Source organism: Bos indicus x Bos taurus, chromosome 11, assembly GCF_003369695.1.
Source record: "Bos indicus x Bos taurus breed Angus x Brahman F1 hybrid chromosome 11, Bos_hybrid_MaternalHap_v2.0, whole genome shotgun sequence".
Classification (NCBI taxonomy): domain Eukaryota; kingdom Metazoa; phylum Chordata; class Mammalia; order Artiodactyla; family Bovidae; genus Bos; species Bos indicus x Bos taurus.
The window spans coordinates 77,859,939-77,930,220 of NC_040086.1; the positions used below are offsets into that span (position 1 = coordinate 77,859,939).

Sequence of the window (70,282 nt, forward strand, 5' to 3'; positions counted from 1 at the left end):
AACTAACTCATTGGAAAAGACCCCGATGCTGGACAAGATTGAAGGCAGGAGGAGAAGGGGACGACAGAGGATGAGATGGTTGGATGGCATCACCAACTCAATGGACATGAGTTTGAGTAAACTCTGGGAGGTGGTGATGGACAGGGAGGCCTCGAGTGCTGCAGTCCATGGGATTGCAAAGAGTTGGACACGACTGAGCAACTGAACTGAACTGATGGGATTAACAGATACAAACTACTACAGATAAAATAGGTAAGCAGTAAGGATTTACTGTACAGCATTTGGAGAAGGAAACGGCAACCCACTCCAGTGTTCTTGCCTGGAGAATCCCAGGGACGGGGGAGCCTGGTGGGTTGCCGTCTATGGGGTCACACAGAGTCGGACACGACTGAAGTGACTTAGCACATACAAGATATTACAAAATGTAATAACCTATCATGGAAGGGAATCTGATATACACACACACACACACACACACACCTGAATCACTTTGCTAACACAACATTGTAAATCAACTATATGTCTAAAAGAATTGATTTAAGAAGAATAAAAAACTTGAATACACCTAATAATAAAAGAAATTAAGAAGGTAGTCAAAGGAACAAAGTTGAAGGAAGGGCTCAGTGTCCTAATTTCAAAACTTTTAAATCAAGCTACAGTAATAAAAAGTGTTTGGATGTTTCTAACTGTGGTGATTATTTTGCAGTATATACAAATACCAAATCATTATGTTGTACACCTGAAACTAATACATTATATGTCAGTTATATCTTTAAAAAATCAAAATGACAAAAACAATGTAGGATTCTCATAAAGACAAACATGTAAACCAATAGAAGAGAGGGCACAGAAATAAACCTTCACACATATGATCAAATTATCTTCAACACGAGTACCAAAAACGTTCAAATGCGGGAAAGCACTGTTTTCAACAAACGATGTGGGAAAACAGGATATCCTCATGCTAAATAATGAAGTTAGACCTTTGCCTTACCGCATACACAAAAATTAACTCAAAATGGATTAAAGACCTAAAATTATAAAGCTCGTAAAAGAGAACATATGGGAAAGCTTCATGATACTGGATTTAGCAATCATTTCCTGCATGTAGGGCTTTCTTGGTGGCTCAGATGGTAAAGAATCTGCCTGCAATGCAGGAGACTCTGGTTCGATCCCTAGGTCAGGAAGATTCCCTGGAGAAAGGAATGGCAACCCACTCCAGTATTCTTGCCTTGAGAATTCCATGGACAGAGGAGCCGAGCAGACTACAGTTCATGGGGTCACAAAGAGTTGGATACGAGTGAGTGACTAACACTTTCGCTTCACTTCATGCATCTAACACCAAAAGTACATGGAACCAAAGCAAAAATAGATAAACGGGACTGTATTAAACTTCAAAATGCCTGCATCAACGGGCCCAATCAGCAGAGTGAAAAGAATGGGAGAAAATATTTACAAGCCATGTATCTGATGAGGGGTTAATATCCAAAATATATAAAGAATTACAACTCAAGAAGAAAAAAACACAGTCTTATTAAAAAAAAATGGGTGAAGGACATTAAGAAACATTTCTCCAAAGATGGTATATGAACAGTCAACAAGCATGTGTTCAGTTCAGTCGCTCAGTCGTGTCCGACTTTGCAACCCCATGAATCGCAGCACGCCAGGCCTCCCTGTCCATCACCAACTCCTGGAGTTCACTCAGACTCACGTCCATCAAGGCGGTGATGCCATCCAGCCATCTCATCCTCTGTCGTCCCCTTCTCCCCCTGCCCCCAATCCCTCCCAGCATCAGAGTCTTTTCCAATGAGTCAACTTTTCGCATGAGGTGGCCAAAGTATTGGAGTTTCAGCTTTAGCATCATTCCTTCCAAAGAACACCCAGGACTGATCTCCTTTAGAATGGACTGGTTGGATATCCTTGCAGTCCAAGGGACTCTCAAGAGTCTTCTCCAACACCACAGTTCAAAAGCATCAATTCTTTAGTGCTCAGCTTTCTTCACAGTCCAACACTCACATCCATACATAACTACTGGAAAAACCATAGCTTTGACTAAACAGACCTTTGTTGGCAAAGTAATGTCTCTGCTTTTCAATATGCTATCTAGGTTGGTCATAACTTTCCTTCCAAGGAGTAAGCATCTTTTAATTTCATGGCTGCAATCACCATCTACAGTGATTTTGGAGCCCCCCAAAATAAAGTCTGACACTGTTGCCACTGTTTCCCCATCTATCTGTCATGAAGTGATGGGACCAGGTGCCATGATCTTCGTTTTCTGAATGTTGAGCTTTAAGCCAACTTTTTCACTCTCCTCTTTTGCTTTCATCAAGAGGCTTTTTAGTTCCTCTTCATTTTCTGCCATTAGGGTGGTGTCATCTGCATGTCTGAGGTTACTGATATTTCTCCCAGCAATCTTGATTCCAGCTTGTGCTTCTTCCAGCCCAGCGTTTCTCATGATGCATGTAAGTTAAATAAGCAGGGTGACAATATACAGCCTTGACATACTCCTTTTCCTATTTGGAACCAGTCTGTTGTTCCATGTCCAGTTCTAAATGTTGCTTCCTGACCTGCATACAGGTTTCTCAAGAGGCAGGTCAGGTGGTCTGGTATTCCCATTTCTTTCAGAATTTTCCACAGTTTATTGTGATCCACACATGAGGTAACTGCAAATCAAAATCACAATGAGATATTACCCCCTGCCATTAGGATGGCTACTATCAAACAGAATATAGCAAGTGTTAAGTGAGGAGGTACAGAAACAAGCCCTGTGCCCTGCTGCTAGGAACGTAAAAAGGTACAACTGTTATGGAAAACAGTATGGCAGCTCCTCAAAAAGTTATAAACTAGGATTAGCTTATGATCCAGCAATCCTATTTCTGGGTACATATCCAAAAGTACCAGTCAATCCTAAAGGAGATCAACCCTGGGTATTCATTGGAAGGACCGATGCTGAAGCTGAAGCTCCAATACTTTGGCCACATGATGCAAACAGGCTACTCATTGAAAAAGACCCTGATGCAGCGAAAGATTGAAGGCAGAAGGAGAAAGGGGAGACAGAGTGTGAGATCGTTGGATGACGTCACCAACTCAATAAACATGACTGGGCAAACTCCGGGAGATGGTGAAGGACAAGGAAGCCTGGAATGCTGCAGTCCATGGGGTCGGAAAGAGCCAGACACGACTGAGCAACTGAACAAAAACAAACATCCGAAAGAAAGTAGGATCTCAAAAAGATGTTTGCATATGCATGTTTATAGCAGTATTATTCACAATAGCCAAAAGATAGAAATCCAGTGTCCATTGATGGATGAATGGATTAAAAACTGTGTTATATACATACAATAGAGTATTATTCAGCCTCTAAAGAAGGAAACTTTGTCGCATGCTATAACATGAATAAACCTTGAGGACATTATGCTAAGTGAAATAAGCTAGTTACAAAAAGACAAAACTGTGTGATTCTGCTTAAATGAGGAATTTAAAATAGTTAGATCCTAAAAGCAGAATAGTGGTTGCCAAGAATGGGGGTGGGGGACAGGAAGTAGGGTAGGAAGGGGAAATTAGTGGTTTAATGAATGTAGAGTTTTAGTTTTGCGAGATAAAAATGTTCTAGACATCTGTTGCACGACAATATGAGTATATATAACACTACTGAACTGTACACTTAAAAATATTTAAGTGCTCATTTCAGCAGCACATATACTAAAATTGGAACAATACGGAGAAATTAGCATGGCCCCTTAAGCAAGAGGTTTTTCCAGTAGTCATGTATGGATGTGAGATTTGGACCATAAAGGAAGCTGAGCGCCGAAGAATTGATGCTTTTGAACTATGGTGTTAGAGAAGACTCTTTAGAGTCCCTTGGACTGCAAGGAGATAAAACCAGACAGTCCTAAAGGAAATCAGTCCTGAATATTCATTGGAAAGATGGATGCTGAAGCTGAAACTCCAATACTTAAGGCCACCTGATGCGAAGAACTGACTGATTGGAAAAGCCTCTGATGTTGGGAAAGACTGAAGGAGGGAGGAGAAGGGGACGACAGAGAATGAGATGATTGGATGGCACCACCGATGGATGGACATGAGTTTAAGCAAGCTCAGGGAGTTGGTGATGGACAGGGAAGGCATGCTGCAGTCCGTTGGGTCGAAAAGAGTCAGACACGATTGAGCAACTGAACTAAGCAAGGATACATACAAATTCATGAATCGGTCTATATTTTTAATTTTTATAAATATTTTGTGTGGAGGGGAAAGAAGTGGATTCTGCAGTTAAAGTGAAAGTGAAAATGTTTATAAAAATAATTTATATTTGGCAAAACTAATACAATATTGTAAAGTTTAAAAATAAAATAAAAATTAAAAAAAAAGAATAATTTTTATAATTTGTTATTCAAATAAATTTATATCATTTATCTATTGAGAGTAATGTGTGTGTGCTAAGTCACTTCATTCTTGTCTGACTCTTCACAACCCCTTGGACTGTAGACCACCAGGCTCGTCTGCCCATGGGATTTCCCAGTCATGAATACTGGAACAGGTTGCCCTTTCCTACTCCCAGGGATCTTTCTGACCCACAGATCAAATCATGTCTCTTAAGTTTCCTACATTGGCAGGTGAGTTTTTACCACTAGCACCATCTGGGAAGTCCATTGAGAGGAGAGTGTTGAAAATATCCCATCATAATTAATTTTTCACTGTTTTCGCCCTGTATATTTTAAGGACATGCTATTAAGTACATGCAAATATACAGTTGTATTTTCCCGATAATCTATCCGATAAAAGAATATTTTGTTTAAGAAGGAAGGAAAGTAAAAAGAAGAAGTTATCAAAGATATACCCTTAAAGGCACAAGCCCAGACTGTTTTGGAGGCAAGTCTACTGTAAACCTTCAAAGAGCATATAATTCCTAGTTTAAGTAAAATTTTACAGAGCATGGAAAACAATGAAAAGTTCCCAAGTTATTCTACAAAACTGTAATAAACTTGAAAACAAAACAAAATGATAGTACACACACAAACAATAAGCATGGGCTATTTTCATTTACATGTATAGATACAAAGCTCCTAAGTAATATGTGAATCTACCAAACCCAGTGGAATCATACTTCATGACCCAGCAGAATTTTATTGTAGAAATTCAGGATAGTTGAACATCAGAAATTTTATTAATGTAATTTTAGTGCATTAACACATAAGCAGGGAAAATATATCAAATAATAAGAAAGGCAATGCTGCTGCTGCTGCTGCTGCTAAGTCGCTGCTAAGTCGTGTCTGACTCTGTGCGACCCCATAGACGGCGGCCCACCAGGCTCTCCCGTCCCTGGGATTCTCCAGGCAAGACCACTGGAGTGGGTTGCCATTTCCTTCTCCAATGCATGAAAGGGAAAAGTGAAAGTGAGGTCACTCAGTCGTGTCCGACTCCTAGTAACCCCATGGACTGAAGCCTGCCAGGCTTCTCCATCCATGGGATTTTCCAGGCAAGAGTACTGGAGTGGGGTGCCATTGCCTTCTCCGAAGAAAGGCAATAGATAAATTTCAATACTCATTTCTTTTTTAAAAAAAATTTATTGAAATGTAGTTGATTTATAATGTAGTATTAGTTTCGGACATACAGCTGGATATTCATTTCTGATAAAAACTCATTACAAGCTAACAATGTTGAGAAGTTTCCTTCAGCTAAAAAGTAATACCTATCAAACATTTAAAGCAAACAGCAAATTTAATGTTGAAACATTAGAAGTAATCCCATTAAAGACAGAAGCAAATAAGAATGTCCACAATTGTCACTGCTATTCAACATAAAGCTGGGGTCCCTAGACAGTGCATTAAGTAAAGCATAAGAGATTTAAGTATTAAAAAGGAAAGAATGGTAGAATGATTTACCTAAAATTCCAAGAGGATCCACTGAAAAAACAGTTTTAGAACTATTAAGAGTTCAAGAAATTGGCTAGACAGAAGATTCATATACAAAAACTAATCAACTGATTGTAGTTACAGCTGTCTAGACACCAAAAAACTAATTTAAAAAAATCATCATAGTAAAAAAAACCTTTCAAATAACTGTGGAAAAAAATAAATTCACGATGTGAAGAGAATAATTTTCATTGAAAGATGGCAAAGAAAAATGGATTAAGTAGTGACAGCATATTCCCAGATAGAAAGAGTCAATGCTACGAACTGTTACTTCTCCCCAATTTAATCTGTAAATTCAATTCATCCAAAGAGTTCAGACTGAGGTCTTCAAGTTCCATTTCTTATTGGCTAATTGCAGATCTAGGGTAGGAGGTGTCCAGGATGAGCCTGGAACATTGTGTCATCTTCTAATGTGTCTTGGAGAAGGCAATGGCACCCCACTCCAGTACTTTTGCCTGGAAAATCCCATGGATGGAGGAGCCTGGTAGGCTGCAGTCCATGGGGTCGCTAAGAGTCCCACACAACTGAGCAACTTCACTTTCACTTTTCACTTCCATGCATTGGAGAAGGAAATGGCAACCCACTCCAGTGTTCTTGCCTTGAGAATCCCAGGGACAGAGGAGCCTCGTGGGCTGCCGTCTATGGGGTCGCACAGAGTCAGACACGACTGAAGTGACTTAGCAGCTTAGCAGCAAACCACCTCTGAATCCAGTGGCAGAATCTTCGTCTTCCTCTTCCCCTTCCTTTTTTTCAAGCTCATACATTAGTAGTGTGGGCCAGGATCAGAAGGCAGCGTGTCTATACTCGGTGTCAGCTGGGGCGGCCTGAAGGCTGGGAGCTGGAATCACAAGACGGAGAGTTTGCTCACATGTCTGGCGCTTGACGCCAGCTGTCAGACAGCTGACACCCCCAGAACACCCACATGCGGAGGCCTCTCCCCGTAGCCTGGGTTTTCTCACTTTGTGATGACTGGGTTCTAAAAGGAGCATTGAGGGGAGGGAGGCTGGGAGGGGAGGGGGATAAACCCCATCACCACCATCACTGGTCACCCTCACACCTACAGTCTGGCCAGTATTCTTGACTCTCTTCCAAGGGCCCATAGGACTTGTGTGTGTTCCACAGCTTCCTGCTGTGAACTCCAGAACAAGTCACTTAGATCCCAGCGACACACTTTCCTCATTTGTAAAATAAGGTATGCCCAGGACTAGGCTGCAACATTCGTGTTCTATGTAGTGCGTGTGTGTTACTCGCTCAGTTGTGTCTGACTCTCTGCAACCCCATGGGGTGTAGCCCACCAGGCTCCTCCGTCCATGTGATTTTCCAGGCAAGAATACTGGAGTGGGGTGCCATTTCCTTCTCAGTTCTATGTAGTATTGTTCGATTTTTTGTGATGTGACTTTATTCACGTATTATGAAATTGAGTCTTACTATATGATTCAGTAATTGTGCCCCTAGATATTCACCCAAATGAGTTGAAGATTTATGTCCATGCCAGAAACAGCACACAGATATTGACAGCAGCTTTATTCATAATTGCCAGAATTTGGAAGCTGCCAAGATGTCGTTCAGGAGGTGAATGGATACACAAATTAATGCATCCAGACAATGGAATGTTATTCAGAGATAAAGAGAAGTGAGCCCTCCAGTTATGAAAAGACAGGGAAGAACCTGAAATGCATGTTACTCAGTGAAGTTAGTATGAAAAGGCCATGTGCTATGTGATTCCAACTGTATGACATTCTGGAAAAGGGCAACCTATGGAGACAGTAAAAAGGTCAGGGGTTACCAGAGGTTGGGTGGTGGGTGGGATAAACAGGCAGAGGGGAAGGGATTTTTATGGCAGTGGAACTACCTTCTGGGATATTATAATGGTTTGTACATGACCATATACATTCATCAGAACTCACAGAATGTACAAGGCCAAGAGTGAATCCTAATGCAAACTGCAGACTTCGGTAATAATCATGTATCAATATTGGTTCATTGGTTGTAACAGAAGCACACCCCCTAATGCAAGGTGTTAGTAATGGGGAGACGGGGTGGATGTCTGTACTTTCTCCTCAATTTTCCTACAAACCTAAACCTGCTCTTAAAAAAATCTATGAATTAGAAAAAAGGAAGGAAGGAGGGCAGGAAAGAAGGAAGAAAGGCAAAGAAAGAAGGCCCTTCACACAGGGCCTGCTTCATGGTGGGCTCTTAGCTGATGGGAATTGATGCCTCTTCCCCTTCCCACCCTCCTGGATCAGCCTTGACCATGTGCTTGTGGGTGAGAGAGAGGTCAAGCACCTCTGCTTAACCCCCTGTGTGACCATCCTCGGGCGACAGTCACTCTCCTAGCTTGGCATCACCTCCTGCCACTCCCATCCCCCATGGCCCTGAGCACTAAGGAGGCAGCAGTACTCACCAGGGCATGGCTGGCTTTGGCCCTCTTCCACTTGCTGCTCTGCCCAAGCAAAACTGTGCTCCTGGAAGCCCTCCTTGCTCCTCTCTGTTCCCAGTCCTGGGCCCCCATGGCTCACCCCATCATAGGACCCTAAGACTGAATCCCTGGCTCCCTCTCCTAAGCAGCCAAGAGCTGTGCCAGGACCTGGCTCAGAATAGGCACTCGGGGCCATTTGAGAGCCCTGGGCAGGAATGTGGAAGCCCAGCCTGGAGGGGCACAGTTCAGCAGGGTTCTCAGAATCTCTTGGGCCGCCCCTCCACTTCCATCCCAGGCAAGGTTTATTCCCTCCATGAAGAAGCCCAGGCGAGGATATTCGGTGGCATTTTTTTGATTAGCAAAGTTTTAATAAAAACACCCATCAGAAGGGAGATGGTTAAAAATCAATGTAGAGCCAAACCAGGGAATCCCCACACAAGACGGAGTCTGGTTATAGATACTGACATTTCTAAGACATATTAAATCAAAATGGTGAGTTGCAGATGTTAGTATAAGTACTACTTATGTGGGTAAATGCAAAGGAAAAGGTCTGAATAAATCCCTCCCTTCTTGTATTGCTAGAATTTGTTTGAATTTTTTAAGTCTATTGGTTGTTACAATATTGTTCTACTTTTTTAAAAAATTTTTTGGGGTTTTTTGGCCAACAGACATGTGGGATCCTAGCTCCCTAGACCGGGGATGGAACCTGCATCCTCTGCATTGGAAAGCAAAGTCTTAACCACTGGATCTCCAGAGTTAAATTACGCAGTTAAGGTCATGCAGCTAAAGTAGTGCTAAGAATCTGTCAGAGGAAACTGCAAAGAGTTTTTAGCTGGGAGGAAGTGGCGGTGGGGGGGTTGGGGTGGGTGGGGAGAATGAGCTTGGCCTGCCTCTTCCTGGCTCCCCAGACCTCCACTACTCCACCGATGAGCAGCATCAGTGCCCCTTCCCCACCTGGGGCTGAGTCAGAGGCAGCCAGACACACAGGGAGGGAGGGGAGGGACTGGAGAGGGCCGGGGGCAAGTGGCCCCACCCTAGGAAGTGGCTCAGGATGAATCTGCACCGGGCGGCACCTGGGTGGGCATGGCTGGCATTGGCACACCTGCCTGCTGGAGAACTTCCTGTCCAAGCCTCTGACAAAGGCTGCTCCTTCCCAGGTGGCCCAGAACTGAGTCAAGAGGCACAGCGGGGTTCAGTGCATGACCTCATCGGTGGTGCCCACTTCACACAGTGACTTGGGCAATTTACAGAAACCAAGTGGAAAGATGCCCACCACTGATTTTCAGAATCTCCCACTTCCCTCTTCCCTATCCATCACACCACAGTCTATCTACTTCCTCCTAGTTTTCCATCCTGCCCCTTCCCTCTCTTCAATGCCACCCTCTCCAGACAGGCCAGTCCTCTCTCTCTGTTGTCTTTCCCTGTATCCCAAGCAGCAGTCTCCTTCCCTTCAGCCCATCTTTCCACGCAGGGGTCAGGGGATCTTTCTAACATGCGACCCCTTTGAGTCCCTCCTCTGCTTGGTGGCTCCTCTGGCCTAAGCTTGACTGGGGAAACTTTTCCAGCTCTGACCTCTGACTCAACTCTCCAGGGGACCTGTGCTCTGGCCAGTCCAGACTCCTTCCAGGTCCAGAACACTCTGAACCTCTTTCTTGCTTCCCTGACTCTTCTTAGCTGGGTTTCCGCACTTGGAACCAGGTTGGGAATGTCCTCTCTCTATCAAAATTGCTGGAACTTGTGAATATTACTTTACCTGGCAAAAAAAAAAAAAAAAAAATTGGAGATACGTCTTCTGCAGATTTGGAGATGCGATTCAGTTAAGCTTTTTGAGATGGGGAGCTTATCCTGGATCATCCACGTAGGCCCTAAAGCCAATCAGACACTTGTATCCTTGTTGTTAAGTCACTGAGTCGTGTCCGACTCTTTGCTACCCCTGAAGAGCAGCACACCAGGCTTCCCTGTCATTCACTAGCTCCCAACGTTTGTGCAAACACATGTCCCTTGAGTAGGTGATGCCATTCAACCATCTCATCCTCTGCTGCCTCTTCTCTTGCCTTCAGTCTTTCCCAGCACCGGGATCTTTTCCAGTGAGTCGGCCAAAGTATTGGGAGTTTCAGTTTCAGCATCAGCCCTTCCGATGAATGTTCAGGGTTGGTTTCCTTTAGGATGTAAGAAGGAAGCGGAAGGCAATTTTATTACACTGAGATAAGAAGGTGATGTTAAGACAGAGTGGAGAGAGCCCTGAAGACTGCAGTGAGGCAGACACAAGCCAAGTGATGTTGGCAACCACCCCTTTCTTGGAAGAGGAAAGGAACATGTTCCCTTAGAGCCTCTGGAGGGAGCTCAGACCTGCTCCGAGCTGGGAGCAGCAATTGGGAGATTCAGCCCAAAGAAACTGAATCGGGGTTTTTGGCTTCCAGCATTGTAAGAGAATAAATATGTGCTATTTTAAGCAGCCAAATTTGTAGTAATTATTACACTAACCACAGGAAACTAATAAACTGCAAAACCCTCTTTTCATCTAAAAACAGGTTCTAATGGCTTCCCCAACCCCCAGTCCACATCCATGAAACTTTTGAGAACCTCTTCTCTGCGTTCCAAATTGATGTTTCCCTTAAGCTATCAATAAACAGGCTGACAGGATAGTTCTTCTTTGCTTTATAATGATTGTTTATATCTGTTTCTTCCCCCAAACTAGGACCCCCTGGAACTTGAGAACCTTATGGGGGCTGGCTCCAGCAGGCACTCCTGAAGCTGTTGCAGTGCTGTGCTGCCCAATTCCAGGGAGCACCATTCAGGCCAGGTGCTATGGGACGTGAATCCCCAGGGATCCTGTTTACCTGGGAGGCACTGGGGATGGTATTTCCTGGGAGTTGGGCAACATTGCTACTTTGAACACAAGTATCAAGTGCATGAACTATTACACTCCACCCTCCTCCAAAAAAAGCTATTCTCTTAGAGTCTCTAGGCCTCCCTGGAGTGATGGGATGGGTAGCAAGGTAGCAACAGCATCAGGTGATAAGCAGGGTCTCTGGAGGGGACCTCTTTGGGGAAGTAATACTCTGACTTGGATGGGTAAATTCCAATGATATTTACATAGGATGTATTTAGTCTCTCTCTTTCCTGCTGATATTCTATCAAATATTACAGGCAACTCAGAAGGCAAGGGATTCCCCATCAAGGGATATACATAACAATATCTTTGAGCTGTTTTGCAGATACTAAAACCTCCAACAAGTGGGAGAAGTTAATTGTATGTTGCCCATAAGCAGGTAGACCCCACACTGGTTGGAACCGGAAAGTCAATGATGCTGACTCCCACTTACTTCACCACAGAAAGTAAGCAGAAAAAAAAACCAATCGGAAGAATGTCCACCAGCCGATCACGTCTTCTTTGAATTATTTTACTATAGAATCCCTCACTACCCCCTCCAGGTCAGGACACTTAGTTTTGAGGGCATTAGCCCCCCGTGGCCCCCTTTGCCTGGCAAAGCAATAAAGCTGTTCTTTCCTACTTCACCCTCCTCTGCTGCTGCTAAGTCACTTCAGTAGTGTCCGACTCTGTGCAACCCCATAAATGGCAGCCCACCAGGCTCTGCCATCCCTGGGATTCTCCAGGCAAGAACACTGGAGTGGGTTGCCATTTCCTTCTCCAATGCATGAAAGTGAAAAGTGAAAGGGAAGTCACTCAGTCATGTCTGACTTCACGACCCCATGGACTGAAGCCTACCAGGCTCCTCCGTCCATGGGATTTTCCAGGCAAGAGTACTGGAGTGGGGTGCCATTGCCTTCTCCATTCACCCTCCCCACCCCCCCCCAAAAAAAAGAATGCAAGGGAGACTATAAATTAGAGATAGACGGGTAGTGAGGTAGGCGTGAGGATGGGACGGAGAAGCAGGGTGTCAAGTCCAGTATACTTGTAATAACCCAATCACCCGTTGTCTGTTTCAGTAAAAACAGAACACACGCAGTCACACAGTCCTCACTCTCTATGAGAACAAGCACACCCATTGCTTAGAAGAAACAAAAATGTCCCAAGGTTTTTATTCTTCGTTTCTCCCAAAGGACTCAAGCCCAGCCCCACAGTAGGTGTGGGCAAGGAGTTACACGCCGAGCCTCCGTGGAGGTCAGGGTCATGCCTGCCACCTCCTGAGACCACCCTCCAGGAGCAGTTCCCCCGAGAGGCAGAGGGGGCCGCACAGACTTCAGACTCTGAAAGCACCGCCTCACTCCAAAATGATATTTCTTGTCTAGACTTCTTCTAGGGAAGGATGTTAGGTGACTCAAGTCACGTCCAGAGTTTAACTCACAGTCCAGGCCTCAGAAACAGGCCAGGTTGCCTTCTATAGGGATGTATTGGTGCTTCCGCAGAACCTCTCCTTTCTCCGTCCTTCCCAGACACACACATGTCCTCCCTTGGGTGGTGTGCATAAGACTGAACTGATGAGTGTATTGTTAGGATTGGATTCCTCATGAGAGATAGAAAATATAGGGTAGCAGTGTCTGAAGCAAAGCAGAAGTCTCTTTCTCCATCATGAGTATGTCTGGGTGGGCAGTCCAGGGCTGGTGCAGTGAATCATGGGTCATGGGTCCACCAGGCTCGTTCCTTCTAACCTGTTCCTCTGCCACTCTTGCTTTGGTTTCCAAGTTCACTTCATCATCCAAGATAACTGCTCCAGCTGCAGCCATCGTATCTGCATTCCAGCTGAAAGGAAAGAAGAAGGGAAGGAGAAGGGCATGCCCCCTCCCTTTGACACTTCCTGAAGGTGCACAGCCACCGTTCACTCTAATCAGCGAAACACTAATCACTTGGCTACACATAGTTGTAAGAGATGATGGGAAGGGTGGTCTTTATTTCAGGAGGCCATAAGCCCAACTGAAATTTAGGTGTTTTTTTTTTTTTTATGGAAAAGCAGAGTAAAACAGCTGTGGGGAGCAAACAGTACCATCTGCCCAAACAGTCAGCAACAAAAGGGCTCAGCAAAATGTTTCATAACAAGAGAGCCATTCAAAATCAAAAGGACAATGAGATATCATTTTACCTGCATCAGATTGGCACAATCAAAGGGTCCAATGAATGTCAAGTCACAGAATGTAGAAAAATGGAAACTCTCATAATTGCTGCTGGAAGTGTAAATTGCTGTAAGCCCTGAGGAGAGATTTGGAGATTTGTTTAGAAAAATTGCTTAGAGCAATTCCTGAGAAAGTCAAAGATACTTATACCTACTGCCCAGGAGCTCTATCTATCTATCCTTCTAGAGAAAACCTCACATGCACTTACAGAGAAAAATACAAGAATTGACTGCTGCACTGTGAGTAATATTGAAAAACTGAAAACAACTGCATGTCCATGGATAAATAAATTGTGGCATATGCATGAATTATAATACAGCAATTAAGATAAATGACACAGAGCCACATGTATCAACACAGATAAATCTCAAAATATAAATTGAGATGATCTAGTTAAATCCACAATGTTTTGTTTCATTAAAAAGAAGAGGAAAAAAGACATCATGTGAAGATTTGATAAACTAAGTGTTCATTATATTATTCTTTTTTCAAGATTAAGCTGAAGGATTTTTTTGCATTCTTTTTTTACTGTAAAATATACATAACAAAATTTACCATTTTAACCCTTTTTCTTTGCCGAGAAGGGTGCAGGATTTTCAGTTCCCTGAAAAGGGATGGGACCTGTGCCCCCTGCAGTGGGAGCAGAGAGTCTTAACCACTGAACTGCCAGGGAAGTCCCCCATTTTCACCTTCTCAAGGGTACAGTTCAGTGGCATCAAGTACATTCACATTGTTGTGCAACCATCAACAATGATAGAGCCTCTTTCATCTTCCCAGAATGAAACTCTGTATCCATTAAGCAATAATGCCTTGGACTTCCCTGGTGGTCCAGTGGTTAAGACTCAGCACTTCCACTGCAGGGGGTATAGGTTCCATTCCTAGTTGGGGAACTGAGATCCCATGTGACACATGGTGCCACCAAAAACAACAATAAAGTCTCATTCTCCCCTCTCTCCAACCCCTAGGAACCACCACTCTACTTTCTGTCTCTAAGACTTTGACTGCTCTCGGAACTCCAATCACATGCAATCATACAGTATTTGTCCTTTGGTGACTGTCTTATTTAACTGAGCAGAAAATCTTCCAGGTTCATCAACATTGTTGCCTGTAACAGAAATTCCTTCCTTTTAGGGCTGAAGAGTACTCCACTCTCTCTCTCTCTCTCTCTCTCTCTATATATATATATATATATACTTCCTTTTATTTATCCATTCATCTATCAGTGGACACTTGTGTTGCTTCCACCTTTTGGTTATTGGGAATAACGCTGCCATGAACGTGGGTATACAAATATCTGTTCTAGTCCCTGCTTTTACTTCTTGTGGATATATATCTAGAAGTAGAAATGCTAGATTATATGATAATACTATTTTTAATTTTTGAGGAACATTATTTTTTATTATTTGTTTCAAATGCTTCACAATAAAATGATTAATGGTCTTTTTAAATGCTTCATGATAGGAAGAAGTTACCATGAAAAATGTTTTATCATCTTGAAAAATGCCTTTACACACATCTGAGATGCTTTAAGGAGTCAAAATATTTAGTGGATATGGCATCAGTTTCCCCAAATCCAAGCCCTTGGAAGGTTAATCTATACCCACGTTGGTATGGAAACTCGCCTTGCAGTGCTGGCTTCATGAAGGCATGGGGCTCACTTCAGGCCAGTGAGATGGGAAAAGAAGCTATGTGTCCCAGGGGTGAGGGGGGGTAGGGTTAATTCAGAAAACTATTTCCTCGTTCCTAAGAAAAACATTAGGAGAAGGCGGCCTTGTTTCTGGGCATGGCTGTGTTAGCTCTGGTGGCTAGAAACAATGCTGCCATCTTGCCTCCATACAGAGTGGGGAGCCACAAAGGAGATGGCAGAGCCAAAGGGTAGGAGAGGCTTAAATTTCCATATTGTGGAGTTTTTAGTTGTTGAGTAGATAATACAGGTATAGGTATGTGCAATAAATGCCCTAATATTCAGGTTACTTGAGGGGAAGCTATTAGTTGAGGTTGAAAGCATCTCCACTGATTCAGTAAATAAATTTAAGTAAACTAATTTAAGAAATTCAGTTCAGTTCAGTCACTCAGTTGTGTTCGACTCTTTGAGACCCCATGGACTGGAGCACACCAAGCCTCCCTGTCCATCGCCAACTCTTGGAGTTTACTCAAACTCATGTCCTTGATGAGTTGGTGATGAGAACTTGAGTTGGTGATGCCATCCAACCATCTCATCCTCTGTCGTCCCCTTCTCCTCCTGCCTTCAATCTTTCCCGGCATCAGGGTCTTTTCCAGTGAGTCAGTTCTTTTCATCAGGTGGCCAAAGTATTGGAGTTTCAGCTTCAGCATCAGTCCTTCCAATGAATATTCAGGACTGATCTCCTTTAGGATGCACTGGTTGGATCTCCTTGCAGTCCAAGGGACTCTCAAGAGTCTTCTCCAAGACCACAGTTCAAAATTTTGAACCACAGTTCAAAATTCTTTGGCACTCAGCTTTCTTATAGTCCAACTCTCACATCCATATATGACTACTGGAAAAACCATAACTTTGACTAGACAGACCTTTGTTGACAAACTAATGTCTCCTTTTATTATTAAAAAGTAATATGCTGTCTAGGTTGGTCATAACTTATCTTCCAAGGAAGCAAGTGTCTTAATTTCATGGCTGCAGTCCCCATCTGCAGTGATTTTGGAGCCCCCAAAAATAGTCTCTCACTGTTTCCACTGTATCCCCATCTATTTGCTGTGAAGTGATGGGACCAGATGCCATGATCATAGTTTTCCGAATGTTGAGTTTTAAGCCAGGTTTTTCACTCTCCTCTTTTACTTTCATCAAGAAAAAGTAAAAACTTTCATCATTAGTTCTTTGCTTTCTGTTGTAAGGGTGGTGTCATCTGCATACCTGAGGTTATTGATATTTCTCCCGGCAATCTTGATTCCAGTTTGTGCTTCATCTAGCCCAGCATTTCTCATGATGTACTTTGCATATAAGTTAAATAAGCAGGGTGACAATATACAGCCTTTGCGTACTCATTTCCCTATTTGGAACCAGTCTGTTGTTCCATGTCCACTTCTAACTGTTGCTTCCTGATCTGCATACAGATTTATCAAGAGTCAGTTTAAGAAATTAGACAAGTAATATATATATATATATATATATAATATAATTATAAATACTTTAAGAATACAGAGCAAACTTAAAATTTCCCCTTCACTTTCCCTATCAAAATTTCCTCCCCTAGACCTTTTTTAATTTTATATATATATATATATATATATATATATAAAATCTATGCTTAAACACGTTTTTATTTTTATTTTTTAAGAAAATTTTGGCCACACTACATGTAGATCACTCTTCAAATCACTCTTTTTATCTAAAAGTAGGTTTTGAAAAATATTCCAGGCCAGGAGTTTTCCATCTTCTTAATTTTAAAAAGTGTTGTATAGTATTTCATGGTGTGGGAATACCCACATTTATTCTACTTTTCCTTTATCAATGAACATTTACACACACCTCTTTGGGCACTGAAATACTTATGAAGAGTGAATTCACTGAAGGAGAATTCCTGAGTGAATGGATAGGTGTATTTAAAGTTTCTAGCTGTGGTGAGTGGGGACTACTCTTTGCTGTGGTGCTCGAGCTTCACTGAGGTGGCTTCTTTTGTGAAGCACAGACTCTAGGAGCACGGGCTTCAGTAGTTGCAACATGCAGGTTCAGTAGTAGTGGCCCGTGGGTTTAGTTGCCGCGTGACATGTGGAATCTTCCTGGACCAGCGATCAAACCCATGTCCCCTGGGTTGGCAGGCACATTCTGATCCACTGTATCACCAGGGATATCTGCATTTTACGTTTTGATAGATATCGACTTGTCCAGGGAATATTTGTGCCAGTGGAGGTGCCTAATGCATAAAAAGGGCAACCCTGTGCCCAGGGTCTCCGCCCCTCCCCTCTACCCACCCCAGTCTGCTGCTGGTCTCTTCCTATCAGCTCCCTTCCAGCTGCCACCTCCCCCTCAGTGGCAACAGCATGCATTTCTCCAGAAGGCAGCCCAGTGCGTTCCTGGGAAGAATGAAAGAAACCAGAGGAGAAATGAGAAATGAAAGAAACGAGAGAGAAACGAGGGGAGGAGCCACTGGCCCTGCCTTCCAGGAACTTTCTTTTATGGGAAAAGGAAGCAACATTCAAGGCGGTCAGTGATTCAACAGGGATGCTATTAAAAATATTTAACAACCTGTATTAGGAACAGAGGCACAGAGGCCTTGCCTTAGTGCCTCCAGCCGGGGAGGCTAGAGGCCCTCTGCTCAGCCAGATGTTTAACCCTTTAGTTGTCAGATCCATGAAGGTCTGGGAGGATCCCAAGGAAGGGGCTGATAAGAGTTCAGATAGCATGGCCACAGCAGTGCAAATGGGCTGACACCCCTGTGGCATTCCTAGAGGCCGTAGGGTATCTTGGGAGGCACAGGTCCTGGGTTAATATGGGACTCCAAGAGAGCTTCTGGGAGGAAGAGATTTTCTTGCAGAGTTTGGGTTGGGAGGAGAAGCAAGCAGCCCAGGAGTCAGCAAGGTCAAGGCAAGCCCTGATGCTCTAGTCCCCTTCTCTGTGTGTTTTCCTTGAGGCCTCTCCTCTTCGTAATCTGCCCAAAGAAATACACACTGGTCTGGGGGCAAATTTACTCAGTTTGAAAGAAACAGTGGACCGGTCATTTTTCTAATATCAAGACCCCATCAAATGTTCCCTGACCCCAATTTTCTTTATGTTGTGCAGCAGACAAAGGCAAGATTCCAAACTGATCTACTCTTCCTCCATATTGGGTTAAAAAGGCCAGAGAGTTGACCTCAAACCGTGAGCCAGCTCCTGGTGAACACACTCACGGGTCTTTCACTAAAAGGGCCTTCTACCCAACCAGGACCCTGTGAGGTCCCTGGAGGAGGCTTGTCTTGTGCCCTGCTGTTGGATGATCCCTGAAACCAGGGCCCTAGAGACCCTGCATGTGGCACCAAGGACCTGGATGAGGATCTGCCATTCCTCACAGACAGACCTGGGGACACTGAGACCCCCCCCAAAGGAAGAGCTGCCTGAGGTCAAACAGGTACACAGAAGCAGAGGCGAAACCAGGGGGCTTTACATAAATGGCAACCCACTCCAGAGGAGCCTGGTGGACTACAGTCCATGGGGTCGCAAAGAGTCGGACACAACTGAGTGACTTCACTTCACTACTTTACCGTGTCTGATGGGGGAGAGGCTAAGATGGAGATGCAGGAGGCTGCTTAGTTCAGGGCACACCCGCAGGATGGAGAAGAATCCACTGGCCAGCAGCCAGTTGTCCCTGCCTGCAAAACCCAGGACTCAGGAATGTTTAATCCGTTTTAAGAGAAACACAGGAGACTGCCCAAGAGGCCAAGAAGCAGTCAGGGAGAGTTTTTCGGTTCCAGTTTCCGCCGGGGCAGGCCGTGTCCTCTGCCTGGGGACGATGCCATCTTTGGTGTCCAGGTCCAAGGTCCTTTAGCACCATCTCTCCCGCCTACCAGATTGCTGTCAGGGCTGGGCCGGTGCTTCCCCTTTTCTTTCAAGGCCGTTTGCACCACACCCGCGGGCCTTCTTTTTGCACCGAGGTTCCAGATTGGTGACGGAAACACAGGTCCAGGGTTTCTTGGGGAATCATGAAGAGCAAGAACCTCAGTGATGCTTGTCAGGTCTGCAGCTCAGAGGTCACCTCGGCACAGAGCCGTTTATTTTTACTTTTAGCCCAGAGGATGAAGAGAGGGCATTTTTTGTTTTTAAATTAGGTCTTTTTTTAAAAAAAATTATTTTAATTGGGGGCTAATTACTTTGCAATATTGTAGTGGTTTTTGCCATACATTCACATGAATCAGCCATGGGTGTACATGCGTTCCCCATCCTGAACCCCCCTCCCACCTCCCTCTCCATCCCATCCCTCAGGGTCATCTCAGTGCACCAGCCCTGAGCACCCTGTTTCATGTATCGAACCTGGACTGGCGATCTATTTCACGTATTTTTTTTCTATAGAAAGACACTGAAAAGTCCTTTTTAAAAAAATTTCCCCCCTCGGCAGGCGGAGGTGACTGGTTGTTCTTTTAAAAAAAATTTTTTTAACACCCCCTCCTGTGCGTGTCCAGTTGTTTAAAATAAGGTTCCGAGTTTCCAGCACTGGCAGATTGGGTGAGGGAGGGCGTACAGCGCCCCCATCCGCAGCCAGGGAAGGGTCCCTCGGTTTCAGGCCCCATCACCCCGGGGCCCCCCTGCACAATTTCCGAAAGGGTTCCTGCCTGGGAGTCCTACGCACCTGGAGGGCGCTCGGTGTCCGCTCCCAGAGGGCGCTGCAGACTGGAGCCCAGAGTCGACGACCAACTACCGCCCCTCCCGCCACTCTCCCGGGCAGAGCCTCCAAACCCTGGGCCAGGGAGGCAAGGACTGCGCCCAGCCTCCACCACGGGTGAACCTGGGGGCCGCGGAGCTGAAAGGCCGGGGAGCCACGGTCCGCGGGGGACCAGGGCTCCGCAGGTAGGCGAGGCTTCGGCCCCTTGTCGCGGGCCGGGGGCGGGGCTGAGGTGCAGTGGTTGGGGCGTTCCTTGGCCGGGGAGCGGGGGACGGGCCTCGTGGCTCAGGGGGCGGGGTCCTAGGGGGGTGGGGACGAAGGCTGGCCCCGAGACCTGGAGAGCTGGGGGTGGGCGGCTAGTTTTTGCAACGGCTAAGGCCCGGGTTTATTATAAGGCGGAGCTCGGCGGGAGAGGTGCAGGCGGGAGCAGAGCTGAGCCGAGAGGAATCCAGCCGTAAGGGGAGCTGAGAGCGGCCGGCGGATCCGTAGACCTCGCCTAGGACTGCCGCGCGCTGGGCATTGCTCGAGGGAGCTGCGCGCAGCGCAACCGGCGGCGCCGAACCGGAGCCCCGCGCAGTCCGCGCAGCGCGGCGCAGCCCTGATCCGCGCAGCTCGCCGCTCTACTCCAGCCGCCGGTCCGGGCAGCATGAGGCGCGCGGCGCTCTGGCTGTGGCTCTGCGCGCTGGCGCTGCGCCTGCAGCCGGCCCTCCTGGTGAGTGCGGCCCGGGGCCGGGCTGCTAGGCGGCGGGAAGCCGGGGCTGGCGGACCCGCCGATGCCGGCTGTTGCACACGTGGAGGGGGAGGGGAAGCGGGGACTTCCCTTCTTCCCGCGCTAGCCCGGCGGGCCCCGGGACCCGGAGTCCCGAAATCAGGACTCTTTCTCCAATTGCCTCTTGCCATCGAGGGGCGCCGTGAGGGTTTCGCCTCTCCGGGCGGGGGCCTGGGGAGCCCTGCGGAGCGGAACCTGCGTGGGAGCTCCGCACTTATATAGGAACGGCTCCACGGGCGAAGGCGCCGGGGGTCGCCGGCTCCCAACCGGTCTCCCAGGGCACCGCGGCGGCCGGGCCCCCCGCCGGTGACCCGGGAGGATGCGGTGATCGCTGCAACTGCACCCCGCCCGCGGACCCTAATTCAAACCAGACCCGCCGAGCTCCGGCTCCTGACCCCTCGGCGGAGGCAAGTTTGGGCGCCGCGGACTCGGTGCGGGAGCAAGCGGGCGTGTTGGCTCCGGAGCCCCTGCCAAGGTTGCGCGGCGAACGACGGCGGGCGGGTGGAGGTGGGGTCCTCGGCTATCCGTTGGCCGCCGGAGAGAAGCCGGGCCGAGCTGGTAGCGGGAGATTCCGGGAAGTTGGCCCCGGCATTCTAGAGACCCGCAAGAACCCAACTTCTGGGCTGCTGAAGTTGTGCTGCCCGCGGAGGGGCGCGAGCCGGCGCTGGGCACCGCCAGGGCGCCCGGGCGGCTTCCACGCTAGTGGACCCTGGAATGGCTTTTCCCCTCCCCCGACCTGGCTTTGTGCTGGGGCCGCGCGGAGGGAAGGCGGGTCCCTTGGCCCGCCCAGCGGATCTGGAGGAAAAGGGGGACAAATGTGGAGCCCGGAGTTGGAGGGGAGGCCTTTGGGTAGGACTCCAGCATCCACCTTTGGCGAGGGGTGGGTCCCCTCTCTGAGAGGGACCTAGCCGACAAAGAGCATCCTGAGGCTCCCCAGAAAGTGGTCTGTCTCCCCAGCCGCCGTCCGCTGGCCCGCCTTCCCCAAAGGGGGCGCTTTGTTCTCGGCCCCTGTAACCCTTTCCTGGGAACCGCCCCTCAGCGCCGGCCCGAAAGAGGGCTGGGACCTGGGTTGCCGCCAGGTGTCAGCGCTGGCCGCGGGGTGCTTGCGTCCACACCCCATCCCCCACACCCGTTGCTGGAGTCCTGGGGTCCTCCCCGCTGGCCGTGTCGGCCATCCCTGGAGGGGATGGTGAGGGGAGGTGCGGACCGAGGGGTTTTTGCCGTTCCGGAAGTGGCGGTCTCTGGCCACCACATCTGGACGGCTCGACTTCCCTAGCTCTGGCAAAAGGAGGCACGTGGGAGGGCAAGGAGCGGCTCCCGGGGCGCGGGTACTCCGATCCTCTCCTTATAATGTATTACTGGACAAGTCTCTGGGCAACGCCAAAACCCTCCATAAGCGTGTCCCTCCATAATAATGGTAGCTCCCAGCTCTTGAGAACCTTGGTGTATTTTTCTCAGGGTCTGGCTCAGGTGAGGTGTATTTTCAGGTAGATCTGTGAAGTGCCTTTTTGCTTTGCTTGGAAACATTTTGGAGTCGAGGAACAGGTCCCTAATGCCTCTTGGATCGCTGATGAGTTGGAGCATGTGCCTCTCAGGGAGCCATGGGGACAGATAAGATTTCTGAGCGAAGTGTCCAGAGCACTCCTGGCTCTTAGGCCCAAGAAGTTGGCATCTGGCTTCTTCTCCTTCACTCCTTAAGTGCCGTGGCTTCTTAGGGATTCAGACTGCACCTTGAACCCACAGCTAATACTCTGGAGAAGAGGGTAGAGGTATTTGGCTCACGTCCCTGGCCCACCTCGCCTTGCCTGGCTGCTCCACACTCTCTCCAGGCTGAAGACGGGACCTCAGCAGTACTCCACCTATTTCCAGCCAGAGTCAGGAGTGGTAGCAGCGGTTTCTTTGCTAGCCTAGGTGAAGCTGGCATTCATACTTCTGAGCGGGGATCCCAGAGTGCCCTTTAACACTGGGAGGCAGATGGGATTAGAGATCCTCTGAGGACCAATGGCACCCCACTCCAGTACTCTTGACTGGAAAATCCCATGGACAGAGGAGCCTGGTAAGCTGCAGTCCATGGGGTCACTGAGGGTCGGACACGACTGAGCAACTTCACTTTCACTTTTCACTTTCATGCATTGGAGAAGGAAATGGCAACCCACTCCAGTGGTCTTGCCTGGAGAATCCCAGGGATGGGGGAGCCTGGTGGGCTGCTGTTTATGGGGTCGCACGGAGTCGGACACGACTGAAGCGACTTAGCAACAGAGGACCACTTTCCCAGAGTTTTCCTGTGTCCTAGGAAGGAGCAGACAGCTGCTTTTTTTTTTTTTTTTTTTTCTTCTCTCTTTCTCTTTTTCTCCGCTAGAAACTGAACCGTTGTGGAAAGGCAGAGCAGAGCCAAAGGCAGTTGAATTTGGAGGGGGAAAGATGGGTGGGAGGGAGGGAGACTCATTAGAGCTGTGGTGGTGGGAGGGCTTCCTGGAGGGGGTGATTGAGCTGAGCCTGAAAGCACTAATCTTTGGGGTTAGACTCTGGCTCAGAATTTAGGGTTTGGTTCTCCCCTCCCCCTATTTACAAAGTTTAGTCTGTTTTCTCTTTCCCAGCCCTGTTCTCTCCCTTTTATAGTGGCTGTCCGTGTTTGGTTCAGAGTGGGGGCATGAATCTTCTGCCCTCTTCCTGAAATAAATATGGCAGTGGGATTTGCCAGGATAGGAGAAGATGTCCACCAGTTGCAGAGGTCTGACGTTTCCCAGGGTTCACTTTGGTCCCAGTGGGAAGCAGGTCAGAACCCCCTGGGGACCAGGGAGTGACCCTGGGTGCCTGACTTTGGACAAGGGAAGGCTGCTGGGGCAGGAGGTTGCTCAAAACCACTCCCAAGAGACGAGAACAGGTTTGTCTAAAAAGGTTTCTGTGTGTGGTTTTGCCTGTGTGAGATCCCCGTGGTCTTTTGTTTCTGCCATGCAAGAAAAATTGCTTGTTCTGAAAAGTTATTTGCTGTTTCCCTCTCTTACTCTCTTCCTTTTCTTGAAAGGCATAAAATCCCTTTTTGCCTTAATTATGGGGGCTAGTAGAGACATTTCCCTTCGGCCTGGAGGAGTGGGTGGGGACAGGGGGGAGACAGAGGGAGGCGCTGACTGCTTCTGCCTGGGCTCCAAGCCTCCTAGAGGTGATGTCACTCCTGGCTTCAGCTCCACAGGGAGGGTGGGGCTGGTTTAAGTCTCTACCTGTGGCTCATGGTGGGTTCCAGTAAAATCTCATTAACCCAGATTGGTGGGGAGAGGGATGAGAAGGGAGAGGAGCCTGGAAAGAATTAATGAAAAGCTTGAATTTTGGAGGCGTTTTTATGGAGGAATCTTTTTTTATGGCAGCAGAATCTTGAATTCTGAACTCCCTTGAAAATGAGGTATCCTTCATATCCAGGTTTTCTCAGTAAGCTGAGAATCCACATTACTCTCAAAAATATTCTTACTTTGGGCAGGACTCTCTGAAATACTTCTCTTCCTTTATTAACAAAACAGTACTAAGCATAGTTTGATCTCTGGGTGCCAGGGGCCTCAAAGCTGTCACCATGTTAGGTTACGGCATTCATCTCCTGGGTTTATTGAGCTCTGAAGAGCACTTTGCCCCTGGGCCTGGTGCCCTCATGTTGGTACACTTGGAATTCTGGTTTGCTCTTTATCCTCTCCCATCCCTGTCTGATAGCAGCCAAAAGTGACATTTGTGGACCTAAAGTGTAGCCGGCAGCTTTTCAGTTCAGTTCTAATTGGCACTTTTCTCCAGCAGTACTAAGGAATTTGTTGGATTTGTTAGAATTATTTCTAAGATAAGAGTTCTCAGTGCTGAGTGAGGGTCTCACCTGTAACACTCATGAGCTGTGATACATGGATTTTGTGCCTTCAGAGGCCCAGCTGGGACTTCTGCATTGTTCTGATACTCCTAGAATAACCAAGAGGCTGTCAAGGGAGGTTCCTGCGGGACTCAGATGTCAGTGACCTCTGAAACAAGCACCTGACGATGACCCTATGTTCTCGGTTCTTCTATTTGGCTGAAGCTGTAAGTGACTTGCCAGTCACAGGTAGCCTGGACCTTGTGAGACTAGCGCACTCTAAATCCTGGTTGGCAAGGGCCCTCATTCTTAGCTTGGGTCCTGTCTCCCTTTTCTCACCATGTTTTATTTGGGTGACAGTGCATGCATACTGTTTGACAGGCCAGAAACAACTTTGGGTAAGGTAGAGCTTTGGGATTGGGTCTCTGCTTTGCCACTAAGTTACCGTGTAATCTCAGATGAGTCACTTCACTGTTGAGTCTTGATGTCCTGTGTAAGCTTATTCTCTCATTTGCGTATTCATTTCATAATGAAGGTGTGAAAGTGTTTGGTAATGAAAATGCCAGAGGAAAGTTGGCTGTTGATAGAATTAGGGTCATCTTCTTTTTTTTTTTTTGCCTAAAGCCATGTAGGATCTTAGTTTCCCAACCAGGGATTGAACCTGTGCTCATCGCAGAAGCGTAGAGTCCCAACCACTGGAGCACCAGAGAAGTCCCTAGGGTCATCTTTGAGTGCCTACTATTGAGTGCTATATGCTTTTCCTGCATCCTAATTTCATATTTAACCCAAACCTTTACCATGTATGTCACTGTCCCCATTTTGTGGATGAGGCCTGCAGAGGTGAGCCCCTACAAGGGGCCAGTGTGGAAGAACCAGGATCTGTACGCATGCCTGTGCACACATGTATGGCGTGAAGAAATGGAAGGACTGGCAAGTCTCCCCGGTGAACCTAGCATAGGAGGCTGGCTGAAACCTACCAGGCTTTCCCTTGTGCTTGCCCCCAGGGTAGCAGCCAGCATGCGCTGACTTTCATCTTGGGCACTGGGGAGACGTTTGTGGGATTAGTAGATCCTTTATAAGTCTGAAAAGTGGGCACCGTGGCTCCCATGGGGCGACCAGAACCCAGGACTCCTGCCTCCTGTGTTGGGCTCACCTCCTGGCCTTTTCAGTCCTGCTGTGAAAACAGCCGCATGAGGAGTTGGTCATTAAATGATTTCTAGTCCCAGAATCCTGGGATTTTTAACAGAACAAATGATTTCCTGATTTCCTCCTTCTTTTCAACAACGAATTTTAGAGGCTTGGGTTGAAAGCCACTCCTTGAGGGCCTGCGTAAATGTGTCTGGAGAGAAGGAATGGGATTAACGGAGTCTGTGGAAAGAGGGCTTTTGGCGCCAGGATCCTGTACCCTGGAACAGTTTCAGCGCGGTGTCATTTCCCTCTCAGCTGTTCCAGCAGAGGTTGGGCTTTCAATGGGAGGATACGTTCTGGAACCTCTCTCTGAGCTGCCATGAGTGCCCTGGCAACGCCAAGGGGCGGCAAGCATGTGGGCATCCCCCTGCACAAGGAGCCACGACCCTGTGCTCCGGGTCACTTTAGCAACTATGCAACTTCCGGCTCCAGGTAGATATGAGAGCCCCGTCCACTGCCCCCCAGAGGGGCTTTGTGAGATCTTACCACCTCTTCCTGTCCTCAGGATGCTGACCTTGGGTGGGGTGTCAGCACTGGAAAGTCCCCTCCATGCCCCGATCCAAGACAGGGACACCTGGTAAGCGCCCCAGGACTTGGTACCCAGAGGGAGCACCCGGGGCAGGGCGGTCTAAGCTTCCTCTGAAAAGAGTCCTTTTGTCTGTCGTACTGTGCTGGTTTGGGGAGCCAAGACAGGTCTAGTGGGGTCGTCAGGTCAGGAGAGAGAAGCCTTGAGGGTCTCTCTCCTGTGTCTATGGCTCTGTGGTTCTGCCTAATTATATGGAGAGGCTGCTCCCTCCTTGGCCTTCAGCCCTGGGAAAAACTCCTCTCTCTTCCCAGTGACTCACCTGAGGCTTGCAGCCCCACGAGAGACCGTGTGTGTGTGTGTGTGTGTGTGTATGTGTGTGTGTGTGTGTGTGCGCGCACGCACGCATGTGCATGCTCATGCACGTGTGAAGTGGTGGGTCCACTGCATGGGTTGCAGCTACGGCTGGGCCTTGCCTGGCCCGTCTTGACTTGATTTCCCCATTGAGCTTGCCTGTAGGTTAGGCTGCAGTCTGAGATTTGGGGAAACCTGCTCACCACCTGTCTGCAACTTCCTCCTCAAAAAGCAGGAAACCGTTTTTTCCCTCCCTTCAACAGTCTTTTCCCTTTTAACTGCAGCTTTAGAAGTCCATGGAAGTTATTCCTACAGACAAGGGTGGCCAGGACACCAGGTCCCTCCTGGTCTCAGTTTAACCCTCTCCTGTGTGATCAGGCAGGTCACTGCCCATCTGCACCTCAGTTCCCCCAGGCACTCAAGGGCCCTCCGCTTCCCTGCCTCAGCTCTGACAGCCATGTGGTTGCAGACAGTCCTTGTCCCGGGAAGGGTGAAGGTGCCACTGTGGGGAACCTAGCAGAGGCTCAAGCCCACTTTATTCCTCCAGGGACTTGAAGGAGCACGAGCTGACTGAGGGGTCATCTGTGGGGCGGAAATCAGGGCAGGCTGCTTGGAGGAGATGGACTTAGGGCTCAGTATGGGAACTGGAGGTGGACGGAGGCCCCTGGGCAAAGGCGGGCTGCGGGTGGGGGCTGGGTGGTGTTCCCTGCACACACCCAGGCCCCTGGCCACCTGCCCCCCAGTCCTCTTATCGGCAGGAGCGGAAGCCGTGTTGGGCAGGTTGGGGCAGTGGGGAAGGCGGGCGTGCTTATCGCTCCACTCATCAGCTGAGTCACTGTGCCAGGCCCACGAGTCCTCCCCAGAGACTCATCCAACCAGCCTTGTCCGCGAGCCCATTGTGCGTGAGGCCGGCTAGGGCTCGGGGGCCTGGCTTCCCGCCCTGACCCTCTGCACCGCTGAGTGACACTGCGCAGGCCTCTCTTGGCCTCAGTGAGCCCACATGTGAAATGGGAGGGGGCTCGGAGGGTGGGTGGGCGGAGGCTCGGCAACGAATCCGGGTGTTGGCGACATCTGGTGACTGTGTCGCGGGACTGGTGGGCGTCTGGGTGGGGCCTGCTCCTGCTGCCTCAGGAGAACTCTGCCTCGAGCATGGGGGTTGTGAAGCCTCCTTGGCTTGACCAGACCTGAAGCCCGGAGCCTGGGTGCCTGCTGTGCGCACAGCCTTGAGCGGGTAGAGAAAGGTCCATGCCTGGTCCAAGGGCGCGTATTGAGAGAGGAGAGCCATTAATGAGACCAGACCGAACGGTCAGTCGGTCTGTACAGACAGACCACAGGGACAGTGACAGCCAAAGGCCATTCACCCTGAGAAAGGGATTCATCCCGGAGCCCCTCCAATCAGGAACGCAGGCTGTGAGGCGGGGGCGCTTTCCACATTAGGGCAGTGGGTCCCCAGTGAAGGCAGCAGGACTTGGGGAGGCTGCCAGTCCTGCTCTGGGACAACTCTTGGGCTCCATTCATCTCCAGAGGTGTTCAGAGACTTGTCGCACCATGGGACGTTGGAGTCACAGTCTTGCCTGGCTACCTGGCACTTCCTGTGGCCATGCTGGCCCTCGCTGGGTGCCATCTGCCCCACCTTCTCACAGCAGGCTTAGGAGATGGGGTTCTGGGGCCTGGTCCAGGGTGGGTGGGATGTGGGGAGGTGGGAGGGAACTTCTGAAGGGCCCAGGTGGCTTGGCCACCCCAACTCCTAGTATGTGCTGGGCCCCAGGGGGCCTCAGGAGGACATGAGGCCTTCCCCTGCGGTTTCCACACCATGTCTGATGCCCTGGCTGCGTCTGACCTGGTTGGGGACTTGACTGTGGCAGTCCCATGGCAGGGGCACAGAGTTTGTGTTGCCTTTAATTTCCAGCAGCTTCTCAGCACCCCTGCTGCCTACGGCACGAGCCGGGGCCTCAGAGTCCCGTCTCCAGGAAGTGTCTGGATGGACAGTGGTCAGGTTTGGCCTCGCAGGGTGTGTTGGGAGCCTCTGAGACTGTGGTGGAGGCTGACGTTGCTCCAGCTTCTCCCAGAGAAAAGCACTGGGGGACACTGCTGTCTGTGGTAGGCGCCCTCCTCCCAGGAGAGGGTGGGTAGGGCCTGGGCAACCCGACCTCCTGGCTGACTGGGGCTCACTGCGCTGTGAGCCAGGCCAGGAGAATGGGCCCATAGAGGCTGAGCAGAGACCCCCAGATTTTGCCCCTGCCTCCTCTCCCGCCCAACACCCCCAGGCCCTGGGGAGCAGGGTACAGGGGTCTGAGGGGGTAAGGGTAGGTTCAGAGTGTCCCTGGAGCAGCAGGCCTGGTTGTTGTGAAATTCTGGGAAGGCTCAGGCCAGGAAGCCGGCCCTGAGGTCTTCATGGTGAGCCTGAAGCAGTAGCTGAGGCCCCTCTGGGTTCTGTGAATTGTGTGAGAAGTGGGGAACCCCCAACTTCACCCCTCTCCCTTGCACAACCCTCCCGCCCCAGAGGAACAGGATCATCCTTTCAGAGCCTTGTCTAGGGGCTGGGTATCCAGTGGATGCCCTGGGCCAGCTCTCCTCACAGTGCAGTTGCAGCAGCTGAGCCTGAATATCTGAGTCTGCCTACCTTTGAGGTAGGTCTGGGGCCCCATCTGGGGTCCTGAAGCCTTCAAGCTGGGAAGGCAAGGTGGGACCCAGAACTGGCTGGCTGGTCTGCCTCAGTTATTCTCTCCCAGCTGTCGGAGCAGAGAGAGGTGTTGTGTGGAGGCCGAAAGAGCACAGGCCTCAGAGTGTGGCCAGCCCCGACCGTCACCAGGCTCACCGCCTCTTCCCCGTAGCATCTTGTTCATGATTCTTCACCTGCCCTGAAGCCTCAGTTTCCTCCTGCATAAAACCGGGATTTTTCAAGTCCTGCTTTGGAGGGCATCAGGAAAGATCCTGTGAAATACCATATATGGTGGGATTGGAGCGTCTTCCTCATCTGGCCTCCGAGGAGCAAGTCTGGGAGAGCTTTGGGACTGATACTGCTTAGGGAGTCCCCTGGAGAGAGCTTCCATGGCACTGACCCTGCACCCCAGGGGTGCAGTCTGAGCTGGCCCAGGTGTGGGATCGGACTCAGCATGAGTGACCGGCTGGTCTTACCCCAGTGCTGACGAAGCAGGGCCTGCAAACATGGCTTTTGCCCCTTCTCAGAAATATGAGCCTTGCTTGGCAGGCCAGACTTTGCTCACTTCTGCCTGAGCCTCTGCCAGGGGCCAGCTCCTGCCCCGGGAAGGTGTGGGCTGGGTTGGCAGGCAGTGGCAGGAGGTCTGGTAAACCTGGACCCCAGGTACCCAGGTGGGGTCTCAGGGCAGTTGAGCAGGGCTCTGTGGCTGTGGGGCACTGTAGCCTGTGGGCAGAACTGTGGACTGTGTGGTGCCTTGGACTGGGAGCAGGGCTGGGCTGCAGGGTGGACTGGGAAGGCCCCACGCCAGGGTCTTCTTTCCTTCCTCTTGTGCTGCTTCCAGTGGAAATGATGGCTGTTTTCTTCCTGAGGGTCAGAGAGCCCTCGATCTTGCCTGTGACGGGGTGGTTAACTGCATGTCTGCTGGAGCAAGGCTGTGTGTATTTGTTGCTCAGTTGTGTCCTGACTCTTTGCGACAGCAGAGAGCCCACCAGGCTCCTCTGTCCATGGGGATTTCCCATGGACTGTGGCCCATCAGGCTTCTCTGTCCATGGGGATTTCCCAGGCAAGAATACTGGAGTGGGTTGCCATTTCCTTCTCCAGGGGAATCTTCCTGACCCAGGGATTGAACCTGGGTCTCCTGCCTTGCAGGCAGATTCTTCACCATCTGAGCCACCAGGGAAGTCCTAAGCAAGACTGCCTGGCCCCAGATCCTCTTTCTAAGCCCTTTAGTGGCTGTATGCCTTGGGACAGATGACTTGACCCCTTTGCCTTAGTTTCCTCATCTGTAAGATGGGTATGGACTAGAATCTAAGGTCATCCTGAGGTAAAGTGCTTAGACTAGTACCTGACACATAGTACTCAAGACGTATTAGCTGTGATTACTGTCCCTGCCCCCCCCCCCCCAACTCCCCACCTCTGCCCCAAGGCCCAGGTCAGATCTTTCTATTTTTCAAGTGACCCCCAAAACCCAGGTCAGATCCTTGGGTTCTTCCTTCTGCCCCATAACTGTTTTGAGCCCTGAGCAGGTGTTTTGACTTTCTGGGGTTTCTCTGAGCTCCTCAGACTGGGGCTACAGTCCACTGTCCTCCTTTAAAACTTTTATTTAAAAAATTTTTTTTTTTAAATTTTTTGGCTGTGCTTCCAAGCATGTGGAATCTTAGTTCCCCCAACCAGGGATCAAACCTGTGCCCTCTGCATCAGAAGCATGGAGTCTTAACCACTGGACCACGAAGGAAGTCCCACAGTCCTCCTTTTAACCAACTTAGCACTTACCTTGTGCAGAGGCTGCCAGGGCCTGGGAATTCAGCACCGGGCATTTGAAGTTGTGCACACCTTCCAGCCATCAAGAGCCTCTGGAGGAGGGCAGGCTGACAGTGAAGGGGCTCAGGGTGCTTTGCTGTTGGTTAGGGGACCTGGCTTTCACTGAAAATTCTTCTTTCCATCATTCAGGTCAGAAAGTACTGGCTCCACTCTGCCGTAGGACATCCTTCAAGGACACTCTGACCTTCCTGTGTCTCTGGGCTTCGAGTAGCCTTAGTGCCTACTTGGTCTGCCTCCTGCTTAATCCCAGAGACAGGTTCCCAGACTGGCCCATTCTCCTTCTGGACGTGGGAGGAGAAGCCATGTACACCTGTGATTTAAGCAGGAGCAAAGGGAATTTCATCCTCCTTTCTTGGGTGTGGGGTTGGCTGGCAACAGCATTCTGACACAGGTTAAAAAATGTGCTCTTGGCATCTTTCAGCCTCCTTTCTGCAATCCCTTCACATCTTCCAAAGTGCCTGCCCATCCCCAGTGCCCTAGTGCCAGACTGTCCTTCCCTCTAGAGCTGATTTCTGCTCTCCTGTGAGTCTCTAGCGCCCTTCAGCCCTCCTAGAGGCATTTGCATCTTAAATGGGATGGTCAACTGCACACTGGGGAGATCTGGGGGATAAAGTGCTCCCCCGTCACCCCCTCCCCCACCTCATCCCCACAGCTGGAGCCCTGTCTGGCTGCAGGTGTGTCAAAAGCTGCAAGTTTCTGCCTCCTTGAAACCTGAGGACACTTTATTTAGCTGGAGCAGGCGGAGGATGGCTCTTGAAGCCCATGCCAGAGGTGTCAGGTCCCCAGGCCAGGCTCAGTTTGGGGATTAATCAGCCAGAGAGCAGTTTGAGGGGCCTTCATGGGGTGGGGGTGGAGGGCGGCAGGCACGACTCGGGGATCCTGCCATGAGCTTTCTGCCCTTAGCTGTCTCATTGAGACAGCCTGAGCCGAGGAGGGAAGAGCCTGTGGGAGTCTGGACTGCTCCCTCTGTCCCTGTGGGTTGACAGTTGCCATGCCCAGAGTCACTTTGGTTTGGGACATCTCCAGCCTCCTGTCTAGGCCATCACCCTCTGGGACAGTGGAGAGGGGTGACCCTGAATCACTCTGATCAAGTGCCCCTCACTGCTGAGTCCCTCTTGGGGGTTGGCTGCCCCTCCAGGGTGGGCCTTGACTCCTTGGCCACAGACCTGGGTCTCGGAGCCCTCTTGCTGCCTTTCAGCCAAGCCCCTGCTCTGCAGAGGGGCTGCCTGAGGCAAGGTGTCTCTTCAAGGTCACCCAGTGAGTTGGAAGAAGAGCCCAGCTTTTCCAGCTCTGGGTCTGGTCCCTTTCCCCTGCCCACCTCCTTGTCTGGATCCTGGGGCAGCAGCAGGCATGGATGCGGGCTGGGCCAGGCTGGCCTTGCTCAATGCCTGAGTGGAATCCTACCCTGCCTGGCCCAGGTTCTGGCAGGTGGAGGAAAGCCGAGGAACTGGTCTCCCAGCTCCATGGCCCCACACCCAGCCGTGAGCGGGGCCTGTTCTAAGACGAGTCTCGGCACGCGGCAGCAAGACGGGCGCCAGCCCTCTGGAAGGGTGGCTACGGGGGTTGCTGGTGACAGCTCTGACCTGGCTTGGGCATCGGGGCTGGCTCTGGCTGCCAGGAAACCCTCCCTCCCTCAACACATCGCTGGCCCCAGGTACTCCAAGGAGGAGGGCCCTCTGACCTGACCTTGGGTCCCCCTTCTGAAAGTCCTGACACGCAGTGCCCTGCAGGACGTGCTACTGCAGAGGGGGTCTTTAAGCCAAGTACGGGTGGTATCCTGCACCCCAGCCCTGCCCTGGAATCCCCCAGAGGACTGAGGTCTGTCTCCTAGTGGCAGGGTGGGAATGGCTGAGGTGGGGTTGTTGGGGTCGGGGGGTGGTAAGGGGTGCGTGCCCCGGAGGTCCCCCTGTAAGGCACTCCTCCTCGGGGCTCTGTTGGTGCCCTGACAGAAGCACGATCTCAGGGTGAGAGCAGCAGAAGCACCCTCTTCCCCGCCTGTCTGTTCCGGGGGCCCCTCCTGTTTTGGGCCGTACCCATCACCCCTCGGCAGGTCCCAGCTTGACTTGGTTCCTGGTGAGTTGATAAATCGTGGTGCCTGTCAGGCTGGAAATGCTGATGCTGTCCCGAGGCACCGACGGGGCCCCTCCCTCCTGGAAGTGGAGAGGCGGGGGGGAAGGTTTCAAGGTCTTGAGGCCAAAGCCGGGAGATCTGAATCCCTTCGATGCCTAAGCACATGTCCCCTGCAGCACAACTTCCAATTTAGGGAAGAAGCCTTCAGAGAGGAAGTGATTTATCCACCACTGTGACATCCCGGGCAGGGGGAGCCCTGGTCTGCAGGCCTGCCCCTCTAACCCACCCCTACGTGGCTGGCTGTGGCCAGCTTATCACCCCCTGCCCCCACTCTGGCCTCACTCACGATGAATTGGGGCTGCAGATCCCAGCCTAGCCTGTCAGGACCCTAAGAAGGTTTAGGGTTCTTCAAGCTCTGAACCCCTTCTGTTATCCGGATGGGAATGAGGTCCAGAGAGACGGCAGAGGCCCAGGTCACCCAGCAAAGGAATCTCAGCCTGGGGTGGCTCCCTTATCAGGGCTCTTTCCCTTCTGACATCCTTCGCTGTGGTCGTTTCTCTGAGAGCCTTGATTCAAGATGCTCTGGATTTGGCCTGCGTGGTCTGTGCATAGGTTGTGTGAGCCTGGGCTAACCGAAGGGGTGCAAATGATCCCTCTGATGAGGGAAAGCCGAGTCACCAACTGCACTGCTGGTTTCAGCCTGCATCTGGCCAGCTGACCAGATGAGAACTGCCTGGAGAGCCGAGGGGGCCCTGCTCAGCCCCAGGCAGGCAGGACGGAGCCCCAGCCCAGCTTCAGGACAGAAGAGTCTGGCTTGTCTTTGTTTCCTGCTTCTTGCACTCCTGGGATTGAAGGCATCCTCTCAACTCTGTGGTGAAGCTTCTGCAGACCAAGCAGGCACCATGGTGTACTGACTACAGAGAATGGGTATATCAGAGGTGTAAGGAGAACTTTCTAGAGCTTTCTCAGATCACTTGGCCCCTAGGGCGTGTTTTGGGGGCTACTTGGTACCTCTTCTTTGAACCCTGGCCCTGAGTGGGGGGTCTTATCTCCTCCAGCCCACTCCCAGTGAGACCTTTTCCTGTCCAGACTATTGCTCTCCACATGCAGTCTGCAGACCGCTTACAGCAGCTGGAGCTTGTAACATGCAGAGTCCTAGGCCTTTGCCCCCAACCCCCAAATCCACCTTAGGGATGGAGCTCAGAAGACTTCCTCTCCAGCAGTCTCCTGGTAGTTCTTAGGGACGTTAAAGAAGAGAGCCCCCAGCCTGAATGCAGGTGATGGTGTGAATCTTCCCTCTGGCCACTTTGGCATCCTGCTGCACAGGTCAGGGATGACAGCTGGGATTCTGTAGCTTACACAATTCAGCCCCCAAGAATTGTGTGGGGTTGGAAAAATAAGCTTTTTTTCCCCACTCTTAGATCCATAGATCTGACCAAGAAACTGGTAAAAAAAAAAAGATTAAAAAAAACCCATGAAACTCATTTAAGCCTCTCGAGAATGCCTGCTGTTGTGTGGGATTTTGATGGGATGGGATGAGGAGTGTTTATCCCAGCGTGATTGTAGGGCCGCCTCATGAGAAAAGTACATTTTCTCATGAAATGTACGTTCATTCTCATGAAATGTAAGAAAAGTACGTTCTTACCCTCTCTTCTCCCCTCAACCTGGGCTTATGGAACCAGTTGGGCCTCCCACCCCCTGTCCTCAGCCCCGGAGCTGGCACCGAAGCTGGCTGCTTGGGGAAGTCCGTGACCTGGGCCCTGTGACAAGGGGCAGTACTTGGTCCTGTGGGCTCTGGGACTGAGCTCCCACCACGGCGGCCAAAGCTCTGTCACCACACAGAGCATTCCAACCAACAGACACCTAAACCCCCCTTTCCCACTTGGCTGCAGTCTGCCATACCAGTGAGGCCGCAGTGCTGCTGAAGTTGTGACTTAGAACTAAGAGCTGACCTCTCTGGTGTCTGGCTGTGGGCTTCACTATCCTCCCCTAGTGCCCTCAGCACGATGACCCTCTGTGCCCCAGCCTGGGCGACTCCCCCTTCCAGAAGCCTCCTGGAGTGGGGGCTGCACCCTGGAGGCTCACCAGGGTCCAGATCATACTGTTTCTTACCCTCTCTTCTCCCCCAAACCCCTGGATGGTGGTCCCCTGAGTTTTGAAGTTGAAGACCCTCTTCACTGTCAAAATCTGTGACCTTGCATAATATTGTACTTTTCTCGTGTGACCTCAGCTTTTAAAGGATTTGTGTTTATCCATCACTCAAATCAAGTAGTGGGTGACATGTTAGTGATTCAGGGTGTGGGTTGGAAACCATAATCTTTGGACCTGGTGGCTATGGGTTGATGGGGTGGCAAGGGTCAGGGGCCAGAATGGGCAACCTCTGTGGTCAGCCTGGAAGTAGAAGCCCCTCACCTGAATATCTGAGATGCCCACTTGGTATCCCGATGTATGATTGTCCCAAGGAACTTTTATGCACATGCCTAAGGTGTCTTGGCAATGGCACCCCACTCCAATACTCTTGCCTGGAAAATCCCATGGACGGAGGAGCCTGGTAGGCTGCAGTCCATGGGGTCGCACAGAGTTGGACACGACTGAGCGATTTCACTTTCACTTTTCACTTTCATGCATTGGAGAAGGAAATGGCAACCCACTCCAGTGTTCTTGCCTGGAGAATCCCAGGGACAGGGAAGCCTGGTGGGCTGCTGTCTATGGGGTCGCACAGAGTCGGACACGACTGAAGCGACTTAGCAGCAAGGTGTCTTGGAGGAATGCTGTCACACAGCTCCAGGCCCTCCTATGGCCAGTTGCGGGTGAGAGATGGCAGGAGTGGGCTTGAGGGAACCAGTGCCTCCTATAACGGAAGCATGGAGTCCCAACCACTGGACCAGAAGGGAATTCCCCTTGAGGCTGCCTTCTCGAAGCTTCTCTGCCAGTCTTCTGCCTGGGGGCTGCCTGCCTGCCAGACTCCTGACTTGCTCTTGGGAATGGCAGGCAGCCTGGTGATGAAGACCCTCCACTCCTGATGATCCTGACCCTTGCTTGGCCATGCCGTCCCCTCTGCACCTCTGAAGCTGGACCAGCACCTGGGTCTCAGCTGCTGGGCAGGGGTTGGGAACCCTTACTTGGTGAGGAACACGTGCGCATCCCAGGACTCCTGGGGCCTGCAGAACATTGTAGAAACTTGGGCAAGTGAAGTGAAAGTCACTCAGTCATGTCCAACTCTTGGCGACCCCATGGACTATAGCTGGCCAGGCCCCTCTGTCCATGGAATGCTCCAGGCAAGAATACTGGAGTGGGTTGCTATTCCTTTCTCCAAGGGATCTTCCCAACCCAGGGATCGAACCCAGAGGTCTCCCACATTACAGGCAGATTCTTTATCTAAGCCACCAGGGAAGAGACTTAGGCAAGTTTCCCTTAAAACAGCTGAGCTATCAGGGAATGTGGTCCTCTGGGGCAGGGTAGAGGGAGAGAGATGGCAGACGAGGGGTACAAGCCCTGCCTGTGAGTGTGCAGACACTTCACTGCCTGGTGGCCATGGGCAAGAGCCCACCTTATCTCAGGAGAGGCCAAATCTCAGCCCTGCCTGCCTCAAATCAAAGGCTAACAGGAGGAAAGGGATGGAAAATACTTCCAGTGTCAAGAGACCAGGTTCTCCTTTCATACTCCCTGTCCTGCTCTCCCAGAGCCCTAACCCCAAGTCCTCTCTCGGGGGGCGGGGGAGGTGGGTGCTCCTCTCACAGCCTCGGTGTGGCCTGAAGACCAGCATGGCTGAGACGAGGTGGGCTGGCTATTCCCTTCAGGCTTCCTGTGCCCTAGCCCCTGTGTATCTATCTGCCCCAGACGCCCCGCCACACCTGGCTTTGGCCTTTCAGGCCCTGGGCTTCCAGGGTCTGTGCTGGTGGTAGGAAGGACCAGATTCAGCAGACTAAGTCTGCCTTTGAGCAGACTATGTGACCGTCTAGACCTACTCATAGGGCTTTTGATTTGTTGTGTGAAAAACTGGTTTTCTGGGCCTTACAGAGGCTAAAGGCTTCATTAGAGGTCTGGCTGGCTCCCTTTTGTCTTCCCAGGCTGCTTGAGGTTCCAAACTGGGCCGACCTGCCCCTGGCATACCTGCGTTTTGGCCAAGTGGTCTCAGGGCAGCGTCAAGAGGCCATGCCCAGGAGAGCCCTATTTTGGGCCCTGGAGGCAGCTGACCACAGGCCCATAGCATGGCCTGGCCGCTGAGTGAAACCAGAAGTCTCCCAACCTCCGGTGTCAGCCGGCACCTGGTGAGGCAAGATCAACCTCAGCAGTTTCTGCTGATTTCCTCCCCAGGGAGCTGCAGCTGTCACAGGGAGGCTCATGCTGGAGGTCTGGGAGGTCACTGAGGCCCATCCCCTCAGTGGAGACCCAGCCCAAAAGGGCAAGAGGCTGCCCTGAGGCCTGGGAGCCGGTTTCAGGGGAGAAAGTGTTTGCTTAAGAGCTTGTTGTGTAAACAAGATCGCAGTGGGATAAACCCAGCCAAGATGAGGAAACAAATTGTTTTTAGGGACTGGGCCAATCCAAAGTCTTATCTCGTCCTGAGAGAAACCCTTCTCTTGGGAAACTGCTAACCTGTCGGGGCCTCTGTGTAGGTGAGAGGCGGGGCCTCCTTGGTTTTGCCGGCGCCTCCAAGGTGGACGGGGTCTCTCTCAGTGCACTGTGCTCTCTGTGGGCTTCAGAGGCCCCGTCCGTGAAAAAGGGCCTGGCCCCGGGGATGCTGCCTTCTGCTTCATGTCGTGTGGTCCAGGCTGGTGTGGCTGCAGCCCTGGCCCCCAGCTCCAGCTCCAGCTTTCTCTCCAAGGGTGGGAAATGGAGCGTCACCACCTAGGGTCTCCTCCAGATCTTCAAGGGTGTTGGGTGAAGGTGGGGGGTCTCAGTGAGTGAGTGTGGGTGGGTGGGGTCCCCTGAATGCTTGTCCCCCTCAAGCTGTCCTGTCGGGAGCATCTGCTGGGGGCCTGGGGCAGCAGCATGTCAGGATGGGGATACCCACTCTGCACCTGCCTGAGGGGCAGGGTTCTTTGTTACTGAAGCGGGGTAGCCTTCCAGGAGCCCAGGGCAGCTTTAAAGCTCCATGGAGGCAGGGCAGGTGTTTGAAGCACCCCAGGGGACAATACACACAGGACGTGGCCCAGGGTGCAGGTAGAATCTATGTATTGTGAATGGGCCGTGGCAGCTCAGACAGAGTGGCCAAAATCTTCTTCTTGGGGGGCTGAAGTACAGTGTGGGTTTTGTACTTTCAAAGGAAGCTCAGTGGTATTTCTAGCCTCATAGTTTCTACACGTGTCTGAAGCTTCCCTCAGACCTGGGCCCTTGGACGGAGCTTCCACCTGGTCTAGCTCTGCCTCAGGAGGCCAAAGGTCTTGTCTGTCCCTTCCTGCTCTGCCCCACTCAAGAGGGCGGCCCCGTGGCCTGTGGCTAGGACCTGGCGAGGCCTCTTGGGCTGAGGAGGCCAGTTCCCTGGAGCCCAGCCTTGGGCGGGGCCTGCCCTCTGACAAGTTTGCACAGAGCTGCCTACGTACTGGCTCCCTTCTGCCCTGTCTTCTCCTAAAACCCTACCCACCTCCAGCCCTCCTCTTCCTGGACAGGCCCCAGAATCCTCTTTCCCATGCCGAGTGGCTCTTGCTCCCCAAGTTAGAGCGGGGAGCAAGTTAGAGACACTGTTGGTGGGATGCTTGGGTGGTGGGTTCACCACTGTGAACCAGGCTCTGTTAGGTTCTATTTTGTGTATAACCTTATTGAACTTTTGCAACAATCCTGGCATGTAGATAGGCTTCCCCAGTGGCTCAGTGGTAAAGAATCCACATGCAGTGCAGGAACCGCAGGAGATGTGTGTTTGATCCCTGGGTTGGGAAGATCCTCTGGAGAAGGGCATGGCAACCCACTCCAGTATTCTTGCCTGGAGAATCCCATGCACAGAGGAGCCTGGTGGGCTACAGTCCATAAGGTCACAAAGAGTCGGACACAAGTGAAGCGACTTAGCATGCACATGTGGGATTTTGATATTACTACTGTTCCCGTTTTACAAATGGGAAGACTGAGGCTGTAAGAGGTTTACTGTGTCCTCAGGGCCATTCAGCTAGTAAGGGGCAGAGGTCAGGGGGTTTGCAAAAGCCCATGTGCTCTGAACTACACTGTCCCACTTCTTCATTTATTTTTTGTTCTGGCCGCTCATTTATTGGGACTGCTGCACAGGGTCATTTGGGTCAAAGTCTTATTGCTGCACAGGATACTTAAGGCTACTCTTCCTGCCACCTGGCTGCTGGGTCCTCCCTTCCTCACCTGTTCTCCTGGAGCCAGAGTTAGGGGTGGGCGTGGTCCCCCCCCGCCCCCGACTGGGTTTCTGCCCTGGCCAGTTCAATGTCCTCACCTGGCCCCACTCCCTGGTCTTGCTGGAGCGGCCCCTTGCCTCAGGGCCTGGGTCTGAGTGTTCACTTTGGCGCCTGCAGCCTGTTGGGCTCGGCCCCAGGCAGGCAGCTTCCCTGGGGTGGCTGTTTGCACACAGGACCCACCCCAGGCCCACGGCCCATTTGCCTCCTTAGCCCAGGGCCCCTTCTAGATCAGCCTCATCTGTCCTCAGCTTGATGGATGCTCTGTCCTTCCTTCCCCAAGAGGGAGGGACCCAGTTTCTCCTGTGAATGAGAAAATGGGCTGAGTGTGTGACCAAGCATCATGGCCAGGCCTGGGGGCTGTCCTGCGTGGGCAGGCCCTGTCTCAGCACAGACGACTTACTCCATGCCCATCCTCGCTGCCCCCACCCCTGCCCCCGTGGCGCCCTCGGGGTCTGCAGCTTGATGCTCAGCATGCCTGGGGATGGCCTCCTTGGAGCCAGGGGGTTGTAATGTTGTTTCCAGGGGCCCCTTGAAAGCCCCACTCTTGAACCCTGAAGCCCCCTGGCCAGCGGCCTCCAGGACCTGATTCTCAGGGTAGGGTGGGCTGTGGTCCCACAGAGGCCACAGCTGGGTTTCCAGTAATGGTGTCATCTGTCTGCTCCTCTGAGTTCTGGGGCTCCCTCGGTAGACCGAGCTTCTTGAGGCAAGGGCCTTGCCCCCAGTTTGCGGGTTTCTGCACCCCCAGTACCTGCCCAGGGCTGTATCATCATAGCATTAGGGGGTGTGTGGGGGAACCAGAGGACTGCCCTCTAGAGCTGAGGGCTTCTTTCTGTGCTGTGTGTGGGGTGTGTGTTTGGGTGCAGCATTCAGCTGCCTAGGATGGGGACCCTGGACTAGCAGGCCCCAGTGAAGACTCCACTCTTATCCTTCCCTGATCTTTTTCCAGCACAGTGTGGCCGTAAACATGCCCCCCGAAGATCAGGATGGCTCTGGGGACGACAGTGACAACTTCTCTGGCTCGGGCGCAGGTGAGTGGACGTGAGGGCCCCCTCTAGGATGTCAGCAGGCCGTGGGCTGAGGGTGGTGATCAGGCTGGGCCTGAAAGGTTATGCCAGGAATGAGAACTGGGTCCATGCTGCAAGGAGAAAACACGTGTGGCTTGGGAGGGCAGGGTGTAGATTCCCAGGGGGGCTGCCTGCCGCAGACAGACTTGGGCTCATGTTCTCCTTTTTAACTCGCTGGGGAACCTTTGAAAGGATTTTTTTTTTTTAACTTCTCCAAACCTCTATTTTTTCATCTGTACAGTGGGAATAACATCTTGACTTTATAAGGTTGTTGGGAGCCGTGAGGCTACACAGATCTGGTGGGAGTACAGATCGTCCACAAATGTTCCTTTATCTTCCCTCTTTTCCCATTTCCCTGAGGCAGTAAAATCCTTGAACTGGAGGTGGTCAGGGAGACCTCCCAGAGGAGGTGCTCTTGAACTAGACCTCAGAAGGGGAGGCTACAGTCATCCTTGGGGAAAGTGGCCTAGGCAAGGGGGCCTTGGAGCTGGGAGGTAAGACACAGGCCTCTGTTCTTGGGAACCTGGGCGTTTCTGGAGGGAGAGTGAGTGGAGCAGGGAGGGCCAAGTGGGTGTGTGCTGGGGATAAGGTGTTCAGGGCCCTGAGGATGTGCCCCACCCCTCCGCCCAGGGAGCAGGCTTCAGCAGTGGCAGGAAACCCCCTTCCAGATGCAGCAGAAAAGGGCAGCTTTCCTAGCCCTAGCTGGTCCATAGGATGGCACAGAGTCAGACACAACTGAAGCGACTTAGCATGCACACACAGCTCTGCCCCACGGCTTCTCATGGGAAGAAAACCTTGCTGTGCTGGCCTGGGAGTCAGAGCCGGGGTCTGAGCTTGGCTGGTCTTGATGTTCGGGGGCTCCCTGATGCCACAAGCTCTGCTTCTGGCCCTGCAGGTGCTTTGCCAGATATCACCTCATCACACACGCCCTCCACCTGGAAGGACCTGGGGCCCGTGACGACCACAGCCACGGCTCCAGAGCCCACCAGCCCAGATGCCATCGCCGCCTCCACCACCATCCTGCCAACCGGAGAGCAGCCTGAGGGAGGCAGGGCAGTGCTCCTGGCAGAGGTGGAGCCTGGCCTCACCGCCCAGAAGGAGGCCACCCACCCACCCAGTGAGACCACACTGCACCCGACCACTCACAGCGTGTCCACAGCCAGAGCCACCATGGCCCCAGGACCCGCCACCTCCCATCCGCACAGGGACGTGCAGCCCGACCACCATGAGACCTCGGCTCCCACAGGCCGGGGCCGTATGGAGCCGCACAGGCCCCACGTGGAGGAGGGAGGTCCTCCTGCCACTGAGAAGGCGGCTGAGGAGGACCCCTCTACCCAGATCCCAGTGGGAGAGGGCTCTGGGGAGCAGGTAGGTGTCAGGCCCGCTGTCATCCTCTGCGTTTCCTGGGATATTGGGTGGCCCTAGTGCCTTGTGGGGCACAGTGCACTGGGTGCAGGGTGCTGGCCTGGTCCCCTGGCACACCCGACCCCTTGTACTCTATGAGCATATAATCCTCACCGTGAAGACAAGATCCCAAGGTCCCATCCTCTGCCTGCCCACAGGGCTGAGCCTGCGGTGGGACAGACTAAGTAGACCAAAGCTAGAGGGCCCTTCAAGGCCCTTCAAGAGGGCTTCCCCAGCATATGCTCCTGGGACAAGAGGGAAAGCTCTCCCAGGTCTTGCTTTTCATCTTAGAGCATCATGGCAGTGTACACATTATGCTGAAATGAGCCTATTTATTTTCGTATAAAATGTGCTTTGCATCACTGGACGTGGTGCCTCGGCCACAGTCCGGTAGGGTCCAGTGTGATGTGGCCAGAGGGACCTGACCTCCGGGTCCAGGGAGGTCTGGGTTCGGGTGTGCGCGTCTAGAGCTGGTGACAGGGGTGACCAGGGAAGCTGGAAGTGGACCTGGGTGCAGCCTCGTCTGTGGCCATCCACCTGGTCCTTTCCCTGCCCTCTCCTAGGACTTCACCTTCGACTTGTCCGGGGAGAATGCGGCCGGGGCCGCAGGGGAACCTGGCTCACGGAATGGAGCCCCGGAGGATCCTGAGGCCACGGGGGCAACGGGGGCCTCACAGGGCCTCCTGGATCGGAAGGAAGTCCTGGGAGGTGAGTTTTCTCTCCAGTGGGTGGGTGATGGAGGTTGGGGGAGGGGAATGCTGTCTTTATCACTGGCAGGGCTGCCACTCAGCCCCCAGGAGCAGCTGAGCTGAGCCGGCCTCTGTCCTCCTCCCTGCCCATCCAGGGGTCATTGCTGGAGGCCTCGTGGGGCTCATCTTTGCCGTGTGCTTGGTGGGTTTCATGCTGTACCGGATGAAGAAGAAGGACGAGGGCAGCTACTCCTTGGAGGAGCCAAAACAAGCCAACGGCGGGGCCTACCAGAAGCCCACTAAGCAGGAGGAGTTCTACGCCTGATGTGGGGGGACACCTCTCCCCTCTCCCTGCCACTCGCTAGACGCCCCCCACTCGCCTCTTCTGTGAAGAACTGCAGACCTGCATCCCTGCCACCATGCCACCTCCCTGGAGCGCCCAGCCCCGCTGGCGTCTCCCCTTGCCCACGGAGTTCTGGGCCCGCCGGGGAGGGGACCTCACCTCTGCTTCTCTCTCTGACTTCTGCCTGGAGACTTGGGCACAAGGGCTTTCTCGCGAACGACTGACTTTTCCACTGCAGACAGCACCTGGCATCCTGCCACGCTGACTCAATTTCTCCAAGCTGAAGCAGGCCCAGCTCTGGAGAGAAGGGGACCCTGCTGCTTTGGACGAAGATGCTGTGGCTGAGGGTGGACACGTCTGTAGCACTTACTGGTAGACACCAGCAGGCCTGGGGGCGTGTCCTGCCGAGTAGCAGGGCCAGGAGGTCAGGGCTCCGTCAGAATTCACTTTGTTTCGTGGGGAGGTCTAACTTAGATGTCAACTTGTTTTTGCACATGTTTTTCCTCTAGTTTCTTTGTTCATAGCCCAGTAGGCTTTGTTACTTCTGAGGTAAGTTAAGTAAGTCGATTTGGTTATTCCCCATCTTTCTTCCCTAATCTACAGTCAGGAGACAGCGTCAGGGTTTTTAAGAAGACTTTTTCTTTTTTTTTTTTGACTAGGAGAACCAAATCCAGGAGCCAATGTCTAGGTTAGTTTGTGTCTTGTCTGAGTTTATCGCTCACGTGTGCAACAGGGTATGGAATGTCTGTCGGGTGGCCTCACTGGTGGGCTGGCCCATCCCGGCTCCCATGGGTGGTCACCTCTTGGAGCAGTTCTGCCTGTGTCCATGAACTTGGGGCCGGGGCCATGGCCTGGGCGACTACCATACTGGGGAGGCCCCTGTAAAATTGAATCCTGATGTCTCAGGCTGGGGAAGATCAAGGAGAGACGACTCTAGGGTGGGAGAGATGGCGCTGGGCCCAGAGAATCTCCTGTAGACCAAGCCTTTCCTTTGATGCCATTTCTTGGGGACACTTTCTCCTGTAAAGTGACAAGAGACGTCTTGGGTACACCTGGCACTGAGCTGCCCCACGGATGGACCAGGCTCACTTTTGATTAGCTCCTGTAGCCTGACTGTGGGCCGGAATCAGGAATATTCCAAAGAGTAATAGTCTTTTGCTTTTGGCAAAACTCTATTTAATCCAATGGGTTTTTCCCTGTACAGTAGATTTTCCAAATGTAATAAACTTTAATATAAAGTAGTCATGTGAACTCTACTGCCTTCACTTCTTTCTGCGCTGGTTGTATGTTTGACCAGCCTTTTCTCTAAATGCCAACAATATTGGGAAACTTGGCTAAAAGCTCTGTGCTTTGTCTTTCCCATGGGGAGGGATTCGGAGGCCAGAGCACCTCTTGTTTGTTTGGTTTTTTTGTGTTGTTGTTTTTTCTCAACTTCTTCTGGACCTTGGCAGGTTCTGCCAAGGTTGTACAAGGCCTGATGTAAATTTCTGTGTTGCCAAGTTCGAAAGAACATCTCCTAAATGGTGACGAAGCTGTGTCAGCCCCAGTCCAGCTTGATCGGAGGCCATGGGCCCCACGGAGGCCTGGAGCCAAGGCCTGCCTCTCAGACACCTTGGATGTTCCTTTTCTCACACCTTTGCTGGGACCAGAGACAACCCCCCACCCCACCCCACCCCCGTCCCAGCCCTGGCTCCTGGGAACTCCTGTGCTTGCTTATTTAATTTGACAATGTTCCAGCTGCTCTGTTGGCTTCTCCAAGAGGGGACCGTCCAAGACTTGGAGAGACGCCCCTGCCCGAAGAAGGGGACCCGTGCCTTGTGTTCCGTACGGGGACTTTGTGCCTGGAGTGTATGACTGGACACGACTCGGGGACGGGGAAGGGGTTGTGACTGTGCTCATCTCTGTGGGCCCATGGGATGGCACTCGGCCAGTGACTGGGCCCATTCATGTAACTGTAATAAACGGTACTTGTCATTCTGGCTGTGATGGTGATTGAATCTCCTCTTGGCCTGGCAACATCCTTGCCTGTCCCCTTCTTGTGGGGAGCCTGGCTCTGTGCTGTGGAGGGGTGAGCACCGGCCCCCTTCGCTGTGAGGGAAGCTATGTCCACCTCTGCCCTCGTCCCCCCCAGCCCCGCAGCAGGCCGGGCCTTCCTTTCGCCTCCTCCCAGGCCTTTGTCTCCCCTGCCCAGCCTCTCCTGGATTGTTCCGTTCTCCAAGGACACAAAGCTCCCTCCTGACTCAAAGTTCGCTGCCTGATTTGTTTGCTCATTGTCGCACAACTCTTGGAAACTCACCAGCAAACGGTCTCAGTGCCAAAGGTCTAAAAGAGTTGGAGAAAAACTACAGGAGAGATTTGGGGAGTTGGGAAAGCGCAGCACACTGCAGGAGCCCTAGTATCGTAAAGGCATTGAGCCGCCCACCCACCCGTTACTCAGAGTGTCCCCCAGGCTGCTGATGCCCACCCAGCCCCTTAGGTGCCCTTCCACAGCAGGTATCCCCGCCTGCACCTGACCTGCTCTCTGGCTCCAGGTGCTGACCCTGAACCCCAGAACCCGGGTGTGTCCTGGGGACACAGGGAGTGGGGGAGGCCGTTGCTCCCGGGGCCCTGCACCTGCCGGTGGGGCAGGGACTGCAGACGCAGGGTGGCTTTGCAGAGAGAATTTCTACTCTGCTTGAAGGGTTCAGAGGCAGAGACAAAGTCCTCATTCATTCAACAAACACCAAGGGCACCAAGTGCCTATTTTCTGCCTGTCCCTGGGCTGGACGGTGAGGGCACAGGTACAGAACTGGCCGCCTGGATGTTAGTACTTTTAACTGAGGGCCGGACACTGCTGGCCCTAGCGGCTGGGTGATTTCATCCACCAGGGTCAGCTCTTCAACCATTTTGGAGACGCACTTCTATGGATGACCCTCACTTTGCAGACAGAGCCTGCTGTGTGGAGGGGAAGCTCCTGCCCACAACTGCATGCTGGTGAGCAGTGAACTCAGGTTTAGATGCTGGCTACCTGGCCCCTGAGCCCACAGTGGTGACCCGGCTGACAGTCCGGTGGGGGAGGACGAATTCCGCACCCCCCACCAATGTGGGACCAGCAGGGTGCCAAGACTCCAGCCTCCTGAGCCACCTGCTTCCCTCATGTTCAAATGGGCTAAACTGCACCCACCCCCCCCTCCACCACACCCCGGCACTCTCCTCTTGCTCTGCGGATTCCCTTCGGGTGCTGTGCTCGCCCTGGGTCACCCCCACCCCAGGGCACTTCCAGGAGTGGGTGGTGCTGTCAAACAGGCTTTACTGGGTGCTTGAGAGGAACAGTGAAGAAAGGAAATTGTGAAGTGGTTCCTTTAGCGTCCCGACCTCAAGCAATTTCTCCGCCCATCTATCCTCAGAAGTCTTCCCTCATGCCTGAGAATGGAGCGGTTGAGCCCTATTTCATTTTCCCCTCACCTTTAGATCACGTCCACGTGGCCCAGGTGTGTGTGTGTGCACACTCACACGTGTGTGTGCGTATATTGTGTGGGGACGGGGGACCCACTGCGTTTCCACCGAGTTCTTTCAAGCTATTTTCTAAACTAATGAGCCGTCTTCTCTTAGATGGTTTGCGTCGCCTTCTTAACTTGCAGCCAGTTTCTGCTTGAAATTGCATTTTCTGCCCTGCTTGCCTCTTGGGTTTTGTCCTGAGAGTGCTGTGTTTTCACTTATGGAACAAAGATGCACAGCCCTGCTCTCAGGGAGGTTGGGGCTTGGGGGGAGACAGAGGACACTGAGGGGGCTCGTTGTGGGCTGGTGGGATAGTCAGGGCATTGCTGCCAGCTTGTGATTGGAGGGGAGGTGCCTGGAGGTGGCGATTGACCTAGGTCTTGAAGGACAGACTCAAGTCAGCCTCTCAAACCGGAGGGAGGAGGCATTCCAGGCAGAAGGCCCAGCTTCAGCAAAAATCAGGACTCAAGAGGCTCTGTGCTGGATGTGGAGCGAAAGCAGGTGTGAGAAGAGGGGAGGCTGGAATGTGGTAGGAAAGTGGCGGTCACCTGCCTTGTGACCTTGCCAAGGGCTGCCAGAGAGCCTCAAGCAAATGCGGGAAAGGTTAGGGATTGCAGAGGGATATGGGGGTGGAGGCCCGGGGACAAGGGAGGGCTGCGGAGGGGAGGCTGGTTTGGAGAGCTCGTTAAGAAGTTAAGCTGGTAGGACCTGAATGGTGTGTCACCGCCTCACTGGGCGTCACCTCCTTCTCTCACAAACACACTTTCACACGGAGCCCGAGGGAAAAGGTGCCCGTGATGAGGTGGTCCTTGGAGCTGGTGGTCAAGGGTGGGGCCTAACAGGGGCAGAAGGGACAGTGGTCCCAGAGCTGGGCGGGAGTGACCCTCACGGGTTAGACATGGATGGTAGGATCAGTAGGATCCCAAAGCAGCATCTGGAAGAGAAAGCGGCTTTTACACAGGTGCAGGGAACTCCTATGAAGAAAGCTGAGCGCTGAAGTATTGATGCTTTTGAACTCTGGTGTTGGAGAAGACTCTTGAGAGTCCCTTGGACTGCAAGGAGATTCAACCAGTCCATCCTAAAGGAAATCAGCCCTGAATGTTCATTGGCAGGACTGATGCTGAAGCAGAAACTCCAATACTTTGGCCACCTGATGCAAAGAGCTGACTTATTTGAAAAGATCCTGATGGCTGGGAAAGATTGAAGGCAGGAGGAGAAGGGGATGACAGAGGATGAGATGGTTGGGTGGCATCACCAACTCAATGGACATGAGTTTGAGTACGTTCTGGGAGTTGGTGACAGACAGGAAGGCCTGGTGTGCTGCAGTCCATGGGATCGCAAAGAGTCAGACACAACTGAGAGACTAAACTGAACTGAGGGAACTGTCCAGAGAGGTGTCCCAGGGCCAGCCTTTCATCTCTCTCCCCATCATCTCCAGCCACACGCCCTGTCCCTGGAGCCTGGCCGAAGAGCTAGTCGGGCTCGGGAGGGGGGTAACTCCTGGTTCCTGGAGAGGCAGGAGCTGGGGGAGGCCCCAGCCCAGCAAGCCCAGAGGGGTGTGGGGTCCTGCCAGCTCTGCTGGGCCATGGGCACAGCCCTCACCTGGCTTCCTCCCTGCCTGCCCCTTGCCTCCAGTACTGATCCTTGAGCCAGCTTTGCACCCACTCGTGGTGTGTGGCTGTGAGAGTGAGTGTACCCCCAAGTCAGGTCCTCGTCGGTGCTGCCGCAGCACCCGCTCAACTTCCAGTCTTGGTGCGAAGTTCCTCTGAGGTGAGGCCCTGCATCCTCTGTGTCCCCATAACTTCTGGGTCACTGCTCCCGGCACCTCTCACCCCATTACGGCAAATATCTGTTTCCACACTGGCTTCCTGCTACCTTGGGTGCTTCTTAAGGGTAGATGCTTCATTATGAGGCCAGAACGAGGCGTGGCACATGGGGGATGGCTGCAGATATGGGAGCCTCTGTCTTTGGGAGCTCCTTGTAGCTGTCTGGTGCTTCTGTCATGCTCTGCAAAGTCAAGAGGTCATGAAAAGTTTATTAACGGTGTGAGACACCACCACTTACTCACCAGAAAGGCTGACGTTAAACTTGGACAATTGTTCAAGGGCGTGTGGGGCCACCGGAAAGCTCCCACACTGTTGGAAAATGTGCCTGTCGTACAAGCACTTGAGAGGCTAAAATCAAACCTGTGCCTATGTCTATGCTAGAATCCAGGCAGAAGGAGAGCACACGTCTGCAGAAGGGTATGTGGGAGAATGTCTACATCACAGCCCAAACATGGGATCAACCCAAGTGTCCACCAACAAGAGATCAGATAAATGAATTGTGCTGTATTGCCACGGTGGAATACTACTCAGCACTGAAAAAGAACCAGCGATGGCTACATGTTCGGCATAGATGACATCACAGGCACTATGTTAAGCATAGGAAGTCAGACGCCAAAGAGACCGGAGGGCATGATTCCATTTCTCTAAAGTTCAGCAACAGGCAAAATTGATTGGTGATAGAAGCCTGTGATACTTCTGCTGGGGGTGTGATATGGACAAGGTAGGGGCATGAGGATGTTTCTCTGAAAGGCTTTCTGGAATGTTCTCTGGCTTGACATAGGTGGTGATTACAAGAGTAATGTTCTTCAGTCACTAAGTCTGTCTGACTTTGAGACCCCATGGACTGCAGCATGCTAGGCTTCCCTGTCCTTCACCATGTCCTGGAGCGTGCTCAAACTCGTGTCCATTGAGTCGGTGATACCATCCAAGGCATCAAGGGTGTATGTATCTGTAAATAAATCATCAAGTTATACATTGAAGATGAGTATTGTCTGTGTATTTTATTCTGCAATAAGAAGGTTAGAGGGAGGGGGGAAAACAGCTTATAAAAGGCTTCTGAGATTCTAATTAGTTTTTTAAAACTCCACTGTAGCTTTTGCAGCAAAAATAAATGAGGCCTGCATGGCCCACGTTTTCTTCAGGATCCCAGAGTATTCTCATTTATGGTCCCAGAGGCCCAGGGCTGCTGGTGAACGGAGGACCCGGCCGCCAGCCAGGAGGGTGGGCATGGCCCAGAGGGCAGCCCTTTTGACCCCCTCTTCCCGACCCCCTCCTCCCCCACTGTAGCCAGACCCCTCTCTTCCTCTGGTTCCTGGAAACTGCCCGACCCAAAGGTGTTTCCAGCACTTAAGGCTGGGAGCTAAGCCACTCCTCCACTCCAGGAAAATATTTGTTCAGGGACTTGGCACCCGCAGAAGAGGAAATAAAAGCCACCTTGGAGTTGAACGGGCGGCGCTGCTGCGGGTTGCTTTGTCTGCCCCTCCAGATTGCCTCTGCAGGCCCTGGGGCCCGGCGTCTGGGGCCAGGCCCAGGGATCCTACTCCATAGACGGGCCTGTATCAGGGATGAGCCTGGAGCGCCAGCTGCCCCTGCGTTCCTCATTTGGTTCAGGCAGTCAGCTGTCAGTCCAGATGGCAGACGGTTATGAAACCTACTATGTCCTGCACGGCGCTGGGCCCTGGATGCCAGCGGTGTTCTTGCCTTCGAGGGTGTTGAGAGCTAGCGAGGCAGGCTAGTGGGACGGCCATTCCGGCCTAGTGGGAGATGTGATGTGATGGGACGTGGGGCTAGGGCCCTGGGCAGGGCAGCAGGGCAGGGCTAGGCTTGCCAGTCAGGGGACAATGGGCCGGGACCTGGTGTCAGGGCTGAGGGCTGAGGAAGCAAAGGTTAGCAGTGGATCAGAGTGGGCAGAGTGTGCCAGGGAGACAAGCAGTGTGGCCAGAGGCCCAGAGACAAGGGAGAGCCAGGGTCTTTGGGATGTGAAAGGTGGATGGGTTCGGCTGTGGTTGAGACCCAGAAGTCAGGAGACCAAAGCCGGGAAGCGCCTGCCACTGGCTCCGCGGGACCTCCCAGTGCGAGTTCAGGAGTGTGGACTTTATCCCCTGGGCACTGAAAGATTTTGTTTGCTTTGCAACATTTAAACACACTGATTGTGATTCTTTTTGATATAGGAAAGTAGAGAGAAAAAAACGAAATTGGCCTCAAATCCGCCCCCCGCCCCCGCTTCCCACTCCAGATCTTGCCTGATGACATTTCAAAAATTAAAACGCTCTGTGCATATGAATTTGAAATCCAAGCAGAACAGAAAAGTAAACAAAGAAAAGTGAAAGCCTCCTATTCCCCACCTGTCTCGCCAAAGGCAATTTCGCTTAGCAGGTTTTCAGTGTGTGCTTCCAGAAATTTTTTCCATCATACACTTGTGAGGGAGCCTATGTTTTCAAGAGTTACACCAAAGGGATGGCGCTACATGCCGAGATCTGCAGCAGCTTCCTTTTCCTGACCTGGTTTCATTTCAGCACGTGTATTCGGTCCTACGCCATTGTTCCTTTTTTTATTCTTTTGTCCCAGCCACATGGTGCACGTGTGGGACCTTACTTTCTCGATGGGGGATTGAACCCTTGCCCTCTGCATCGGAAGCACAGCCAGGGAAGTCCTTACCCCACTGCATTTATTTATTTTAATTGATTAATTTATGGCTGTGCTGGACCTCCGTTGCTGTAAGGACTTTTCTCTGGTTGTGATGAGCAGGATCTCCTCTCTAGTTGCGGTGCGCTACTGACTTCTCTTGTTGCGGAGCACAAGCTCTAAGGTGCGAGGCCTTCAGTAGTTACGGCACACGAGCTCAGTGGTTGCAGCTCAGGCTCTAGGGCACAGGCTTAGTTACTCAGTGGCCTGTGGAATCTGCCTGGATCAGGGATCGAACCCGTGTCTCCTGCACTGGCAGGCAGATTCTTTATCACTGAGTCACCAGGGAGGCCCCCGCCCTCCTGTGTTTAATGTTTGTGGAGCACTTGGTTGTACAGTGGAGCAGATGCACGTTACTGACATGATTCTTCCACCTGGATGGGCATCTCGTTTCCAGGCCTTTGCAGTTATAAACCTTGCTGGGGAACTCCTTCCCAGACAGCCATCCTAGAGTATCACATGGTACAGACCCGGGGAGAGTTGGGAGTTTGCACCCTGGGCACCTCTTTAGCAGAGTGGGTTCTAGACGGAGGGGGACGTTCTTTATGATCATCTTCCAAAAGTTCCACCAGTTTGCCGCACCTGTCGCCACACCCAGACTTCGTGGGAGAAGCCCCAAGACAACTCTCTCCCATGTCACCATACGTGTCGTCAAACGGCTCCATTTTCTTTTCTCCCCTGGGGTGGAGGATATGAAGATGGTATTCCACGGTTGTTTTGATTTTCATATATTTAACTATAGATGAAGTTAGGAATCTCTTCATGTGTTTTTGCTATTTGCATTTTTTTTTTCCATAGGGGAACTGCTTCTTCATATTATTTGGCCCATTTTTCTCATGGATTGGCATGGGTTCCATGTGCATTGATGATATCCAAAATACCCCTCTGGCTGAGGTGTGAGGGGAATAGCGGGGAGCTGATCCGCTGGGAGGCCCATTTAGGGGTCCCTGTGAGAGGTGCCTTGCCTGGTGCAAGGGAGGGCCTTGGGGATAGGAACTGGGAAGACATTCAGGAAGGAACACTAGCAGGACTGGCCAGTGCCTTGATTTTTTTTTTTTTTTGCACAATAATCCGGTCACTCTTGGGTCAGTGAGAAAAACAAAACACTGCCAGCTGCCCCTCAAATGCTGTAACACAGGATTCGTGTTGACAGGATGCAGTTGGGCTACAGCCCCCGCCTGGCAGTCTGTGCCACCCCGCCCCCACCTTCTGTGTGGGGCACCGGGGCTGCGGGTGACAAGGAGGAGGGAGGTGTGGAGGACGGTTCCCAGGTTCCCACTTCAAATATTATGGTCCCATAAACCATGGAAACGTCTCAGAAATTCCAGTGTTTCAGCACATAGTTACCGATTGACCCACATCAGGCAGAAGTGATCCAGAGTCCCCCCCCCCGCCCCCGAAAGGGAAATCGGGGTACACTGGGCCTGAACACGTACGTTGGAGATGAAGGGGTGGCACGGGCTGGCGGCACAGTACAGCTGAGAAGGGACGGGGCTCCCACTGCCATCTCCGTACATAACAGAGGACCTGGAACGTAGGAGGCGCTTCGGAAATATCCACTAAGTGAAATTACGTTAGTGTTCAAATTTATCTTAAGGTCAAAATGAATGGGAAAGGGACTGAAAAGGAAATGTAATTTTTTCCTGTTTTTTAAAAAATGAAGGACGTGGATGGACCTAGAGACTGTCATACAGACTAAGTCAGAAAGAGAAAAACAAATGTCATATATTAACGCATATACGTGGAATCTAGAAAAATGCTACAGATGAACTTATTTGCAAAGCAGAAACAGAGACAGAGATGTAGAGAACAAATGTATGGGTACCGAGGGGGGAAAGGGAGAATGGAAAAAATTGGGAGATTGGGATTGACATATAGACACTACTGTGTGTAAAATAGGTAACTAACGAGAACCGACTGTATTCGGTTCACAGCACAGGGAACTCTGCTTAGTGCTCTATGGTGCTCTAAATGGGAAGGAAATCCAAGAAAGAGCTGATTCCCTTGGCTGTATAGAAGCTAACACAACTTTGCAAAACAATTATACTCCAATAAAAAAATTAAAGTCTCTTTTTTTGTACAATAATTCATTCTTGTTTCATTAAAAACATAAAAATCCAGTGGTTTTATTTGGCTTCTTTAAATTGAACTCTAGTTAACTTACAATCAGTCATTCATTCTTATTGTTGTATAGTTCTTTTACAAACCCATACAGTCATGTAACCACTACCACAATTATGATATCAACAGTCTCAGCACCCCCAAAACTCCCTCTGTCCCTTCGCAATCGACCCCTGACTCCACTCCCCAACCCCAGCAACCACTGATCTGTTTTTGTCTTGGTAGTTTTTCCTTTTCCAGACATCCTGTAAACGGAATCATAGAGCTTGGAGCCTTCTGAGTCTGGCTTCTTTTGTTTAGGAGACTGCATTTGACCTACATCAGAGCTGCTTTTAATTGCTGAGTATCATTCCATGTACCCATATGGGAACTTTGTTCATAATCACCCCAAAACTAGAAGAACCCAAGCGCTGTTCAACTATATGGATCTCCTTATTTCTAGATTCACAAATCAGAATGCTTCCTTTGTCCAAGTACAAACCCTGATTTAGGATCCTTATTACTTGAGGGTGAGAAGTTAATTTCAAGACCCTGCAGAGATTAACAGACTCCTAGTGAAGAGAGGGACCAAGGCCAAGGTCAGGACAGGACACCGGCTCCTGGACTCTGGGACTGACCGCCCCATCTCCTTTAGATCAGGCTCACCCCCAGTCTGTACAATGTATCTGGTGAATTGGACAGTGCTCCCTGTTTGGGGCCAGCTCAGTTGGTGGATGGTGCTCAGCCGGGCTCTGCCTGGACTATCAGTCAGTTCAGTTCAGCTGCTCAGTCATGTCCAACTCTTTGCGACCCCATGGACTTCAGCACGCCAGCCTTCCCTGTCCATCACCAACTCCCAAAGCTTACTCAAACTCATGTCCATTGAGTCAGTAATGCCGTCCAACCATCTCATCCTCTGTCGTCCCCTTCTCCTCCCGCCTTCAATCTTTCCCAGCATCAAGGTCATTTCAAATGAGTCACTTCTTCTCATCAGGTGGGCGAAGTATTGGAGTTTCAGCTTCAACATCAGTCCTTCCAATGAATATTCAGGACTGATTTTCTTTAAGGATAAACTGGTTGGATCTCCTTGCTGTCCAAGGGACTCTCAAGAGTCTTCTCCAACACCACAGTTCAAAAGCATCAATTCTTCAGTGCTCAGCTTTCTTTACAGTCCAACTCTCACAACCATACATGACTACTGGAAAAACCATAGCTTTGACTAGACGGACCTTTGTTGGCAAAGTAATGTCTGTTTTTTAATATGCTGTCTAGGTTGGTCATAACTTTTCTTCCAAGGAGCAAGTGTCTTTTGATTTCATGGCTGCAGTCACCATCCCTCTGCAGTGATTTTGGAGCCCCTAAAAATAAATTCTGCCACTGTTTCCCCATCTATTTGCCATGAAGTAGTGGGCTGGATACCATGATCCCATGATCTTCATTTTCTGAATGTTGAGTTTTAAGCCAACTTTCTCACTCTCCTCTTCCACTTTCATCAAGAGGCTCTTTAGTTCTTCTTCACTTTCTGCCGTAAAGGTGGTGTCATCTGCATATCTGAGGTTATTGATATTTCTCCCAGCAATCTTGATTCCAGCTTGTGCTTCATCCAGTCCAGCATTTCTTCTGATATACTCTGAATATCAGTTAAATAAGCATAGTGACAACATACAGCCTTGACGTACTCCTTTCCCAATTTGGAACCAGTCTGTTGTTACTTGTCCAGTTCTAACTGTTGCCTCTAGATCTGCAAACAGATTTCTCAGGAGGCAGGTCAGGTGGTCCAGTATTCCCATCTCTTGAAGAATTTTCCAGTTTGTTGTGATCCACATAGTCAAAGGATTTGGCATAGTCAATAAAGCAGAAGTTCTTATAACTCAGTTTCCTCTCTTGAAAACCAGGAAAGCTGATGCTTACCTTAAGGTTCTGGTTCAGAGACATTGGAAGAGATTTTAAAAAAATTCCATTTCCTAATACATGCCAGAAAGTAGGATTTGCAATAATTACTAATAATATATATTGCCTACTTTGTGATAGGGCTTTCCCCGTAGATCAGTTGGTAAAGAATATGCCTGCAATGCAGGAGACCCCGGTTCTATCCCTGGGTCAGGAAGATCCCATGGAGAAGGAAATGGCAACCTACTCCAGTATTCTTGCCTGGAGAATACCCATGGACAGAGGTGCCTGGTGGGCTACAGTTCATGGGGTCACAAAGAGTTGGACACAACTGAGCGACTAAGTATATCACTTCACCATATGATTAGAATCTGTCATGCCCGATACACACCTGCCCTCTACATTCAGGGGCTTTGCATTTTGACTCCCTTTTTCTTGTTATGTGACTATAAACTCCTTATACCTTCGATTTTCTGGTCTGTGAAATGGGGCTAACAGGTCTTTCTTCAAAGGGCTATGCAGCGATTAAAGAAGATAACGTAAGTAAACCACATCACAGAAACTGCATTTTGCATGAGACTTTGCAAGCACTCCATACATAGTGGTCATTAGTCTTATGCGGACAAAACCTCTGAGAAACAGGCGTTACTACTCCCATTTTACAGATGAGGAAAATGAGGCCCCAAGCCAGGACTTCATACAGCTGCTAAGTGGCCACACTGACAAGCAAACTCAGGTCTTTTTCGCTCAGAAGCACATAGCACTCCCCTGAACACGGCTGCTCCCTGTTTCATCCATTTTGGTCCCACAGGACCACCTGGACAGGGTGTGCGGGAGGCTCTTTGGGTCCAGGGTTGCTCCAGGCACAGGATATGATGGTCTCCCCGAAATGTCTGGGTACTGCTGCCAAGGTCAACAATGATAACCTGTGGTGCAGGAAGCCATGGTCACAAGGATACAAACAGCAGGGTGAGGGTGGCCACTCCCTTCTGCCCCAGCCCTGCCAGCTCTGTGCTCCTGGGGCTGGACTGGGGGTAACACCTGGCATGTCTCAGATCTAGGAGTTAAGGGATGGCCCTGTCCCCCCATAGGGAGTGAGTATGGGCAGTGCCCTGTCCCTGTCGTGCATCTCCTAGGAAGCTGGACAAGCAGGTGGCGCTGGGATCTGCTGAGAAAGGTCCAAGATTGTGACATGGGCCTCTGTGGCAGCTCTCCCCCTAGAGCCCTGAGCAGGCCGCTTCATGCATCTCACGCCCTTAACAGAATCACAGAGGCTTTCCTGGGTCAGAGCCTCTGCAGAGCCCATAGTTTCGTGGGAAGGACAGCCCGCATGACTGTACAATGCAGACAACCAAGGCAGTATCCTAGGGACACAGAGTCTAAGAGCCTAAAGGGGGGAAGCATCTGAACAGAATATTTTTTTAAAATATTCATTTATTTATTTGGCTGCACTGGGTCTTGGTTGCTGCATGTAGAACCTAGTTCCCCAACCAGGGATCGAATCCAGCACTCCCAGCACTGGGGGTATGGAGTCTTAGCCACTGGACCGCCAGGGAAGTCCTTGAATGGGGTTATTATTAAAGGAGCCGGCCAGGCCAAGCAGGAGAGGGATGTCTGGGACATGTGCTGGGTGCACTCAGGGACTCTCAGGTCAGATCTAGTGGGCGGTGTCTGTGGGGCGGTGGGCGGGGACGGGAAGGCAGTGGCAGAGGAGGCAAGAGGGACAAGCGGAGCCTTAAAGGAGGGCTTGCATCCTGGGTTGGAGTAAAGGGAAGAGGTGGCCATGGTGTGTGGAGTCAGCTGCTCCCGGCCTATGGAAGCTGACTGTGCACAAGTTCAGTGACCTCACACTGGCTGTTTGAAACTGGCCATGGTGGGAATTGGCAAGTGCTACAAATCAGAGCCAGTCGTTGAAAAAATAAAAAAGGGCAGGCTCTGGTGGATTTAAAAGTCAGGGCATGGGATGATTAACTTTATTCCTCAGGAGAATACTCTGTCTGGCGTGAAGTGTGGGTGGAAGGCAGTGCACTTAGAGGCTGGAGCTCGGCAGCTTTGGGTGACTTCCCGGCAAGGGTAAGGGACCAGGAATGGAGAGGACCGCCCCGCCAGTCAACCGACCCCACTGTGTGGGCGCAGCCTGGGGGTGGGGCGGAGGCTTGGGGAGCCCCTCAACCTTCCTCAGCCAGAGCCTGAGAATCCGCAATAAAACCCTTAACGAGAAACACCTGGGCTCTGCCCCAGCCCAAGCTGGGAGCTGGGACGGGAGGGGATTAGAGCATTGCAAGTGGGGTGGAGAAGGAGCTGGTATTTCAGGCAGTCATTTGCTGGTTCATCATCAGCTCCCCTGAGCCCAGGCCTGGGTGGGAAGAATGGGGCGCTGAGGGAAGAGGGGAAAGGAAGTCGCAGTGATGGCATCACTGCGCATGGGCCCTGGGGACCCCCCGAGCCAAGGCTCTGGTTGTGTGAGAGCTGGTTCTATGGAAGCTTCTGGTCAAGGTCACAGTGTGTCAGAGCAACATCAGGCAGGGCCCTGCATATCCCACGACCTCCCAGAGAGTCCTGTGTGGGGGAGGGGGCTGAGCGGTAAGAGTGCTGGAAGGGTGAAGACTGAGTGCCTCTCCCCACCCTATCCCATCCCCCCTCCAGGATGCATGAAGGAAGGGGTGTCTGGCCCCCACTGGGGCTCTTGGCCTGGTCCAGTCTGGCCTCCAGATCCAAACTGCTCCCTGGACTTGGGTGTCTGGGGAACTGAGGTGGCCACTGGGGAGGCTAGGCCCCAGGCTTCCGCCTACCCTTCTCTTGAAGGATGTGCTGGCAGGGCAGGACATGTCTTGAGTGGGAGGGCACTTCCAACTGGGCAGTGGTTCTCTTGACTTCTCAAGACCATCCAGGGCTGGCGCAGAAGCAGCCGCGGGGCTCCCAAGCTCTGTGCCCACCGGCAGAGCTGGGGTTCCCTGTCGGAAGTGCCAGTGGTCATCAACCGGGTGGGTCAGGAATTGGGAAAAGGCTGTTGGGCACTGGGCAGGGGTGTGCCAGTGTGTGCACTGAGTCCCACCTGTTGTGCCCCTTCAGGGCCCCCCTCCCCACCCAAAGTCTGCCTGGGGTCGGGTGACCCCCAGGCACAGTCTCAGAACCTCAGGGAGCCACCCAGCACCCCTCTGTGTATGTAGAAACAGCACCTTCTCTGGGCAGACCCAGCCCTGTGTGCACACAGCTTGGTGAGGAGACACAGCCTTGATTGCAGCTAAGAAGGAGGACACTTCCTTTAAAGCAGATGCAGCCTTTGAGAAGTGACCAGAAGGCATGCGGTGGCCCCGAGCACACCCTCCAGCAGCCAGAGGAGAGGTTCTGTCTGCCCATCCACAACTGGGGCTGCCCTGCCCCCTCTGCCCTGCCCCCACCCACGGGCCGCCCCAGCCCTTGTCATAAACAGCCCTGACAAGGATGGGAGGGACTTGGAGGGTGGGGATGGGTGCCATGAACACAGAGCCTCACACACTTCAAGGACTGCGGGAGGCACCCCACTCTGCACCCGACTCTGACCCGCTGTTGACAGTTCTGCTACAGAACCCAGGAGAGGAAGGCCCACGCTCCTTCTGGGCGCCATGTGGGGAGGGAGGCCAGGGCATCTGGAGATGAAAGAATCAGGACCGGCTGCGGCCCCGGTCACAAGCCGGGAGGCTGCCCCGCCACCCCTCCAGGGCTTCCCTCTGGTGCACGTGGTCCCATCTGGCTCCCACTCCACCTCCGGACACGAGGCATCAGGGGTGGAGCCCCAGACCCTCCTGGGGAGAGGAACTGGTCTTGCCAGCTGGGCTCTGAGAGGTGGCCGCCTCCAACTCAGCCTTTGAAAGTTGAACACCCCTCCCAGCACCCTGACCTCTCTTCAACTGTCCACCCTTTAGGGTCAGTCCACTGGGAAAAGAGAGGTAGGACACAGCGCTGCAAGCCGGCAGGCCCAGGGACTGGCCCTAGATCATGGGCACATTTCTTCCATCAGGAGGGGCTCAGGTCTCCCATCTGTAAAATGGGGTCAGAAAGTTACATAATGTGCAAGTGAGAGGCAGAGTTGGGATCAGAACCCAAAGCTGACGGCTTCAAAGCTTCCTCAGGGTCCCTTTGTCAGCCAGGGTACGTGGTGCCAGCTGGGACATGCCACTCACAGGTTTCTTTAGGACATGGTCTGCCTAGCAGCACTTCTCCCTGGACATGGGCTGCTGGAAGTCACACAATTGTGAAGATTCTTAGGGTTCTTGCAGCCATATCCTGGACATTGAGATTCAGAGAAATAATGTGACTTGCCAGGTAGAAGGGGAACCAATGTGAAGAGCCGACTCATGGGAAAAGACCCTGATGCTGGGAAAGATTGAGGGCAGGAGGAGAAGGGGACGACAGAGGACGAGATGGTTGGATGGCATCACTGACTCAATGGACATGAGTTTAAGCAGACTCTGGGAGATAGTGGAGGACAGGTAAGCCTGGCATGCTGTGGTCCATGGGGTTGCAAAGAGTTGGACACAACTAAGCGATTGAACAACAACAGGGAACCAAGACTCCCTGGGTCTCCTTGCTCCTTGCCCATTACTCTTTCACTGCTCAGGGTGGAGTCTAGAAGCCCAGGCTGGTTAGACTGCACGTACATGGAGCCCATATTGTTCCTAGGGACCTCCTTCCCATGGGAGGAACTGTCCCCTGGGAGAAGCAGAAGCAACATGCCTCCCTCTATGACTGTAACTGTCACATGAGACCACCCTCGGCCTTTGCCTCCAGCTCCTGAGTCACAGAAGGGCAGTTAGTTCCCCGAAGGGAAAGGAGCAGAGGCCAGTGACTGGCAGGAAAGTTCCCTGGGTGGGTCAGGGACCAGGCCCCAGGTTTGTACAGGCTGCGAGAAGCTGGGTTGCTGCCCCGCATTCCTGGAGCAGGGCTGAGCCTGAAGGCAGGAATTCTGGTGGCTCTTACAGACAGGCCAGCTCCCTGAGGCCAACAGAGCATGGGGAGTGGCGAGAGGGTGGAGACCAGGGGGGCTGAAGCTGGAGAATCAGCCCATCAGAGCCCCTACTGAGCACCCACAGGTGCCCAGACAGGTTCCCCTCTGGGACAGGTACCCTGTCCTTAGGGACCCCATGATCCTGCTGGGAAAACACACGGCATGGGACTTGGGCACCTGTGAACTGGACCCTAAGTCCTATAGGAGGGCAGGAAGGAGGGAGAAACCTGCTGAGGCGGGGGGAGAAAAGGGATGGTGGGGGCAGTCAGGGAGGGCTCCTCAGGCTGGCCTGGGAGGATGGGTAGGATTTCCCATGGGAAAAGTCTAAGAGACATGAAAAAAACAGGAAACCAAAGTGCGGGTGGGGGAAGTGAGTTGGCTTGGACCCCAGCCTCTCTGAGTGTTGGTGAGGGTGCTGGACAGGGCACTACCCTTCCGAAAGCTGCTCCCTACAGCAGGTCCCCCGCATTGCAAGGCGGATTCTTTACCGGCTGAGCCACCAGGGAAGCCCAAGTATACCGGAGTGGGTAGCCTATCCCTTCTTCAGCAGATCTTCCCGACCCAGGAATCGAACTGGGATCTCCTGCATTGCAGATTGTTTTATCAGCTGAGCTACCAGGGAAGCTGTATAGCAGCCACAGCCGTGGCCAGAGCATCCACTTGCACCCTGGAGGGGCACGACGTCTCTCTTGGGACCCTGATGACATGGGCTCCGGTCAGTCAGGGGGCCACCCCCTGACCCACTTCCCGGCACTCCCTCCCCACTCAAGAACCACTTCCTGTGCGGGTTAGTCAGCTCCATGGGTGCCTCCAGCAGGGAGCTCAGATACAGCTCAGTGTGTCCCCTCCTCCCCCGGCCACCACCACCCCGCGCCTCCTCTTAGGGGCGGGGTCCTCCTGGGCCTCTGGGTGCTCCCTTTGTCCTGTCCAGAAGAGCGTCCCTGTCCTCACTGCCTGCCCTCTGCTGCCCCCCTGTGCAGTGGGCAGCCACCCGGAAGGAGGGGTCTCCTCGGGAGCCGGGTCCCCGGCCCCGAGAGCCAGCCTCCCCACCCCCAGGGGAGCAGGAGTCCAGAGTGGATTGTGTGGCCCCTCCTCCCCTTGCCCATCACCTCCCCCACCCCGTGTGCTCCCCTGTCCTCTGCCTTTTCCCTATTCCTTTCTCAGCAGCTGCTCTGATTCTAAGTCCATCCCCATTCACAAGGGAGACTTCCAGGAGGAGGTGGTCACTCAGCTGGGCCCTTGAGTGCAAGGACCATCTCTCTGGGACTTCAGAAACTTCCCAGAGTTTCTAGGAGCTTCCAGGAGGAGGGCTGGAGCTGTGAGTGGAAGCAGCTGGGCTCCTCACTCCCCACCCTCACCCTGACCCGCAGATTCTCTTCAAGCACGAGTGGAAGTGGGGTGGGGGTTTAAGCATCCAGGAGAAGGCAAGACTAGACTGAAGAGTCCTCAGCCAAATTTGCCTGCCTGATGGGGCAGGGCTGCCTGGGGACACAGCAGGATTTAGAACTGAGACAGACAGAGAGAGAGAGAGGAGTGAATGGGTGGAGAGGAGTGGGTGAGGTTGTCTCTTCTCAGTAGCCCTTCGTCCAGAAAACAGGAGCGCTCCTGGCACTCACATCAGGGTCTTGGCATCTCTGTTGCCAAGCACCCCTTCTTCAGCTCTTCCCTGGCACCCTGGATGATCTTAGGATGGTCCTGTGGTGCCCGTCCCCAAAAGGGCCCTTCTCCCCATGCTCTGCCATTGTGGGGGCTGCTGCAGATTCCAGCCTGGGTGCACAGGTAGAGAGCCCATGTTTTAGTCAGGTATGCTGACCCAAGCAAGGGTGCCTGGATGCTGGACTCGTGACAGTTACAAGATCACGTCTCTCCCCAACCCTGCCAGGGAGACTGATGACTTCCTGAAAAGGGGTTAAATGAGGAGGGGTGGGTTGTGACATGGAACATCTGATATGACCCCAGAACTTCCTGTTCAAGTGACCCTTGGGGGCTCCTGAGCTCCGAAAGCATCCCATGCACAGTCAGAACGATCCCTGAAAGTCTCGCTTCTCTAAGCTGAGAGATGCTTACAAACTGGGCTTGCCCTGGGGTGCAGTGGAATCCAAGTCCCCGAGCCCTGCAGGCTCGTCTGAGCTGCTGCCACAGGGGCCTTGAAACTCAGAAAGTCAACTGGGGAATCCCCAAGAGGAAGAGGACATCACATTCCATCCTCCACCCCCACCGCTGGAACCCTGGAATTCCAGTTTAATTCCTTCATGCCCAGTAAGGCATAGGTTCACTAGCTGATCGCCTAAATGGGTCATCTGGAAAGCCCAAGTCCTCATGAGGCTCTGGTATGTCAGAGAAGGAAGATTCAAAAGGAAGGAAGATTACTTAGTGCTCAGCTGTGTGCAGACCAGGGCAGGAGAGACTGCTGGCCTGCTCTGAGAGGTCCCAGCCAGGCCTGATGGCAGAGCTGGGAAGACTCTCTGGGGAAAAAAAAAAAAATCTTCCTGAGGTTTTCAAATTTTCAGCATCACTTGGTGAGTCAGGGCCAGGCGCTGTTCTATAGGCCTCCTGTCTCAGCCTCTCAAAGCTGAAGTCCGCCCAGCTGTTGCTGTGAGCTGTACGGACCAGCAGCTGGTCAGACCCGGGTTGCACACAACATCAGCTGTCTGCCCACTGGGCAGCCTATGAAGCAATGCGGCTGAATCAGGCCTTGACTAGACTTAATAGATACCAGACCTGGGGGCTGGGATTTGAAGTCATGGTGGGGGGGTGCTTGAAGGCAGGCCAGCCTCTCAGAAGAAGGAGATGTGGTAATTCGTTGTGGGCCAGGGAGAGAAACATTGTGCAAACCCCCGTCCCCTTGGAGGCAGCGAGTATAAGATACAGACTCTTAACTGCTTGATGTTCCTTGGGTGAGAGCCAGCAGAGAAGCCTGGAAGCTGGTCCCAGGGGAGGTTGAAGCATGAGGGTGGTCAGCATGATGGGGAGGCAAAACCAGAATGTTTGATTTCCTGGGAGAGGGCAAACTGAGCAGTGACTCAGTTGAGAAATATTCAATCACGTCTTTGTTTTTGGAAGGACGATGTAATCAGAAGTCAGTCGGGCTGTGAAGGGCTTGAAGCCCTGGGGAGATCTGATGGAGTTATTCCCACCCACCCTCACCCCATGTGGTTCTGCCCCAACACCAGGATCCACCCTGGAGGAAAGCTTGACCTCCTGCCTCCTGCAAGCTGCAAAAGATGAGAGGTTAAATGGAAGATTTAAACCAGATATCCCCCCAAATGGAGGTGCCTCTTTGGGTTTGGTATCCCTGGCTGGTGGGCAGAATAGTAGCGCTTGTCAATGTCTTTGGCTAGCTTATTGTTGTCATTCAGTTGCTAAGTCATGTCCAACTCTTTGTGACCCTGTGGACTGTAGCCTGCCAGGATCCTTTGTTCATGGGATTTTTCAGGCAAGTATACTGGAGTGGGTTGCCATTTCCTTCTCCAGTGGATCTTCCTAACCCAGGGATCAAACCCATATCTTCTGCTTGGCAGATGGCTCCTTTATTGCTGTGCCACCAAGGAAGCCCCATTGGTGGACTGCTCTGGCTTTATTTAGCTCTTGGCCCCTCTGGCCAACAGAGTCCCCTTAGACCTATCCTGGACACCCCAGCATTCTGCACCCCTCTCGCCCCGTCGCTCCTTCCAGCTAAGTTCATGCATCTGAGAGCGTTTTCCTTGTATCAGAAAGAAAAGAAGTCCAGCAACCATTTCTGCACGGACTATTCTCCAAGGCTCCCAAGCCGTTCCGTGTGGTGGCTTGTCTTCGGGAACAGAGCGGGTCGTGGCCAAAGGTCAGACGGAGAATCAGGGCTGTAGGCAGGGGTACACCAGTGCATTCAGCCACCTGAAAGTCCTTCAGACACTACCACAAACTCATCATCTCCATTCCAGACCCCTGACTCCCTGCTGATCCTCTATCAGCACTCTGTCCTCCCAGCTACGCCAGCAAGGTACCCCATTCATCCTGGAGCTCCTTCCTGCTCCCTCAGGCTCCTCCTTCAGCCTGTTTATCTTATAAGTATGTCTCCAATCCAGCTCTTCCTTCCTCTTACCACCACTGTCCCACTTTACTGCTCCATCTTCCTTCATGGGCTTCCCTCATAGCTCAGTTGGTAAAGAATCTGCCTGCCACGTAGGAGACCCCAGTTCGATTCCTGGATCAGGAAGATCCGCTAGAGAACGGATAGGCTATCCACTCCAGTATTCTTGGGCTTCCCTTGTGGCTCAGCTAGTAAAGAATCCTCCTGCAATGCGGGTTTGATCCCTGGGTTGGGAGGATCCCCTGGAGAAGGGAAAGGCTACCCACTCCAGTATTTTGGAATGGAGAATTTCATGGACTGTAGAGTCTATGGGGTCAGAAAGAGTTGGACACGACTGATCAGCTTATACTTTCTTCCTTCATCAAAATCACAGGGACGGTCTCTTAACGGGTACCTCTCTCCAGTCACACTCTTTGAATCAGTCAGCCAGGTTGCACTCAGGATAGCCTGAGAAGAGTTTACAAAGATGTGGGCAAGGGGTAGGGAGACCCTAGGACAGCTGGCCTTGTGCTGCGGTGTCCCCCAAGGGAGGCAGCCAGCTTGCAGAAGCGCCTCTGGGAAGGGGTGGGGAGTTAACCTCACTCTCTCCTCTCCCTCAGTTCCTGCTGGGCTCCCCATTGTCTGAGCCCATCAAGCAGTGGGAGAGCCACCGGGGAGTCTGTGATGCTGTCCACACAGGCTGGTCTCCCCAGCACGGGGCCGTGGGGAGGACAGTGGAGGAGGAATCTGGAGGGCAAACAGGCTCACCCAGATGCTCACCTCTTCACGCGGCCACCAGGGAGACGTCAAAACCCATATCTGAGCAGGTTCCTGCCTAAGACTTTGAGAATAACCCAAACAAGCATATGGAGTAAAATAACAGTCACCCCCTCACCTCAGGTGGGCCCCTGGAGCCAGTGGAACCCAGGTCTACGTGAAGCTTTGGCCAGCATCTTCCACTCACCACACTTCCAAGTGCATTTTACAGCTGAAGCTCAGAGGTGCAGACACTGGGGTCTCACGGTCAGGGCCTGGTGACCCTGGAGCCGGAGCCTGGGCCCACCCTGCTGTGACAACACCTCCTCTCAGGCTCCTCAAGGCCCCACCTCCAATCTTGGCCAGCCCTGCTCCTCACTCCTGGGGCTCCTGGACCCCAGGCAATCTGTGTAACTCATTCTCTGAAGCCTCCTTGGCTCTCCCTTCTCTGAGTCTGTAGGGCCGGGGGCCCAGCAAACTGTGGTCCTGCCCCCATCACTCCTCCAGGCCTGCTTTTGAACAGCCTGGGAGCTAAAAACACTCTCTACATTTTAAACATTTGAGAATGTAAAAGAATAATGTTTTGTGGCATGTGAGAATCAGATGACATCCCCATATCTATTAAATAAAGCTTTAAAAAATTTTTATTTATTCATGGCTGGGCCCAGGTCTTCATTGCTTTGTGGGCTTTTCTCTAGTCACAGCAAGCAGGGGCTACTCCCTAGCTGCAGTGTGGTGGAGTGGCTTCTCTTGTTGCAGAGTGTGAGCTCTAGGGCAACAGGCTGAATTGTGAGGCACGGGCTTAGTTGCTCCATAGCACGTGGACTCTCCCAGATCAAGGATCGAACCCTTGTCTCCTGCATTAGCAGGTGGATTCTCCACCACTGAGTCACTGGGCAAGACCCTGTTAATAAAGTTTTATTGGCACACAGCCACGCCACATACCCTCTGGGGCTACTCTGGGGCTTCATGGGCTAAGCTGAGTAGTTGTGACAGAAAAGGCCTGGCCTGCGAAACCTCAGATCGTTACCATCTGGCCCTTTATGGGGAAGCTTTGCCAATCCCTGCGTTCAGAGCGTTGCTACTGAATCTTCACCGTGTTTTCGTGCGTGTTCACATTGCATCCGTAATCCAGACCTGGCTCTGTCACCATCCCGTCTGGCAAGCTGGCCTGGCCCTCCCTTTTCTCATCTATCTTGCTTTGAAGGCAGCATAGCGTCGAGGCTTAGAGCACAGGCGCGTGGGTTTGAATCGAGGTCCTGCTACTTAGATCCTCGGGCAACTTACTCACCTTCTCTGTGCCTTGGTTTTTCTCTCACCCTGCAATGAGGGTCATGAGTTTATCTGCTTCATATCTTGCCATGAAGCTCATGTGATAAAAACAAGTAAAAACCTGTGACCTGCTTCGAACAGGGCCTGGTATACAGAAGGTGCTGCTTAGGAGTCAAGGCTCACGGATCATCGCAGCGTGGGGACCGGTCCCCGACACAGACTTCTCACCTGTTCTCTGCTATTTGTTCACATGCCCTGAGGGCAGTGAGTATAGCCTGTTCTCTTCACGCCCAGAGTCAGGGAGCACATGGATTTGCTGTAAGGAGGCAGGTGGGAGGGGTCTGGGCAGGGGGTCTCAGGTAGCCCCAAGAGGTTGAGACCCAGGTAGGGTGGGTGGGTGGATGGGGGTGGTCCTCCAATGAGAGAAAAAGCAACATATGATGCTCCAAGTACATAGCTTAGAAATCGGGGACCCCCAAGGCTGGGCAGGTGAATCGGGGGCAAAACAGGGCCCAACTTGCCAGTCAGGAGGTGCCCAGACTTTGTGGCTGCAAAGTTTTTGGAAGCCCTGGAGGTCACAATATTCCTGGGCAGCCCAGTCAGGCCCGGACTCCTGGGCACCATGGGGAGTGGAGTGGTTTGCTGAGGGGCACCCACTAAAGCAAACTGAACCCCTCAGATCACTAAGATCCCTCATCAGACCAGTAGGAACTGGCCTTTGTGGAATACTGAGCCGACCAAGTTGGGGTGGGGAGAGGGTCGTCCCTGTCAGCAGCATCCTCCTCCACCCATCTTCAGAGAAAATTACCTTTCACTCCCCACCCCCTTAGCTCCCACCCACACATCTCAGCCATCTCCAGACTCTGGAGCAGGGAAGCTGGACCCAAAACGGGCACAGTGTTTACTGAGGACAAAGGACTTCAGTGCTTCTTTGTTCAACAAAAAAACGAGGCCCAGCTTCGGGCCAGTGTGTGGGCACGGCGCTGAGTCTGGAGACAGATTTGGCCTAGCTGGAGTGTGAGTTCATACCTACCAGCCCTCTGGGAATGGGGTGCTCCCGGGGGAGGGGTCCTAGGGGCTGGAGCGAGTGTGGGTGCCCCAGGCCTGAGACAGAGTGCGCCTATGTACTTGGAATAGCAAGGAGCAGGGAGGGAGGTACAGAGGAGCTGCCTGGGGGCTCCCTGTCTGCCCTGGGCCTGGAGCTGGGTAGGCAGCCAGGGTGAGAGGCCGGGGTTCGCTCCTGCCTCCTCCAGTCCAACCTGGCACTTGCTGCTCTGCGGCTGGAGCCAAGGGGGCAGTTTCAGGTGACACTATTTGAAGATCTTCAGCAAGGTTGACCCCACCGGGCGCTGGGTCTGGAGTCTGCTGCCATGGTGAATGGGAGCCCCCAGGAGAGGCTCCGAGAGCTGGGGGCAAGGTGGGTGTCTTGGGAGGGGCGGAATGTGGCAGTGGTCACATCTTCACGTCCATCCAGACTGTCCCTTGTCTTTTCCAAGGCCATTTCCCCAGCTTCTGGGAGGCTGCCCGGCCCTGCCCCCTGGGTCGCCCCCGAGCTGGGCAGGTGGGTGCGGTATCCGTTGTGCAAGGGGTGAGCTCACCTGCCGCGCCCGCCCCGACTTGCACCAGCCTGCCCGCTGCAGTTAATCATTGTTCAAACGCCCTGGCAGGCAAGTGGGCTGAGGAGGAAGACCTGAAGGGCAGGGCCACCTCTGCCAGCTCTCAGCAAGGCACCCGCAACAGGCTGCGGCCACAGCCACTCGCCAGGACCCCCACACTGAGCATCCTATAGTGGAGCTGAGAACATCTCTCCTAATTCTCCAAGCAACTCTGAAAATATTTTTGATTCCCATCAGAGAGCACCCCCTTGTTGATTTCCTCTCTTGGAGTGAACTCAGGGCATTCAGTGGTAAAGCTAGGAGGGTGGCATCAGCACCCAAATGCCATGGTTCAAATCACAGTTCTGCCATTTGCCAGCTGTGTGACGTTGGCCAAGAATCATAGCCTCCCCGTGCCTCAGTTTCCTGGGCTATAAAAAGCTGTTGTTGATGACGATGCTTTCCTCAAAGGACCATTGTGAGGACTACGGTATATATAAGGTGCTTCCCATCCCAGTGCCTGGAAACAGGACTAATACACCCTTTGCTGGGCTCCAATAATTCCCAAGAGGAAGCCAAGGTGCTGGGCTGGGCTGTTGGTGCACGTTGTGTAATCACCTTTCATGTGGGTCCTTGTGAGTCAGGTACAACTGTCCGCATCTCCCTGGCACGGACACCCAGGCTCTAGGAGTGAAGTGACTGCCCGTGGTCACATGGTATAAGTGACCAAGCCGCGATTCAAGCCCAGGTCCGTCTGTACCCGAGTTCTCTCCACTACTCAGCACTGCCTGGCCTGCAGATCAAAGATGCGAATCTGAACTTGTCAGGCAATTAAATTCTGCCCACACTCATTGACGTCCTTGGAGCATGGGGGCGGGGGTGGGGAATGGGGCGAGGGGTTCTGGGCTGAGTTCTATTGTGAGAAAGACAGATGAACAACGCCCAGCCTGGTCCATATGCTCAGAGAACCCCAGACGGGTGAGGAGACTGAAGAGCCATGCACAGGCCCTGTAGAACCCCAGTGCCACTGTGGGCTGGAATCTTGGGGCCCCGGAACCCTGAGACAGGCAGGGCTTGGGTGGGTAGTGGAGGGACAGGGGCCTGGAGGCAGCATGCTGGGGTTTTTTGGCAGCATGTGTTGAGGAGGCATGGCTTGGGGAAGGGGAACCATGGGAGGAGACTGAGAAAGGCCTAGAATCCCCTCCTCTCTCCCACCTCAACCTCCCCATGGTGCAGCTGCTGGCTGTGCTGAAGGCAAAGATGGTCACAATGGGATTGTGCCAGAGATTCCACTAAATGACCCCGGCACCTCCAGAGAGGGTCCTCTGTCTTTTCAGAAGTGTACCTTGAGGTGCACCTCTGAGTCCCTCTTGAGTCCCAGGACTCAGGTAGCCTGCTCCTGGGCCAGAGGGAGCACTGAAGCATGGAATTGACCTTGACCCCATGGATGCCAGCACATCTTGGAGTCAGCAGCTAGGAAAACCCCTGTCAGCCGTGTGATCTGAGACCCTGGGAAAGAAAGGGCCATGACAGCAACTAAAGCAACCCAAGGACCTCAGATGTGTGTGCATATGTGTGTTTGGCAGTGAGTGTCTCCTCTCCTTGTCAAGAACTTATATGAAAAATTCAGTGCCCTCAGAATAAGCCTATGTTCTGTCATTAGGACCAGCCCACCTTCTAGTTGGACTAAGAAACTTAGACTTTTATCAGAGTTGGGGTGGTTGGGGGTCCAGAGGGAGACCTAGAATTAAATGGAAGTAGACCCAGAGCACTAGGGGGTCAGGCATCCAGGTTTACTGGATTCTTCTCTGTTTTTTGGCAGTGCTGCGGGGCACGCAGGATCTTAGTTCCCGGATCAGGGATCGAACCTGTGCGCTCTGCAGTGGAGTCTTACCCTCTGGACCACCAGGGATTCTTCTCTCTTGTATAAGCAAAGACACAGCTGCTTGTTCTTGAATGTCACTCACTTCATCAATAACAGTTTGTCTAGAACACATTTTATGCTAACTAATGAATTCTGGAGATCAGATTTAGATAACTACATTTGAAGACCTTGCTAGCCACTCCAAGAGTGTGAATTCCTTTCCACGTTAAGTAATTACCCCTAAAGCATTCATTGCCATGAACTCACTCACACATACGCATTCTTCCTGTTCATAAGGGATGCTTTAAGGTGAATTGCAGGCAATGCCACAGGCCCAGGTTCCTCAGTCTCAGCACCATGGACCCTTTGGGCCGGGTAATCCTTTCTTGTGGGGGCTGCCTGTGAACACTGCAGCATCCCTGGCCTGTACCGTCGAGAAGACAGCAGCACACGCCCCACCTTAACTGTGACAACCCCAGAATGTCTCCAGACACTGCCAATTGCCCCCTGGGGACAAAAGCTCTCCTGATGATTGAACTGGAGTGACCATATTTGTGTTCAACTTAGGACACTTTTTAAAGACTTTTTTATATCAGAAAATTTGAAGCAAATTTAAAAAATTGACTAATTAATGAAACCCCACATAGTCCCACCACCAAGTGAATGAATGAATGAAACACCAAGTCCCAACAATGATTAACTCAGCCAATTTTATCTCTGCTCCTATCCACTCCCCTGCTGTCATTCCTCCCCTCGAATTATTTGGAAGCAAAAGTCAGACAGAATTCATCTATAAATGCATGGATGCGTGCTCGGTCATGTCCAGCTGTTTTCAATCCCACGGATTATAGCCCACCAGCTTCCTCTGTCCATGGGATTTTCCAGGCAGGAATACTGGAGTGGGTTGCCATTTCCTTCTCCAGGGCATCTTCCTGACTCAGGGATTGAACCCGCGTCTCCTGCTCTCCTGCATTGACAAGTGGATTCTTTAC

General features: G+C 52.2%; 1 protein-coding gene and 1 long non-coding RNA gene across 2 annotated transcripts; one reads left to right on the forward strand and one right to left on the reverse strand.

The window, feature by feature from the left end:
• Positions 1-12,343: 12,343 nt before the first annotated feature.
• LOC113901530 lies at positions 12,344-19,784 on the reverse strand. Its single transcript, XR_003513461.1, has 3 exons — positions 19,698-19,784; positions 13,374-13,480; positions 12,344-13,036 (listed from the first exon to the last, which is right to left on the reverse strand). It is a non-coding gene; the product is annotated as an uncharacterized LOC113901530 (long non-coding RNA).
• Positions 19,785-20,074: 290 nt separating this feature from the next.
• On the forward strand, positions 20,075-44,769 carry SDC1 (syndecan 1). Its single transcript, XM_027556003.1, has 5 exons — positions 20,075-20,442; positions 40,237-40,318; positions 41,250-41,722; positions 42,322-42,466; positions 42,603-44,769. Exons 1-5 carry the CDS (start codon positions 20,377-20,379, stop codon positions 42,770-42,772), a joined length of 936 nt encoding a protein of 311 aa, XP_027411804.1. The 5' UTR covers positions 20,075-20,376; the 3' UTR covers positions 42,773-44,769.
• The last annotated feature ends 25,513 nt before the right edge of the window (positions 44,770-70,282 follow it).

Coding starts and splice junctions, on each gene's coding strand:
- SDC1 (XM_027556003.1), top strand. CDS start 20,377: ATGAGGCGCGCGGCGCTCTGGCTGTGGCTCTGCGCGCTGGCGCTGCGC. Junction 20,443..40,236: donor GCCTGCAGCCGGCCCTCCTG/GTGAGTGCGGCC, acceptor ATCTTTTTCCAG/CACAGTGTGGCCGTAAACAT. Junction 41,723..42,321: donor GAGAGGGCTCTGGGGAGCAG/GTAGGTGTCAGG, acceptor GCCCTCTCCTAG/GACTTCACCTTCGACTTGTC.